This window comes from Artibeus jamaicensis, unplaced genomic scaffold (assembly GCF_021234435.1).
Source record: "Artibeus jamaicensis isolate MK-2021 breed Jamaican fruit bat unplaced genomic scaffold, CSHL_Jam_final contig_466, whole genome shotgun sequence".
NCBI lineage: Eukaryota > Metazoa > Chordata > Mammalia > Chiroptera > Phyllostomidae > Artibeus > Artibeus jamaicensis.
In genome coordinates, this window is record NW_026521844.1 from 13949332 (window position 1) to 14021420 (window position 72089).

Consider the following 72089-nt stretch of genomic DNA (forward strand, 5'->3'; position numbering starts at 1 on the left):
GTCTTCAACAGTAGCACCCTTTTTCTGGAGATTAGTAATGATGCTGCTGGAACTGTCCGTAAAACTCTTGGCCTTGATCTTACCACCTTTATCCTTCTGGTCTCTGGGCACAGTTCAAATAAATCACAGTTCTGTTTTCATTATTCCATGTATATTCTTTTTTTAATTTTTAATTTTAATTGTTGTTCAAGTACAGTTTTCTGTCTTTTACTCCCATCCCAGCCCACCCACCCAGCCCTTTCCTGCTCCCTCCCATTTCAACCCCCCTAGTTTTTGTCCATTTGTGTTTAGTAATTGTTCTTGTAAACCCTTCCTCTTTTCCCCTGAAATTCCCTCCTCTCTCTTCTCTGGACACCATCAGCCTGTTCTTTATTTCAATGTCTTTGGTTATATTTTGCTTGTTTGTTTGTTTTGTTGTTTAGGTTCCTTCCTGTTAAAGGTGAAATCATATGGTATTTGTCTTTCACCACCTGCCTTATTTCACTCAGCATAATGCTTTCCAGTTCCATCCATGCTGTCCCAAAGGGTAGGAGCTCCTTCTTTCTTTCTGCTGCACAGAATTTCATTGTGTAAATGTACCATAGTTTTTTGATCCACTCATTTACTGATGGGCACCTAGGTTGCTTCTAGCACTTGGCTATTATAAATTGTGCTGCTATGAACATTGGGGTTATTCCAGGTATATCCTTCATCTAAATTTATTGCCAAATCTTAATTGTATATCTTAAAAAGAAATCAGTCTCAGAATGTAATGTAGCTTCTTCACAATATTTTTCAAAAGAACATCACCCCATTAGGTTGTAGAAAGCTAAAATTTGACATGAAAATTAATTTTGTAATTTCATGCCCCCTTTCATTTAGTAAATACTATCTGAATTCTTAGCTGTGGAAAGGACCGGAGTATTGAACTAATTACTGTGACAGTTAACAATTGTAGCCTGTTTATTTGCTAGACCCAATAAAAGCTCATCCAGAATCAAATTACAATAAATGTAAAATTCAGTGCTATGCTGTGTAAGGTCAAATTAGTATTTTCTATTAAAGAGATTAACTCTGAAGGACAAAGACTCTTGAAATTCTATCTTGAAACTTTGTAAGTATGAGTTTAAGACAAAGTAAAATATTACTCATGTTGATTTTGAATAAATAAATATAGACAACATATTGGAAGGTGCCTGCATGATTCATAGTTTGTGGCATGGTTTTTGTGGAGGTAGAGACATTAGAATTAAACAAGAGTGCAGGTTATGGAGTTTGAATGCTTGGGTTCAAATTTCAGCTCTGCCATTTGTCCGTTACCTTGGGCCAATTATTTAAACTCTCTAAGTTTCTTTTTGTATCATTGAATAATAATAGAACTGACAAGATTGGTCATTGTGAGAATTAAATAATATAATTCATAGAAGCAGAGAACAGGGTGGCTGTACTATAGTGAGAATTTGATAAATGGTCACTATAATGATTTAGTAAAGATGGGAGTTTAGTGGATGATTTTGACAGAAAACTCATTCTTGACTGGCATAAGTTAAAAGAGAAGTCTGGAAGGTCCTGCTCACTTTGGGCACAAAGTTATATCTCACCCAGTGTCACAAGGACTCAGCCCTTTCCATTTTTTGGTCCAGCCTTTTACTATGTTGGTTTCATATATTGGTTTATTCTTATACTTCCTGTAAAAATGCCAGAAAATTCTTGCTTCTCCCTTTGGAGTAACCAAAAGGCCTGCCACTGCTTTCAAATCCACTCATATTCTAATGAGAAAGAATAAACCTTTTGTCTGATAGTTCTTGGCAAAATCAGAAAATTTATTTTAATTGGGTCCATTTATGTTTTGTGCTCATCACCTTGCAGTCAAGGGAATACAATGGGCCAATTTGTTTAGGTCTTCCCACATCCCCCGTTGGATGTGGTGGCAATGGGGGCAGAACCCTATCCAGACTCTGCACTAAATGTGGGAAGGGCGGGCACCTAAATGGAAATAAGGGGGCTCTTTCGGGAAGAAGATGGGACAGATCGGGAGACTCAAGAAACAGTTGTAAATGTGATCCATCAGTGATAGGGTTTTTTTTTCCTTCTATTTTCTACTTGCTACATGAATAAATGAGAAAGGCAGTTACTTATTTGTAAAGGCATCAGATTATTTCCTTAGAGATTCTTTCTCTGTGTGTGTGTGTGTGTTGAATATCTCCGATGACTGATATTGAGGTGCAGATTTAGAGAAGTGCTCTAGTATCTTCTAGCTAATATACTTTGGTTTGTATCCATTGAGTACTATTTAGAAACTTCTCTGTAACAGCAATAGCTAAGAGAATGCATTAGTCAAAAGGGCTGATTCACAGCTCATCTCCTCAGGGGTCTGCATATATGGAGGTCACTTTTCAGTGATGAACTCTATGAGTTCAGGGATGAACCCTATGAGGGCTACTCCCTGTCGGTTAACACCACCCATCCTGCTTTCTAACTGCCATTTTGGAGAATTGAAGCTTATTTTATGACAATTATCATTATCAACTGTGTGTGCCAATATGGCATAGCAGAAGTTTATCAGGCTTGGAAAGGAAGTTCTGTGAGATATATTCCTATTTTTCATCTTGTTCAGTTTTTCAAAAGAAGCTTAAAAGACATTGAAAGAATCAAGAAATGGGCCCAGGGGCATGTATGGCTCATCATCATTTTGAATTCAAAGCATAGTAATCATAAAAGTAAACTGGCTTTTAATAGTTTCAAAATGAACATCATTATTCATCAAATTTACATCTCGTGCACAAAGATAAATATTTTCCAATCATGCTGCTCAAAGGGCAAATCTCAGGGTGTTTGAATTCTTAAAGGGTTATGATATGAAGCTTCTTTGTATATGAATGATTTAGAATTAAACATTAAGCTAAATTCTCTCATTCTAAGATACTGTCTTGAAAAAGACAATAATCTAATTTATTCTGGTTCTTTCTGATTGTCCAAATTCATTTTTTGGACTTTAGTTACCTCATTTCTCAAGTAGGGTAGGTGGATTTCTTGAACAAAGGACTTTTCTGCTGGATTTAGGCAGGGTAGGGTGCTTTGTTGGCACCCTCTGGGAGATCTAAAAAAACATCCAGGTCATGGAGAGAGGGGAAATTTGGGGCAGCTGCAGGCCATGTATCTGAGCTTTTTGGTGGTGTCGAGTGCTCATTTCCTCTATTTATTATTTCATAGTCCAAATCATATTTATTATAATTTCTTGGGCAAGAGAAGAGTGTTTTTTAGCAGTGAGTCACCTCAGGGGGAAATCTCAGTTTATAATAATTTACAATAGTGGATACTGTGGTCTCTCTTCTTAAACCCATCCAACTAGAGGTCCTTCTACATCATCAAAACTCTTCTCCTTTAACACACACATTACTGGATGTCCTGGTCATCACCCTCTCATAATAGGACACATGAAAATGGGACAGTCCACAGGGCTTCTTATTAAGATAGAAACCAAGATATTTTGGGCCCCAGACTGGTATTGTTCCTGCTGGATGGCCCATGGGTGATGTGCTGGCGACTTCAGAAGGGAAATTCTCATTGGTTAAGCAGGAAAGAATACACTCAGATCTCAGGTATAGATCATTATATTCTATCCCTTGATTGGAGTAAGACATGGGTGCTGGTTTCAAAGTATGAGGTGGGCAAGAATTCAGCTGGATATCAGCCATAAGTAAAATGAAGAATACAAATATTGCTAGAGTTTTCTTGCCTTTAGTGTAAATTTCACTCGCACTAGTATCTATTCAAAAATACTTAGGGGAAATCTGATTTATTGCCAGACCAATTACTGGCATGGGGATAAGGGTACACAGGAAAATGGCAGTCCTTTCCTTGGGTAAGGTAGAAAGTTCCCACGGTAAGGGACACTGTGCAGATAGTTCCATAAATGTCCACAACATAAATATTAGACAAGAGTGGAGTAATTACAGATATTATATTTTAAATTTTGGAAATAATGACTTGCATCATTAATTCCAATATTTCACCTCTTCCATTTCCTTATTTCCTTTACATTTATTATTTCTTAACATTGTTTTATTTTTTATTATAGTTTGGAATCAACACTATTTTGTATTAGTTTCAGGTTTACAGCACAGAGGTAACTGAATCTTCAGCTTCATCAATGCCTCCAGTATGGTATTGCAAAAGACCGCTTCTCACCCACCATGTGTCTGAAACATATGAATATTATATGGTTGAGTCTTGGCCCATATCATGTTGTCTACTGTTTATATAGCTTGTTTCTCTTTCTGACAATTAGGTTCCTTATTCTTCTGGTTGTTCTGGGTTCAGTGGCTCCAACATGGCCCCAGGACCCTAACCATCTACATGAAGCTCTCTCATGGAGTTTACACCTTGGCCATGGAGGCAACATGGGGCTGCTGTCCACTCCAAAGTCTCTCTGTATCTCATCTGCCTCTGGTTTACTTTCTTCTCTACCCTCAAGGATCTCACTTTCTGTGCCAGCATCCAAAATTCCCTGGGACTTGTTTTCTTCACTCATCAATTTGGGTACCTGTCTGAGTATATCTTCTCCTCTCTGGTTGCCCAGCTTAGCACATATTGCTGGGAAAACACTGCCCCAGTACAGAGTTACAAAACTGAGAGTCCGTGATATCAAATCTCTGTGAGCCTTTCCATGGCTTGGCAGTCAAGATTCTTCTGACTTGGTTCTCTTTCATACTGCCCACAGCAGCTGATGGAAATGATTAAAATATATATTCTAAGGTATATGTTACACAACTCTAGTTTTCTAGCACAGGTAGGTAATACAAAACTCATAGCATCAATGAGTAAATGAATTATCGACTGAAAAGATGAATCCTTCATGGGGAAAACAAGAGTTGGAATGCAAATTGAAATATACATATTTCCTTTGAGTTCTGTTGGGTACCTAGATCTTTACAGTAAATATTCATTTCTGCCTAAATTTTAAAATATTCCAAAAAATAAGAAGTCCACCTAACCTCCAAATATTTTCATGAAGAATAAAATCCCATTCTATAATTTTGGTAAGTAGAGTCTCAACTTCAATATTCATCTTGCAAAATTAATCGCTGAAGTTACAAATATCTATTTTTCACAAAATGGGAGGGGAAAAATTACAATATAATTTGATGAAATAAAAATGAAAACAAGGCTTGGAACATGTCATTCACATGAGTTGGAAGGTATCTGAATACCATTACTTACCAAATGGTAAGTAATGGTATTGATAAGTAATTATAACTTATCAAATGGTACAGTAAGTTTATAGTACTTGTAATCTCTTGAATTAAGAAGACAACTGAATAATAAAGAACTGTCATAAAGCTGACTTGGAAGGATTTCAAATAGAGTAAGTTTACTACAATTTGGGAGAAGCTAGAATTTATATTTTAAAGGCAATCTTTAGTGAAAATTGTAAAGGATCTTTGGAGTTAGTGGCTGGCATTATGCTAATGAAATAAAAAATATATGAAAGAAAAGTAATATGAAACATGTGTAACCACATTTATTCACAAAATAACTCTGCCCTTGAGGAAGCGAATGTGATAGGTTGCCTTGTCTAGATTCTGCCCAGCCCACCAAGGCCTCTCTGAATGGCCCCATTGCCCCACCTCCCGTCAGGCACTTTATACACCATCTCCATCCTTCGGTCACTGGTGAGTCTGATGAGCACCTTGGCCTGGCTTGTGTGGACTCCAGGAGCAGCAATGGCCTCGAAGGAGAACAATGAGGCAACTGTGACAGTCCTTTCTTCAGGGAAGTTTCCTCCCTGCTTGTGGCACCTGGGTCTTTACGGTAAAATTTCCTTTTCTGCTGAAATCTAGTAAATATTTCATGCTGCTGGGACTGAGGTGAGATATGTTCACATAGAGTTGCTGGTATTGTAAATTGCTTCAAGCTTCCTGAAATATATTTGCAATATGTATTAAAAATATCAAAAAGTTTATAGCTATGTACTCAGTTGTACCACTTCTAGGAGTGTATGTATTATGAGTAATTTATCAGATTTATGCACTTGAATGTTCATCATGGAGTAATTTATGATACCAAAAAAAATCAGAAAAAAATCTAAGTGATTCAGTTTGGGGACTAGCTAACTACATTAAAATGTGTCATTATTTTGTAATGTTATGCAATTATTTCAATGTTTTAGAAAATATTTAATGGTGTAGCAATCTACTGTTATGACATTGAGTGGAAAATCTGTATACAGAGTACTATACACATTATAGCTCCAATGTCATGATTTGTATATGCATGTGTATATGATGGATGCAAAGAAAGTAAAAGAAAATGCACCTAAGTGTTAAAAATGGTGATTTTTGAGTGAAAAAATCTATATTTTTATGCTTTTCTATATCTTATCAATTTTCTACATAATCATCTATGTAATTAGAAAATTCCTATTAAAATGAATAAGATAATGTATTACTTTGGTGTTCTAAGGAATGACTTTTTGTTACATGAGCAACTTTGAAAAATTCAAAATGAGGTATTTATTCCATGTTGTGCAGGAGAATAAAATGTACTCTTTGTTATTTCAGTGGCAGGATATATAACATCCATAACTCACAGTAGTAAACCATCAGCTATATAAAAATTTAAATGGAAATACGTTCATACTTATGCGCAGTTGCCTTGTGTGAAAAATAAATCAATATCTCTTTTAAGTAATGAAGATGAAATATACTGCAACAAAATTATTTTATTTTAATGTAAATATAACTTTACCAGCTTTTAATCAAGTAACAACAGTTTAGAGATATAGATATACATACGCATATATATGTAGAATACTTTTTAAAACAGTAAGGCATACTTTACGATATATAATCTTTTTTCCACAAAATATATATACTTCTCAGATATGAAATGAAACTAATGACCAGGAAGACCCTATAACCTGGGACCAGAGTTAACATCTTTATAATAAGTAGTGGAACTTTTATACACCATTATACAAATAAGCCATTTAGCTGGCATGTTTTGGCAGTGTGAATCAATAAGACACTGATGGAATTTCACTAGTTTCTGAAACTTGACAACCACTGGTTAGCAAGCCTTTGTACAAAATGTGATGTGCAGTAGCAGGTACAAATGGACCACAGTTACTAATGGCTAAATAGGCACAAAAGCTTTACTGCCATTTGGAAACTGGGGAGAGCAATCTTGATCTTCTGGTGCTTCTCTAAAGGTTTTACATATTCTAAATACTTTTAGGTGGAAATTGTAAATAGCAGAACAAGAATAGACTGGGGAGATGGCATTTCTACCAGTAAAATTTTCCCCAATCAACACAGGCATCCAGTATCTGACACTGTTCTTTGACCAGCCATCATCTATCTAATGCAAAATGTGGCCAAATGCAGCTTTGCTTTGTTTTGTTGCAAAGGAAAAGCTTTTGTTCAGAGCTTTGCATAAGTCACTTCAGTCCACATAATTCACTTTCTTCTTAAACTTCTGAAAAATAGCTGATGCTTATTTGGTAGGGAAGTACTGTGGAGGAATGTGTCTCTTGTTCCTTTTCCTACAAGATTACATCACAGATGGGTTTCAAGTGTGTTACTCAACCTCAACACATGGGGGAGGCTTCTTGGTGGATGAGTTTCCATTATCCGAGGGGCGGTAAGAAAGCGTGCTCATTTTTGTTGATAAACTTGAGTGGGATTTGGCCTTTGGGGGAATGTACTTCAGAAGCTGGAGAAAATATTTTTTAAATTTTTTCCCAAGAAAGCCATAGAAGAGAGGATTAAGACAATTGTTAAAATAAGCTATGCAAATAGTGATGGGCATGGCGGTATCAACGATATCTGTGATTTTACAGTCATGTATGATGCCCAGCTGAATCAGAACATCCAGGAAAGTGAATATTTGATGGGGAACCCAGGAAAAGAAAAAGAAAAGCACAATTGCCAAGATTATTTTGAAAATATCATCATTTCTTGGCTTGTTCTTCTGAATTTCATAAGCCTTCTTCAAAGCCTTCCAGATGAGAGTGTAACTTGTAAGAATGATCAGAAAAGGAAATAGGAAACCCAGTATATTCTTGGTTAGGCCCAGCCCTACGGGGATGGTTGAATTCTGGGACTCGTAATGGAAAGCACAAACTGTGACATTGGTGTTCTCAATGAAAAATACGTTTCGGTGGATTACAGTTGGCAAACTGGCTAAGCCAGCCAGTAGCCAAATAATGATGCAAGTGACTTTGGCCACAAGCATTGTGCGCCGGAGGCGGGACTTCATTGGGTGAACGATAGCCAGGTAACGATCAATGCTTAGACATGTGAGCAGAAACACACTGGCATAGAGGTTGAAGCTGACACTGGCTGAAGCGATCTTACATAGGTAATTGCCAAAAGGCCAGTGGTATTCCATAGCAGTGTAGACGGCCCATAATGGCAAAGTCAGTAAAAAGCATAAGTCGGCCAGGGCTAAATTCAAAAGAAAAACACTGGCCACAGTCTTCATTTTCATATAAAAGTAAATGACAATCACCACCAAGCTGTTTCCAAATATTCCCACCACAAAGATGATGCTGTATAAGGTAGGGATCATTACAAATATGTAATCGTGTCTTCCAGCTTTGGGACAGTCATCTTGGATTCTTTTAATACCATCTTCAGTAGTAGAGTTGAGGATCATATTGACCTTGTGGGTTAATTAATCTCAGACCCTAATGCCAGATGTACCTGGAGAAAATAAAAATGAAAAGGAAAAAATTAACTTTCAATTACAAATGAAGTTTTATTTCTCAGTCATAAGTGGAGTAACTCAAATTTAATTTTAGAAAAAAACTAGATCATATTTTCTAAAGAAAAACTGAACCAATGAAGTCTAGATTATACCTTTAAATTAATTTTTAGAGCATACTGCTTTTCTGGGAAGTGATAATATTCTCCAGATAAATAAAATTATGTAGGTCCTTTATGTTTTTTCTAGAAGTAAATTCTAGCTTCCAAATTAATAAAAATATAATCTAAGTATCAAAAGAATTAAAAATTAATTAGTTACTCAGAAAGCTTGAGTTTTTCCTGAGGTAAGCAAGGCTTATTAATTTATCTTTAATCTCAGAAATGTGACACTTCAGTATCTTATTTTTAAAATCATTTCTTCCATCTCACAATCTTTACTTAGGTATACACTGTATTAGCATCCTCCTTAAGTGGTCAGAAGAGCTGTCTCTAGCTTACTGAGGGACTGGTCACTGTGGGAACTGTTTTAGGAGGGAATAAGGGTGAGGACTTGAAGCTTTGGGGAGTAGCATTCTTTCTATGAGTTTTCAGACTGCTACGGGCAATAACCACATTCGTTAACTTCCAACTCTGCCTAGCAAAAGGGTCTGAAGCTCCAAATTTTTGTGCCCGCCAGCCATTTCTGGAGTTAACTTTATGATTAACTATCTGTATATTAAGGATGTCAAATGACTAAATTAAATCAGGATTATCAACATGTTTTTAGTGGGGGTTTGAGATAGCAGCAGTTCTTTAGGATTCTGGGAAGAATCAGATGTTTACAAAAGAGCTCCATAAACACCTCTGCAAATATTTCCTCCAATATTTAACACAATCAACAATTAAGCTCTTCACATATGTGATTTAGAAGATCAACATATTCTGCTCTAGATTAAGAGTCCATCAGAAAACCCTCAGGAGCGAGGCTGAAAATGCTGTGAGGGCCCCATCACGGGAGGTGGCACAGGCACCCTCTGCGGTGAAAGTCAGCTTTAGGCACAGGCAAGGTTGGCCAGGCACAGCAGCAGTGCTGGGTGAAGATATGTTCCTACACCAAGAACAGGGCCCTACGTGAGCCTGGCTGTGCATTCTCCTCGTAGCAAAGTGTTCTGGGCAAGAAAAGAAACAGGAATAAAACACTGCTTGTCTGCCCAGGAAGGCTGTGTGGCTGTGTGGCATCCCGAGGGCTGGATGAACACACATACCTAAGGCAGTATCCGCCTTGGCACAAAGTGTTGCTGTGAAAAAGATGAGATTGACGTAGCCAAATTTGAAGAGGTAACACTGTGAAGGAAGCAGTTCTTTGGTGGTTATTTTGCCTGCCCTACAGGAGAATAACTGCCCATCCAAGTTTTTGGTTCCGTGTCCTCATTAACTTCTCCTTTTGCACTTCTTAGCCTTACATAATCTAAATCTCTTTCTTCACTTTTCATTCATGAGGGCACTGGTATTCACCAACAGGCAAATGTCACATCCCCTGTAGTGCCTTCCCCAATTTTCTGGGCAATTGGCTGTTCCATTTTTAGAGTAGCTTTGGTATTTGGGGTATAGGTTTTAATACTATATTATAATGGTCTGTTGACATATCTGCCTTCTCCAGTGGTTTGCCAGCTGCTTGAGGGTAGGGCCTGTTTACTAGTGTAGGCCCGCCACATTCTAGGGCGCACATGGTAAGTGTCTGAAGAAGAGAGTGAGTGGACAAGTGAATGGATGAATACATGTAACCTAAGGGCTGACAGTACAGACAATTGACTAATTTCTATGGGGCTAATAAAATCAATTTACATTCTGCTTCCAAAATCAAAATGAAACCAAAACAGACCAAAAAAAGCCCTTAACACTTTAAGAAATCTGTTGTTTACCAAAACATAACATAAAAAGAAGGAATACTTTAATAGAAGCTAGGGCCAGGCTCTCAGAGAGGTATGACCTATTTCCACCTCACCAAGAATTTTCCTACACTTTGCTGATTTTTCAGTTCATTCTATTATAATGAATAAAATTACACCAAATTAGAAGTATAAATTCATTTAGGTAAACAAATATTCTCTATTAAAATTAAATGCTACATTAAAGGTTTATGTGCTAGCAATCATTTGTACCTTAATGTGGGTTAATTTACTTAGTTGTTCTCCTAATATCTAGTTAAGATCAGTTGGATTTTGCCTAGGAAAAAACTGGAAATGTCAAGGTTAAAGAAATCTCAAAGAGTAAAAGCAGCCTGGGTGAACTCCATAACTGAAAACTAGGGCAGAGGCAAATATTTGTTTCCGCTTGAGCGCAAGGGCATTGAAAGATAGGAATAAACTCGATGCATTGGGATCCCTTGGGTGTCCTAAGCTTGGGTGCAGGGAGGAAATTCTCCTCTCTTTCTTCTTTCCTCTCTTGTCCCTACTTTGAGGACACACAGCTAAGGCTGGGCTCATTAATCCTGTGTCTAGAGTCAGTAATGTGGAACATTACCTACTAGGCTAGAACTCTAACCATCATTTATAAAAGAGCTTCTATGGGAAAAAGTTTGTGTTTGAGAAGACCAACTTATAAACATAGTTTTGGAGCCCAATCCCTTCACAACCTGAGATCAGCCTCTCCTTCAGTTCCCATCAATCCAGGCTGAGTAATATTTAATATGTGAAAGGTTGCTCAGAACAGCTAGGGGAGCATCCCTGGAAAATGAAGTGAGGTATTTATTATTTTAGTGAGTTTATCATGTGAGAAACTCTGGACAAAGCACTGAATATACTACGTAGAAGAGAAATTTACATAAGTGTTTATATAAATAATGACCAAGACTTCTTATCTAGTAAGGAAAGAAGTTTGCTCATACTTGATGGTAGCAAAAAAGGAAGAATAATTTAGTGATGGAAACAGCAGGAAGAAAATGCAGGGAAGCAGAAATGCAAATGGTGCACTCGGTGAGCAGTTATCCATTCATCATCCCATATTCACTGAATACCTTACTATGTGCTGGAGTCTGGGATGTAAAGTGAATCAAGTCACACTCCTTCATTTGAGTCTGGCTGGAGGCAGAGGAGCTTTAAAGAGAGAATCATCCCCAGTGTGTTGAACACAACCATGTAAGAGGCATGTGGAATACTGTTTATTACTATTCCAGCCTGGTGGTGGGGTGTGGGGATGGGGTGTGATTAGGGATGTTTGCCATTTGAACTTTGGAGCTTATATGGTGAACAGAGTGGTTAGAACATAAAGGCAACCAGCTGACCAACCAAAGTGGGGTAGAGGTTGTGTCATCACTTGATTTTTCTTTCTTATAAATGCCTCTAGCATCCTCTAGATGGGAAAGTGCCCTTGTACATTTGCAGATGTTGCGCAGTCCTCTGGGAAGGGCTGTGGGGTCTGATGTGCACTGGACGGGAGGGTGACCTGGGCCCTATTGGTGTGTAAAAAACAAGAAATAATATTCTCTGGTCTATACTGTTTCTTTTGTTGTGGGTTTTTTTGCATGAGTATTTGTTAGTAATTTCCCACTGCCCCCCGCCCCACACTGTTTTGGCCCCCTTCACCCATTTCTCCCACTGATTGGCTTCCTAATCTGAGGGTTCTCAGGAAAGAGGAAAAGTGGAGCTCATGATTGGCAGCCACCTTAGTGGACTTCCTTTCTCTTTGAAGCAGAAAGTTGGCTGTTTCGGTGAGTTGAAGGAGAGAGAAATGTGCTGTATTAGGAACCAAATTTGTGAGTGCTAGGAAGCAGCCGTCCTTCAGTTTCATTCTGTTTCTTGTCCCACAGTGGGACAGGCAGGGGGATACTGATAAAGAAGACAGGAGGATGAACTCTCCCTCTTCCTGGGTCTCACCATAGCTTTCACCAAGGCAGCCTCTGGGGCTCACACTAATTTTACAGGACCATTCTCTCTCGGAGGAAAGAAGTTGGGATTTGGGGTCAACGTACTTGTAATGGAATCTACCTTTGCCACTTACAAATCTGTGTGGTTCTGGCTAAGTCACCCTATTTCTCTGAACATGAGCCTCATCATTTTCCTCATCTGTAAGAAATAGAAAAAACAATCCCATTGCACGTGATTGTTGTAGGGATTAAATGAGATAAGGTAAAACCACTGGGCATATCTTTCAAATATTGTTTAGTAAATGTGTTTTGCCCTGGCTGGTGTAGCTTGGTGGATTGAGCGCGGGCCTGTGAAACAAAGGATCGTGGTTTGATTCCCAGTGAGGGCACATGCCTGGGTTGCAGGCCAGTTCCCAGTGGGGGACTCATGACAGGCAACCATACATTGATGTTTCTCTCCCTCTCTCCTTCCCTTCCCCTCTCTCTGAAAATAAATAAATAAATAAATAAATAAATAAATAAAATAAAAAAGAAATGTGTTTTAATGGAATTGTTGCTATCATTTTTTTAATGCAAGGCAAATGCTGACTCCGTCATGCCTCAAAAAATTGTGAGTTAAAAAGGGTTAGTTTATTATTGATAAGCTCTTTTTCTTGCCATTGAAAAACTAAAAATATCAAGCTGTTGTCTTTTCAAAGTATGAGTAAAAAATAATCATAAGCAGCTGAATAAATTTGCTATGAGTTAGGTGGGAACTTTTCAGTCTGCTGCAAACAAAAGGTTGGCTCATGGTGGCCACACCACTTTTATCTATTGCTTGCTTTTGTAGGAGTTACCTTGTAAATCTTGACAGTTTCTCTGGCTCTTAAAAACAAGCACAAGAAAGAAGTTTTTTTTTAAATTCTAGGAATATTTCCCCAAGACTTTTGATTAGAATATTAATAACTTCTTAAGTTTCTAGGCAAGTCAAAACCAATCTAATTAAATTGTTCATTATAAGCTCCTTTTTTAATTAGTCTGCAATCTAAAGAAAAAAAAACATAGTTTCCTATGATAATAAAGAGAGAACTAAAAGACCAAGCAATTATATTTTAGAGTAATCTTCTATCAAAGTATCTTTCTCAGATTCAAAGAGTGCAAGCCAGTGTTTGTAAGTCATTTGCTTATACAGCTAGACAGTTCAATAAACCATCCTGCTCCAAAGTCCCTCTCTTATTGCTCCTGTATTATAACTAGGACTTAAGAAAGCAACTGCTTGTGCTCTTGTGTGTATTTCTCCCAGAAATGAATGAGGCAATCTACGGGGAATAACTGTTAGCCACTATCCATTTGTGAATTATAGAGGTTAGCACTAAAATATTTAGGGTTTCTACTTTTTCCCCTGAAACTACTTGGTCTTATTTCTTAACCTTCTGTTCTTATTTTATAGTGTCTATTTCTACCTTTACTTACTTAACATTTTGAACATCAGTATTGTAAGAGTCTCTATCCAACTGATTTACTATTTGCAGTCTCTTCAGGTAGAAATTCTATTTGTTTCTTTTTTTTTTGTGTGTGTGTGTGTGTGTGTGTAGGTTCTGACTGTGAGGTCATATGTGGTGGGAATTAACTTCTTTAGGAGGCCTGAGCATCTGCATGGTGGTGAGCTGTGAAATTTCTGCTTAGGCATGGAAAAGTTTCTAATGCCAATTCTCAGCCTAGCCTGCCACCCAATACTTCATCTGCAGATACTACAGAAGAGGCCCTCCACCCATTCTCATATTTGTTGGTATACAAAAGCTTTCTACTCTTTGGTCACAATAGGCAGTACTTTTCCAGTTTCTGGCTTTAACCAGAAAACCTGATTTCAATGGTTTTCAGTATATGAGTCTAGTTGTCTTGACTTCCATCCTCATAAAGTCATTAGAACTTTATCTCAGCTATGTATCTGGTGTTGGTTCCTCTCTGGCCCACATGTCTCTATTTAGAGACATGAGGTGATATTTCATGTGTTTAGAGAAAGAATGGCCAAGACTGCTTAATCCCCTGTCTTCATCTTGACTGGAAGTTTTCCTGCACATTGTTTGGGAATGATAGTTAAAACTGCTTGGACTCAATGAGTTTAGGATTATAGTCTTGCCTGTCTTCACATCCTCCCAACCCCATCATGCCCTCTGATGAAGTATACGTCATCTGTGGCACTCTCCTCAATGCTGGCAGTCTTGAAGAACAGAGCATGGCAGAGAGCCAGCCACTCGGGACAAGTGACCTGAACTGCTTTTAACTGCAGTGCACAGGAGAAAGCCAAGCTTTCTATGTTAAACACTTTCCTTGGAGATGATTTTTTTCAACTTTGATAATCATGGATAAATATTTTCATTAATACAAAACATTTCATTAGAAGTATTAATGCAGTATTAATTAAGTATTTGAGACTCAATCTCCTCAGACTTAATGAATGGCTGTGTGACATGTTTAAGAGGTGAACACTGGTTTCTGGCCCTCTTCCCAAGTCACTGTCATCCACTGTGGCTTGCTGTCACAAGAAATGAAAACACGCGTGCTGCTGTCTTATTTCTGCACGTAACCAATCGTCACCAGCTGTGGTAATGGGGGTTAAACGTTCCGTCCTCTTCAACGAGCTCTCCCACCTCTGCTTCACCCCAACGAACCTCAGATTTCAAAGAACTCAGGCTTGTGAAAGGGTATGCAGATGTTCCTTCCAAGTTACAGTACAATTACTTTTTCATTTTTATATTTGTTCTATTACAGTTGTCCCAATTTTCCCTTGTTGCTCTTCTACAGTACAAATTTTAAGGAAAGTAAAATATTAATCCCAAATTTTAGCTTCTCAGTACCCTAGTATCTAATAACGTAACACTAAACTACAATTAAATCTCTCTGATCCAGAAGCTCCTACTTATAAATGATCATTTACCCAACTCAGTTGTGCTGAAGACCCCGAGCCTCCTAACAACACCCTTTACTCCTCTGATATTTCTTCTTACAATTTCGTATTCTAAATGCTTGGCTGTTTCTGTTGTGTGATTTTTTTTCTTATTAATTTCAAAAAGAAAAGAGAAACAGGTAGAGATGAAAAATATGTGATGAAGTTTATCATGTCCTTAAAAATCTTCCTCTGAGATGTTGCTGTCAGTAGAAAATATTCTTGTTATGTTAAATACAGAGGACCATGGAAGGCTTCCCAGTGAGCCTAGAGAGTGGGGCTCTGGAGATTAGGAGAGAAGGACGTTCAAATCTAACTTGGAAGGAAGCTCATATGTAAAGGAATCCCTGTCGTCTCACACTCCCAAATTCTTCAGGTGTATGGACTCATAGAATTTCCCTGAGGGAATCATAAACGCATTTCCAGGGGTCAGCATCTAGGCCACCAAGGGGGAGGCAATGCCATTTTAATAATCTGGCTTTTGGAGACTCTTCACAGCTTTTTCACAAAGGGAAAAGGTAGCACCCATGTAGGTACCTCAGTTAACAGCAGCTGCTTCACCCAACTTCTGAAGCCACTCCATTTTGCTTGTTGGAGACTAAATCAGCAGCAGAAGCTGCTCATCTCATTTCAATTTCCACTGTAAGAGGTATGAGGGGTGTGAGGAAAGGGGTACTGAGCAGAAAAGGGAGCACTAACTGATTTATGCCCTTAGAAAATTATAATGATATTATAGTATTCATATACACTATGAGTTTCATGTTAGACATTATTGGTCACATGGCAGCTTACTTCAGATTAAAGTTTTTAACATCATACAAATCACACAATAAATTTTAAATGAAGCTGGAAGATTAAATATTCAATATATAGTATATGTTTCCCCAAATTGCCTAATTTCCTGATTGCAGTAGGTCTTGAATAATAGCCCACCAATTAGTCCTACACAGTGTGTAAGGAGACTGGTTCTAATTTTGTTTTTTCGACTCACTAGTTATGTGACTTTGAACTAGTCACTTAGCTTCTCTAGACCTCAGTATCCTCAAGGAGCTGGGACACAATTAAAGAAATCTCCTGAAACACTGAAATTTCATAAACTTTCTTTTATATAGGCATACATCTTTTGGAGACAAAGGCGATAATAGCTTGACAAGTAGAAATAACCTAATAAATCAATAAATTATCCAATTATCTGTTTATTATCAATATAAATATTATTAATGCAACAATGATTTAATAACATTCCATAATTAAATGCAGAAACTCTTTTTATTAAAAACAAAATGAAAAGAATTTTACTTTTTAATGAACATAAATAAAAAACTTCATATAATTATATTATAGTGACAGTGTTCCCCTGAGCCCTCGTTCTTCCATTTTTCTAAATTAACTATCTACTCAAAGGAATGTTTCCCTGGAACAGCATGTGGATAGCTGCTCGTGACCACTGGTTAATGAGGTCAAGGTTACAGGTTTTGACCCTATCTGGACTGGCTGGTTTCACTCCATTTATGGCCAAAGACTGTGAGCCTTTTAGGCATCCCCTGTGTCATTCCTTGGCAATGCCAAGCAAAAGATGAAGACAGATTGACTCATGGTTGTAAATCAAAATTCAATGTGTGCACTGCAGTTAGACAATCAAGACAGCAACCTCTGAAAAAGGTGGCATGACATATTATTGTCAGTATAACTCAGACAAAATGAACCTACTCTCAGAGTCTCTGGGGGTAAAATCCAACTTTTTAAAGTTCAGCAGTTAGTTAAGGTGGTTTGGTTGCCCAGATAAAAATATAGACATGAAAGTAGAGAATGGTAAAAAAACCTTAAAGTAGTAATATTTAGAAAAATATTTTGAAGTATTATATTAAGTCAATGTTTTGAAAAGTGAAGTGGAGTTTTGCCCTAAGAAAATGAACTCTATAAGCGTAATTGGTTTTGATTTATCCAAAGTCACATTTTCTCAAACAGTTTTTGTATATATTATACTTCTTTACTTTGTATGTTTTAATTTAAAATGCTGTAAAAACAGACATAGCAGGCCAGTCTGACAGGGAATGCACTGGACTAGAGTCATGTTGAAATGTCTGTGTATCATATTTCTTTTAAACATTCAGGACTGGTATGGCTAATGGCAGCCCAACAGGATGTCATTTGGTAAAATACCCCTTGCACCTACTCATAGAGGTCTGAAATTTCTTTAGAGTGAGGTGGGCCACAACCACCTCCATACACCCATTAGGGTTAACATCCACCTGGGGGAAAAAGACACACTGACTCAGGTGAGAACCAGACAAAAAGCAGTGGAAGGGCATGGGTATGGGAACCAAAAGATCTGGACCAGGTACACACACACCTCAGAGACACTGCAGGTGTCGTTCCAGACTACCACAATAAAGCAAGTGTCACACCAAAGCAAGTCGACCTTTTGCTGGTGGAGGGTCTTGCCGCCTTCAGTAAAAAAAAAATGCAACAACTGTGATATGCAATAAAAAAGGTGTGCCTGCACATGATTTATCTCTTATAAACTACAAGGTCTTCAGCTTTTTGCTTCGCCTGTGACTCATTTTCTTCATCTGGATATGATGATAATGATAGTGAAGTTCATGGAAATGATGAAGTAAAAAATATATGTCCATTCTGGCACACAACATTGTTTGGAACATCAAATGATGCCATGTATGTGAAGGTGCTATGAGATCCCATAGTTTTGAGATTTTGTTAGTTAATTAATTCACACTATGGTGTAAATGACTGATTTTCCAGCTGCAAGCAAATTTGGGTAAGAAGGATTGGAAAACTTCTGGAAGTGGAAGAAGCTAAAGTAACAGAAAGAGCTTCTGCTCAGAGAAGGGGGCCGACTGCTGACAGCTACTTAGATCCAACAATTTTGCCAGCTCTACTCATTCTCTTGAATGCCTATATAATTAAAAAATTAAATTAAAATGATACACACCAATGATTGTAATGAAAAGTTCCAGAGGTGTGCAACTCGTAGCCTGTGGGCCATGACACAGGATGGCTATGAGTGTGGCCCAACACAAAATCATAAATTTACTTAAAACCTTTTTTTTTGCTCATCTGTTTTCATTAGTATTTGTATATTTAATGTGTGGCCCAAGACAACTGTTCTTTCAGTGTGGCCCAGAGACGCCAATAGATTTGATACCCCTAGAACTTCAGACCATTCTATCTCCTATTATTTAGCCCTCTATTTCCTGCATGGGGCTACTTTTTCTAATTCAACAGCCTATGATAAGAGGCATGGATGCTGCGCCAATAAAAAGTAAACAACACTTTGCCAACTGAAAAATACGATGAGATACCGGTGACTGCTGCTTCCTGTGAAAACTTCATTAGCAATAAATGAGTTACCAGATGTCACACATGAGATTTGAAATTAAAATATATTCCCATATTAGTGTGCAGTCTGAGCAGGAGGGAAAAATGTACTCTCTCTATGGGAGTTGCACAAGACAATGTGCCGCTTCGGCCTCTGACTGTTGTTGTAAAACAAAATGCCCCCTTGGTTAGGAAAGTGGAACTAGAGCCTTTCTGTACAGAAGGGCCCTGTAGTGAAGTGGCACGTAACTCACACAGCAGCAACTCTGTAACGGCAGGAATATCTTTGAACACTGGGCGCCACACCAAGACTACCGTCTCCTCTCATTTCCAACTTTGCTATAGCAATTTCTCCTTTTCTCAGCAAGCGATTTCTACTTTCATCATCCACAACAAGACAGTTCAACTCAGCAACTGTTGACATGGACTCCACTCTTTCTGAACTTGCTGTAACAACCCAGTTAGCACTTCCCTTCCCCGTGAGATGTTAACTCTCCCCTTCAGTGGGTCCAGCTAGCTGAGCCGACTCTGCTCTTGTCCTTAGCCGTGTGCCTCCAATCCGAAAGCAATGGTGGTTGGGAAGGGAAGCTGCCAGTAGGAAATAGGACAGCACAATTTCACTCGAGACAGCAGAAATTTCCAATGATAAACTGGTGTGTTAGAAACATGTAACATTCTTTTGCTTTTCTGAACAAATAGTTTTGGCTGAAGAAGGCTCATGTTCCTTTGCAATTTCAACATCTCCACAGTTACTCAGTTCCAGCTGGAAACCATGGCTGTTTGAAAAGTTTTTTTTTTCTTTGCCAAATTTTTTTGTTTGTTTTTAGGTGAAGCTTGTAATTAAAATTAAGAGGGTGAAAGTGAATTGTTACTGTCAAGCCTCCTCTTGGAGAATGTTTGTACAGAATTTCTTTATACTCAGAAATTGCCCAAAGCACTTAAAAGTTTATTTCTGGATCATTAACAACTCATCAGATGCTGGGGATGCAGAAGCTACTACCCTTTGCCTCAAATAAAGGAAACAGCATCCTTGAAGTGGTTAGCTGTGTTAACGTGGAAAATGTCAATTTATAATTTTCAGCAATGTAACTTCAGCATAGGGTGACAAACAAGTGTTCAAATAAGTTTACTTAATGTACCATCGTTTTATAGTCTCCTGTGTATTTGCTGGTATTTGATTCACAGGGAGGACTTAAAACAGTGAGTTAATATTAACACTGGTAACACTTGATTAATTGAATGCTTACTATGTGCCAAGTATTGTGATAATTGCTTTTATCTCGAAAGCGCTATTATGGACTGCATACCCCCTCAACTCATAGGTTGAAGCCTCAATCCCCAATGTGACTGTATTTAGCAATACGGCCTTTAAAGTGGTAATTAAGGTTGAGCGAGTTCCTAAGGTTGGAGCCCTGATCCAACATGACTGGTGTCCTTATAAGGGGAAGACCCAATGACTGTGCCTGCACAGAGGAAAAACCACATGGGCACAGTGAGAAGGGAAAGTCTGAGAAGTAAGAGACAGAGGTTTCACAGAAACCAACCCTGCCAGCACCCTCGTCTTGAACGTTACCTTCCAGACCTGTGAGAAAATCAATTGCTGTTGTTTGAAGCCACCCAGTGTCTGCTGTTTTGTTATGGCAGCTGGAGTAGACTAATACGAAGCCCCCGAGGGGAAGCACCGTTATTTCCACTCCTCATCAGATGGGGAAAGAGGCCGAAAGAGCGGTCCTTACATTTTTGACATTCCACCAAAGTTTCAGGACTCAGGACTGGGCAGGGAGAGGGGGCAGTGACTAGCATCTGTTGGGCGGACACCAGAGATACTGCTAACCAGACAGTACCGGACGGAGCACCAGACAGTGCCCCACAACGAAGAATTATCTAGCCTAACGTGTCAGTGGTGCTGCTACTGAGAAACCTTGCTCTAGTTCCTACTTTTCTTCCCCAATGCTTGGTAATCTGTAGTTTTTATCTTTTAGGAAATGAGTTAATTGTGTACTATATTTTGTTAGTGACTTTTTTCATGCATTATATTCATAATTTCCCTAGGAAAATATAGACCCTTCAAAAGATAAAATCTTGTCAGGTAACCTTCAAATATCCAAGGTCTCGTTGAATACTTAGGAGGAGTTCTGAAATTAAGTTAATTAAATATCTGTTGTGTGCGATATTCTAGAAATTACCCGCTCTGACCATTTTCCAGAACTCCAGTACTGTGCACAACACACTGGAAAAGAGAATTTGAGCTTATAAGGTCTCTAAGGGATCTGATGGCTGTCACAGTGGTCCCAAGGTCGCCTCCGGAGGGAGGAAGCCACCATGACTGAAGTCAAACCCTGCCCCCTGGTGGCATCACCACCAACCACTCTGACGGAGCCAAGCTGCAGTCAGAGTGAAATGACTTTGCAGTATTTGAATGTAAATTCAACTTTGCATTGACATTGGGCTCCCCCCCCCCCATAGATCAACACATTAAATGGAGTCTGTTATTAAGGCTCTTGTTAGAATTAAGCCAAGTGGAGAAAAGTGAGAAACAGGATAAATATTCCTAGTTATAAATGATAATTTCGGAAAGTTTGGCAACCAGAGTGGCGGTTACTTAGTTTGAGTCTCTGTTACTTGCTTCCTGTACCTAACTGCTTCACTGACCCACAAAGGCATGACATAGTGGTTTTTGTAGCCACAGAACATATCTAGGGAAAAGGGCTCTAAAGGAGCAATAGTAGTAAAGTTCTATAACCAAATTTTGAATTGTTTATTGGCTTTTGTGGTATTTTTCCCTACAATGGTTTTATAGTGCTTATTCTAGAAGAAAAGCATTGTTGTGTTTGAAATAGCCACTGAATCTGAGGAAATTATCCTTCCCCTTTTTCCTCATTAGAGCACTCTTCTCTTACTAGGAAAACAACACTGTACTTCTTATCACAGAGTACAGCCTCTTCTGTCTACTGATGCCAAGTGGGTAACATTTTAGTGAGGCATTGAAGTTCTCATATGCAACTCCACGGGAAACAAACAAGGTCATTTGGAAGGTCTTTTCACTGAGGATGTCTGAGCCTTCAAAGGATGCAGGCAGCCTCTCCTGGATAATTGGGGTAAAAGAGAAGTAAAGAAAAAGGCCCAGCAAGTGCCAAAAGAAGCCACCAGCTTGGAACCACTCAGAATTAAGAGTGAGAGATGTGGTGAATGCTGATGTTAAATCTTAATATAGAAAACCAAAGGCAATGAGTAAGAAAGTAACATAATTTAAGAAGTCAAAGAGTAGGAATAAGCTGATTGCTGGATTTATTGGGAAAAGTGACTTAGAACAAACACTAGCCTAGAACTTGGGGTAGAGGAGTGGGGCCTTTTCTGTCTCTCTAGAAACTGAGACCCCAGGCAAGTCATTTGACCTCAGAACTCTGATCTGACAAACAGGAATGAAACACACAGCCTCTACCTTGCCCTTGGAAGAATGTTGTGAGATTACATGTTTAAAACCATTTCCTTAAAAGACAGCATATTATACCCATTTGATATGAATAGACAACACACAATAAAAACAAGTTTAATACATGGCTGAAGTGGAAAGCTAAACTAAATATTAAGAAGTGTATATTTAGCACTTACAATCTTAAATGGAAACATCAGTTTAATCAGTGTTAGAGTCTGTTGGCAGGTAGGCAAGCTTTATAGGAAACTAACCATAAGCTTTGAAATCACAAAGATCAGTTAAGATCCTGGCTCCACCTCTGACTATGCTTGTAACTGGCTAATCTATTCATCCACTTTGAACATTAGTCTCCTTACCTTAAAGTGGGTTAAAACTTACTGTATACTGTGGACATGAGGGTTAAATAAAACAAGGGGAAAAAAGACTGACCTACATTAAACAGTCAGTAAATCTAATATCTACAATTACTGTTATCTGTTACTACTGCCATTACATATATCCTCAACATATATTTTTATGTCCCCATACAAATACTAAGTGAATTACAGCATCATTTACTTCACTTATGTGTCACATGGCCAAGAAACATATTGGAAGAATGTTAAGAGCCCTGTCAGTGAAGTGCTATAGTGTGAGATTAATCCTATAAAGTGAGGGGAAAAGGATCCATGAAGGATACATTTCTAAGAAGTGAAAGTATGAATATCTAAAGCACAGATGATTTGAAGATTAAATGGGGGGAGGAAAAAATATCACACTGTAGGCTTTTGGTTGGTGATCATACTTCAACTAATTAAATAGCAAAATTTTCTTTCAGAATGCAGGATTCAGAGGAAAAAAAATTGCCAACAACTCCCCTAGTATTTATATGTCTCTTCCTTGAGTTATCTGAGTTAACATGTGTTCATTGTTGTTCTCTAATATGACTTCATAAGATTCACTCTGTAATAATTATACAACACTGTATTGTTTCTGGTAATAACATTTTTGATATTACTTTGTTGCCATAAAAATAATAGAAAAACAAATTAGGCTAAATATTTTTGTACTCAGAATAAACCAGGCAGATTTGTGAAGTTCATTAGAACTTTGTGAGAATAACATACTATGCTAATAATTTTGAGTATCATGAAATTAAGAAGTTCCAATTCACAGAAAATATGGTTTACGAATCATTCTATTTCAGTAGTCATAGTATAGATGTCAATGATAGGCTTAAAGCTATTCGCTAGATAAATTATATGCCAGTTTTCTGTGTTACACCAACAAATCATAATGTTCTTTTGACATAATAGTCACTCTGCAGCTATGGACTTTCAGTTTAGGTTTGGAAAATAGCTTTATCTTAATGTGGATCAGAAAGGCACACAAATTTCTGCCATAGCAGGAAATATATGGGTCAAATTTATTGCTTTTCTTCAGCAAAATATGGGAATACATATGCATGCCCTTGGCCCTGTAAACATACACTATTACTATCCTGTGAATGGTGTGTTGGTTGTCTGGTTGTCCCCGCAAAGTCTATTTTAACCTATGTTATAGGTTAAAATGCCGTGACACCTGTTTCCCCACTGCCTCCGCCTCCTCCGCTGTGGACTGTTGTATTGGAAGGAGGGGATGTCTAACCGAGGGGATGTACTTCAAGGACTCAGTGCAGGAGGACAGCTTTGGGATGCGGGTCTGCAGCATCTTGCTGGAGCTTAGAGTCTGTTCTCTTAGTGGTGAAAAAGGGTGGTTGGCCTATGTTATAGGTTAAAATAGAGTTTATTAAAATAGACTTTGAATTGTTATTCTGCATGCTATTTTGCTTTTATTGAAACAATTTATGTGAGAGATTCATAACATCTTATTGCTGGAATGGCCCCTAGAAATTACATTCTCTAGGGTTCACGTATTCAGGTAGGTATAGGGGCTGGGAGTGGCAGGGAAGGGTGAAGCAGGCGTGGTGGTGGATGGATGGCCCTTTCCCTTCCTCAGAGGAAGTGGGGTGGGGAGAGCCAGTCCTCAGCTGCAGCCAACTGTGGCAACTATGATACAGGCTGATTTCAAATTTTATGTGAAATATCTTATTTTAAAATATTTTCAACCAAAACGTGAAAATAATTTTTTTTTAAAAAAAGCAACACTGTTGAAGTAAACAGAACCCTTCCACAGATCAAATCTTGTCTGAGGGCTGCCAATTCACAACTTAGGATGTAGGCCAACCACCCTTTTTCACCACTGAGAGAACAGACTCTAAGCTCCAGCAAGATGCTGCAGACCCGCATCCCAAAGCTGTCCTCCTGCACTGAATCCGTGAAGTACATCCCCTCGGTTAGACAGCCCCTCCTTCCAATACAACAGTCCACAGCGGAGGAGGCGGAGGGGGTGGGGAAACGGAGGTGTCACGGGATGTGGGCTCTGCCCACCCCTGCTCTCACACAGCCGCACTGCCCCGCCTCCGTGTGCGTGAGCCTGGGGACTCTCAGAATGGCAGCCCGCATGGCACCTCTCCACTTAATTGTTCCTGCCAGCAACTTCATTTTCTCTCCATTTTCTGTATTGTTAAAGATACCATTATGTCTTTTGGAGCTGTTGCTGCATTTCACTAAAGTGACTCTCCACATGGGTGAATACAGCACAGAATTTGTGATATTTGGGGATTATTGCACATTATTTTAACATTTATTTAAAAGTATTATCTAGTGCCCTGACGATTTTCTAAAGTGAGAGGGATGGCCACTCTGTTTCAGCACTGCACTGACCAGGGGTTCTGACCATATAACTAGTGACGAGGTTAAATTTTAAAATAAGTTTAGTAATTGCTAGAGGGTACTTATTTTTGAAAGCTTCACTATCAAGTAAAGTGTGTTTAAAGTGTACTCTGATGCTCTAAGCATGAGATTATCTACACATTTGTGTCACAAGCCTATGTTTGTGTTTTCATACTAATGTATTTCTGAAATTCATTCACTGAAGGCTTAAGAACACACAGAAGAAATGAATAAAAAGAATATATCTGCTATTGATTAGAATACATTGACTGAGGGAGTCTCGCAGGATTAACTCCAGGTGAATATGGAGTGTTCCTGATGAAAAGGAACATTTGGCTAGCACATATTACTGTGTCTTGGGACTCTAGCCCGAATAAAACTTCCTGGACAAGTAAGTTGACTTTTCTTGGAAGGAAAAGTGGTTTAATCTCATGAGTACTTGAATTCTGTAAAACAAACAAACAAACAACAAACAAAGAATATACATTTGACTAATTGCTTGGTTAGCTGGAAGAACACAGTTCATAATTTTCTGTACAGTACCCTGGATGAGAAGGGTAGGGAGCTACAAAAGTACTAATTTACATTTTAATTTTATATAAAGAGATGAAACTTTATGCCTTTTCAAATTACAGTAGTTTCTCCTTATCCAGTTTCACTTTCCATGGTTTCAGTTACCCATGGTCAACTGTGGTCTGAAAAGATTAAATTTCTTCAACCACTCACCTCATCTGCCCCTCACATTCGACCACTGACATCATCACGGCTTGATGAGACAGGATCACCTGAAGCAGATGGTGCTCCTTCTGACACACTGCTAGGTCACTAGTAGCCTAACATCATGTCACAGTGCCTGCGTCATTCACCTCACTGTGGCTCATCACGTGGGCATGTTTGTCATCTTATATCACCACATGAAGAAGAGTGAACATAGTACAAGATAAGTCGAAAGAGAGACACCACATTCACATAACCGCTATAATTATTCAAGTTTATTATTGTTGTTGTTAATGTGTTACTGTTCCTAATTTATAAATTAAACTTCATTATAGGTATTCATGTGTAGAAAAACACACATAGGATTTGGTACTATCCACAGTTTCAGGTATCCACTGAGGGTGTTGAAGTATATCTTCTGTGGGTGAGGCAGCTACTGTACAGCATTCTCATGGTGAGACAGAGAACAAAGATGGCAACGGTGACCTGATAACGTTAATATTCTTGTAACTTGGAAAGAGCCACATTGAGGGTTGCTGGCAACTCCGTTCCTAAGCTGCCTTTATGCTAAACAGAAGGAATGTCAGTCCATGGGGGGTGGTAAAATCTGCTCCATGAGCCAGAGACAGGCCGGGCCAGGGGGTATGGACCAAAGTGAGATGGAAAGGGCCCCCAAGGTGGCCTGAGAGACATTGTTACCTTCAACTGGTGACCTGCTCCTGCCCTCTTAAGGGGAGCATTCACCTTGGACTTTTAGTATTAGCAGGTATTAGGCTCATGGGATCAAACTGGGGATCCAGGGAAAAATACTGTGGAAGGAACATGTATTGGTATCCGAATCCCTGATGGGAATTTTCATTTCAAATGTTGTTTTCATCTCTAGAAATTCAATTCCAGTCTTTTTTATGTCTTCCACATCTCTACTTAACATGTTCAAACTTTCCTCTAGCTTCTTGAAGATATGGAATACAGTAATGTCCTTGGGTGCTAATTCTCTCATCTGTGTCATTACTGGTCTGTTTCCATTGATTGATTTTTTCTTCTCTTTATGTGTGGTCCTTTCCTGGCATTTTGCAAGCTTGGTAATTTTTGAATGGATGCTAAACACTGAATTTTGCCTTATTTGGTATTGGATATGTTTGTATTCCTATAAAAATTCCCCAGCTTTGTTCTGGGAAGCAGTTACCTGAAAACTGTTTAATTCCTTTAGGTCTGGCTTTTCAGCTTTGTTTGGTGGGACCAGAGCAGCATCTAGTCTAGGTTTGCTATTTTCCCATTCCTGAGACAAAACCCTTCGACGTACCCTATCTGATGCCCATGAATCGTGAGGGTGTTGCACTCTGGCTGGTGGAAACAGGAACTATGTTCTGACTCTGGATGACCCCTGCAGATTGTTCTTTCTGATCCTTTTGGGTGATCACTCACACACATGCACCAAAACACAAGGGGTCCCTCTGCAGATCCCTGGGCTCTTTCTTGTAAAAGCTCTCTACTCTCTGGTACTCTGCCCTGTGGACTCTAGCTCCTTGCGTCTCTGGACTCCCAGCTCCATCTTCTCAACCCAGGGAGATGCTGGAGCTCCTTCTGGATTCTCCTTCCCCGTGCTTTGCTGGAAACTCCTATGCAGTGAGCTGGGTGAGCACAGGGCTCACCTCATTTGTTTTCCATCCCTCAGAGGTCACCGCCCTTTGCTGTCTGATGTCTACTGTCTTGAAAACTATTGTTTTGGATTTCCCTAGTGTCTGTCTATCTGTCTCCATTTATTTAAGTTGTCATTTTACGTGAGAAGGTAATCCTTGTTACTCTGTACTGGCTGGCTGGAAGCAGTCTCTGGGTTTGATTGTTGACCCTACATCTTGTGTGCTACTTGTTTTGGGAAGAATTAGTCAGCCTCACTCTCTTCTTTGCCCATTGATGAAATGGAGATAACAATACAATGATTGTTATCATTGTATTCATATAGGGGGAGAATGTCACAGTCTGTGAAATTAGGCAAAGGAGTGTTCATACACTGAGGGGACTTGGAAAAAACAAAAACAAAACGCCGGAGTGGGATTCCTCCTCCCTTCCGAGCAGGAATCACCTGAGCCCATTTCTCTCGCCAAAACAGGAATACTTGTCTTAGTTGTTGTCCTCATCCCAACTGACGCCCCTGCCCTTTACCTTGTGAACCTGCTGGTAAAGGGACTATAGACCAAAAGGCACCTTGTCTCCTCCTAGAACCATAGGGCACAAACCAAGTTTACCTGAAACATTTTGCCGAAGCTACGCCACTACACAATTGTGGTATGGTCAACAGAGTCTATGTGATTTGCAGTTTAAAAAATCAAACTTTTTTCTTCTTTATGCCTTATTTAAAATAGATAATTATTTTCAGCAAACTCCTGTGAGGCAGACTGCATAGAACTATTAATTGAGAACATTTATCCACCATTATAAATATATGGAACTGATTAGCTTATAATCAGTATATTAACATTTGAAAATAGTTATTTTTTAAGGGAAAGACATATTAAAATTACAACTTACTAAAGTAGTAGCCAGAGTGAGGAAATAATAAAATCATATGGCTTTTTTTTATTGAATGTTTATTTAGGCCAAACCAGTATGAGGCAGCTAGATTAATTACTTTTGTGCTGTTAAGTACTGTACATAGTTAATTATTTCATCTAAGTTGTGTCTGAGCCAGACCTGTGAATTACTGTTCATGCAGGGCGATGATGATAATTTATGTACTCCCTCCATCCTACGGCTTCTTAATATATTATTTTTGATTTGAAACTAGACGTTAAAAGTTTGTAAGAGGCTTTTAAAGGATACCCTGTGACATAAGTTCTAAAATTATGTATTTATTTCAAAGTTAAGGCTGACAGCATGCTATGATAGAGAGTTATTTAGATGATGTTACAATAGATTTTGTCTGAAAAATATATTTTCCTACACTTCACTTTGATCTGTTGACTCTCACGGTTTCAGCTTGTGCTTTCTATTCTGCCTGATTTTGCAATGGGGACGTGACTGTGGGCCCCTAGCAGGTTTTCAACATGCAAAAAACTGTATCTTACCCACTTTCCCACTATGGCCAACCAGACAGGTAATTGTGGTTAAAAGTGCCATGACCTTGACTGCTGGGAGAGGTGCTCATGACCACCATGAACTCACCAAGCTAAGCAGATGACAAGAAAATAAATATCAACTTTACGTAACTGGAATAACAGGTTCCCAGAGATCTTTGTAAGCATGGGCAGGTGAAAGAGAACTTCAGAAGTTTTACAAGTTCAAAAATTAAGTTTTAATAGATGCCATTAAAATAAAAACAGAAACGATGAAGGGATCTGTAAACACCAAAATAAACTGTTATCAAAATAAACAGATGTTGGAGTCTCCTGGCGACCCCCAGTGCGGTCCTGAAGGACCAGCATCAGCACCCTCTGGAAGCTCCCTAACAAAGCAACAGGACCCACCCCACACCCCCTGAGTCAGAATCTGCATTTCAACAAGATTTTCCAGGTGATGTGTGTATCTGTTCAAGTTTGAAAAGGGCCGGTCTAGAGGGACATTCAGTTAGCACTTCAGCTTGCACAGGGATCTAAGAGTTTGTTCCTTGTGTAGACTGGAGAGCCACCCCAATCACTGAGCCCCTCGGAAGAAAGGTCCCAGTGAGGCAAAACTGTGTACAAAGAAAATTAAATCTATTTCACATAACACAAATGTCTGTCAACTCCATTCATATAATAAATGAATTGATGTTATCTTTTAGAGGGAACTCAATACAGATGCAGATTTCTTGCTGGGACTTTGGTGGGAAGACCCTTGCTTATTTTACAATAAAGGAGTGTTAAGAAAGGCCGTGAGGTACTCCACCTTCCTGTGAAGCACATTCTTTTTGTTTGTTTGTTTGTGGGATACGCGTGAATTTTCCAATGTGAGTAATTTTAACGAACAACTGTTTTTCCTCTCCTTAAAATGCAGGCACTTGCCTCACAATCTCTTCCTCCAGCAGAGGCTTTCAAACTGTTCAACCACTAGAGGTCTGTATTACCTATTTAAAAACACCATGCCCATCAGGCTGAGAGTTCCGGCTCTCAATTTCAACACCCATTTCTAAGTTTTAAGATTGAAAATCTTTTAAAGACACAACACCACAGAAGAAAAAACACAACACTTTAGGGAATGGAGGAGAAAAACTCATATATGGAAGAAAAGGGGTCACGGTAATCCTGACAAGCTTAGAGGAGGCCTGGGAGGCAGCCTTACAAACTCAGAGACCTCAAGTAACCACAGGATAGTCTGAAATGGACATTTATTAACTAAAAACCCTTTATGGCAGGTAGTCTTGTCCTAGACCTGTATCTTTCCCTGACAAAGGTTGATCTTTACCTTAACTGAACCTGTCTATTGTCCTTTTGTATCAACAGTAACATACCTTTGGAATGTGAGACTAATCCCCTTTGTCCAGACCCCTCATGGCACAAGCTCCCACCAGAACACGAGACCGCAGAACCCCTCATTGCTATCTTGTTCTCCCAAATACCGTCTTTTTGTGCTTGTAAATGTTCATTGTTAACTATCCTATACCCACCAGTGTAAAAGAAGAATGTGTTTTTCCATTTTACGTTTTATCCAATCCCAGAAGTTTCCCCTCTTTGCCTGCTCCTGCCCCCCTAATCCATCACCAATGGATTTCGTGTAACCCCCTTATGTCTGTCTACTCCTCTGATTGTAATGTGTAAAATAAACTGCCATTCTTGGAAGGAACATTCCCCAGTCTATTGAGATTTTGCTTCCTGGCTCAGATAAACTCACCAAAATTGTCTACAGGTTTGAATATTTCTTACATTGACAAATAGGAACCTTCCCATTTGGAAGGGGACTGCATCTCCACTGCTAGTCTAGACAGCTGAGAACAACTTTGTACTCTGAAACTCAGAAATCAACATCCAGTCACAGTCAGAGGAACAAAATCTATTTTCTGCAAAATGGTTTTCCCCAATGTATTTTAAGACCTCTGTGTTTTAACTTTAAACTTTAAAGCATTTATTTTCCTATTGCAACAAAAAAGTTAAAGTAATTTTATTAATTCTCAGTTTAGTTCATTTAAAACACCAATTTTACAACCTTTATGAGTGTTTTTAAAGAAGATTTTCTTTTATTGGTCATCCAAAATTAGATTAAAAATTAATGTTCTTTCAGGCTTAGTTTTTAAGGCTCTGCTGAAATCTTATAAACGAACGTGTGAGCCTGGGTTTGCCTGGTTAAAGCTATGAGAGAAATGACTGCTGGTGCATTCCCAGTTCCTGGGCATCCCAAGTTCTCACTGTCTTCCTTCCACGTTCACCCGGCATTTTCACTGGAGCAGCCCAATTGGGTTGGCCCTCCGCCAGCGACAGTGCAGGCTTGGAGCCCTCCAGAAATGTAAACACGAGGTGTTCCACTGACTGGCCACCTGATTAATAATGATGAAACCTTTCTCTCCGTAGCCTTATAGAGCAGGACTTCTAAAACACTGCACACTTACAAATTCAGATATTTAAATGCAATGGTTGAAAATATTACAGGCATAAAAGCTATAATTTACTGACTATTGCACCAGGGGTTTGGGATTCTGATGCTAGATTTTCAGATTCTAATTATGCCTGCATTTGGAGTTAAGTGGCTACATTTGTTGCCAGGCAAGGTGTAAGCTAAGAGGCTCCCTTCTTTTAAAAGGCATGATTGCATAATGTCTCTGGCCTGTAACGCCTCCAGAAACATAAGCAGGTCTAGTGTGGCTTCTCTCTCAGTCTGTCGCTTTATTAAAACACAACGATTTGCAAGTGTTATTTAGCAGATCAGCTGGGTTCATTTCAAAGGCTAATATTTAACAGAGGAGAAAATAACCCATCCCCATCCTTTTGAAAAGTGTTTTTGATGTATTCACAGGGAAATTACCTAATGTTTTATATAGATCTCCAATCTAGGATTCAAGATAATTTTAGTAATGTCTTACCCTGCTTGTCTACATAATCCAAATGATCAATTCTCCAGCAGAAGGAAACTAATTCCCAGCGCGATCATTTATACTACCGACCACATTATTTAAAGTAGTGAAGTTTTTCTTCATTTCCTGTTGCATTTCTGAGTATGGCCGGTGGCATATGAATTAATAATTTTCTTACTGAAATGTCACAGAAAAATACTTGCTTTATCCTAATCCTGAACATACCTTTCACAGTTCTTGATCTTCTATTATTGAAAATAAGTACAGCTTATACTTGCATCCAATATCAGTATAAACCTATCATTAAATATTAATAGTGGAAACTTACACACATATGACTATGTTAAAAGAAATACTGATATTATAGAATTTAATGAAAAACAGCAACAGGAAGATCCCAGGAGAATCTGATGGGTTACATCTGGGAAAGAAATGGTCACATAGGGCATTGAAGTCAGTCTCAAAGTCTAGTTCTGGACCTGGCATTGATTAGCAATGTGGCCCCTTAGGCTCTGTGTCTGTGAAAAAATGAAGCCAATAAGAGAACCTGGCCTGTAGGGTTTTTGTTTGTTTGTTTTTGCTTCTATGGTCGATTAAGTAAGAAAAGGCAGATGACGTGACTGACCCAGTGCTTGACCTAGTAAATGTCCCCTTAATAATGTTAGTCATTAAGGATCTTCTGTGATCCTTTGTGTCTATACTTATAAAATAACAATATAATACAATGCCAATAATCAGAGTTGCCTGTAAGTGTGATTGTGAGAAATAACTAAGACTACGTGTATGAAATAGTACCTGGCACTGGCTGCTTCCCAAACTTGACTCCCAGAGTTTTCACCCATAAAAGTAGACTGAAAGTTGGGCGAGTTTCAAGAATAATTCATTCTTGGATTTGAGATTATTTATTTATTACTGAGGGAGAAGATATGCCATTTACTTTAAGTCTCATTCATTTCTTTCTGGTCTGGATGATGACTTAAATTCATGACTCTACTAGATTAAGAAGATAAAATATTGCATTGAAATAAGAGTAAACTAGAGAGAAATTATTTTCAGTGCAGTTAAAAAAACTGAAGTTAACAATCTGTTCAACCTCAGGAAATTGCAAGAAATAACATGATTGTGCTTAAAATGCTATTTTCAACCCTTTCATTAACACTAGCAATTGTTTTCCCTGTATAGTATCTCTTTTCAGGAGAGATTTCTGTGAGAGAGGGATTTGAAGGAAGCTGTGACTAGCTTTTTACTAGGGACAGAATACGGATTCAATTTCAGTTATTATTTTAACTAACTTGTCTTTCCAATACTACTGAGATTTAGAATTAGAATTGCTGTATTTTGCAACGAGCACCAAAGAGAACAAAGACCAGCCACTGACATATGACTAAAGAGGTTTTGCTTGGAGGAGGACTAGACTTGGCAGCTTGGCCTTTGTGCAGCAATTTCCAAGGACGCCCTGGAGTTATAAGAGGTACATGCTTCCTGAAATTAGAGGCACCTGCCTGGACAGAAGTCCACATCAATTCAAACTAACTTTCATGTTTCTGTGTGAGAAAAGGAAAACCTCTCCTTTAATGTTATCTATTGCATATTCTCCAAATGTTCTAGCTCCTTGCAAGGCTGATTTTATGGGATGTCAGTGATATGAGGGGTAGTGGGAAATAAGTTCCTGTCTAGTTATAAATAAATAACTGTATCTTTAAGTAGCCCTTTGACCTGGAATTATACCAGAAGTTCTTCTGCAATCATGTTTCATTTTTTAAAATTTTTATTTTTTAAAATACTCAATGATATGTCTTTTTTTAAAAAATTGATTTTAGAGAGAGAGGAAGAAAGAGAGAGAGACTGATGTGAGAAACATCAATCAGTTGCCTCCTGTATGCGCACCGACTGGGGATTGAACCCACAACCTATGTGCCCTGAGCTGGGATTAAACCTGCAAACTTTTGGTGTATGGGGGTGATGCTCCAACTAACGGAGCTACTCAGCCAGGGCTCAGGTTTCAGTTTAAAAGTCAGCCACACACTGGCAGTTAAGGACTGAACCCCACTCTTTCTGTCAACTAAGCACAACCCGGTCTCTAGGATCCTCCTTATAGCACTGCCTCTCTGGAAACCAAATCAGCAATTCCACTAAAACTGTCCATGTGTGCAAAACAATTTTTACACAGTTTACTGTAGCATTGTTACCAGCCATTGGGTATTGTTTCCAGAATAAAGTTGCATTTTTTTTCTAGAAAAAAAGAAAGTTGCATGTTTTCCCTCCCTGTTCATGGTCACTTCTCATTCGTTACTCTCACAGACGTCTCTAATGGCGGCTGTAGCGCAGTTAAAACACTGGCCCATTTTGGGGAAGCGTGACATCACAGATGGTTGTCTTTGCCTTGGCCCCATCTGCTAGAAATAGCAATGATGGCTTTTGCCTAAGCGGGTAGGAAAAGAGCTTAGAAAATCAAATTATCAGGACAGAAACCATTAGTCTTCATTTTCTTGTTTCCAACCTGCAAATACAAATTGTTAAATATGCCTGTTACCTAATCCTCATTAGGAAATCTTGAAGAATAGCAGGAAAGGAAAAATAAGAATGGCGATTAATAGAAAACACTAACACTAAAAAATAACACAAAATCAGGATTGTTCTTCTCACTTACAGTATCTTATAGTATTAGAGTTGGTAGAATTTGGAATCTTCCATGAAATAATTTTATTCCTAGTTATATGTGGATGAATGCCACATGTAGCATCCAACTATATCTTTTCATTAAGAATTCTCTTTTTTTTCAATATGAGGACAAAATAATTTTTTCAGTTTATGAAATCATTTTACATTCAGTGGTATCCCTAGGACTTAGAAAGTTCGTTGATTTATTTGTTTAAGAATAAGAATTATTAAAATGGTTTAATAGCAGGGTCACTTACCCTCTTTATTACTTGAGTTTTCTTTTAAGGCCCAAAGGCATGGGATTCCAGGTAAGCGATAGGCAAAGTGTTTTTAAAATATACCAAAAGCAGTAAGCAAATCAGTTGGGTGTTCAGGAGAAACTGACATCAAATAAAGGTTCTAATGATTAGAGATGGAGGTATAGCCACAGAACTCTAGCCACTGGTGACTGAATCACAGGCCTGACTTTACAAATCCCTAATTCTGGAAACATTTCACTATGTTTCAAAATTCCATTTGGTTCCTTTCTTCCAGCATCCATTCTAAATGTCTAGTCTGTCTACCTGTTTGTTCATTCCCTTCAATGTTTGGTCACTCTTATCTGTTCTTTTTGAGGGAAAAATGGAGACAATGGTAATTGAACAACAAAAAAATAAAACAAAAACTTCCCCTTTCCCTGTCACTGCCTCAGCATCCTATCCCCACCCACCATGCCATCTAATATACTTTGTTGACTATTTTACTTGCTTGTTTTTCTGTGTGCACTAGAACATAAGTTGTGAGACATGTTTTTTTTTGTCTGCTCTTCTCACACCTTGTCCTTGGTGCTGAGCATAGTGGCTGGCACATAGGTGCCTAACAAAAATACTTACTGAATCACAGCAGAATCTGTTGCAAACTGCAGCTCTAGATAGGAATAACTTGTATTTAATACAATTCAATTCTCATTCAGGATTCTTACTCTCATGACATTTCTTTGATATTCCTATTTTAGAGTAAAAGAAACTTTAGGATGACCCACACCCTTTCAATAACAAACTTCTAGGTTATGAAAGTTGCAAACTGGAATGTCATCAGGATTTGGGCAGGTAAAGAAAAGTATGAAACACCCAGTATAAGGCATTAGGGAATGGTGGGGTCTGTGATAAACAGGAAGTTCATACACAACCCTACTTACAGGTGTTCAGATGAAAAACAAAATTTAAATTATAGGCCTGACAGAAGAAAACCTGCGTACCTGTGGTCTCAGAGGTCTGCTTTAGCTGTCGGTTTGTGGCCAGCAGTTCCATGGAGACATTTTCTAACTCACAGTGTGTTTTCTACCTCTTTTCAACTATATATGCAGGCTTGGGTATATGGGCATGACTCCTCGTCAGGACAGAAATACTCAGCTGATCAAATCTAATTACATTTGCTTTCCAACTAAATTGTGTATCACCCTCCCCTCTTGTGAGAGATATGGCCCCTCTTGGGTCCTCAGCATCTGGTTATTGCAAACCTAATTAATTTGCGACATTTCATTAATAAAGTTAACTAAAACTAATTATACATATTGAATAAAAGTTCCTCTGAAATGAATTATTCTATTTAGCTTAAGGGTTCTTAATTGTTAGAATGAATTGCTGAGGAGGACTGCAGAATTACTTTCTCTTGGGATGTTCAGCTATACAGCTATATAAATTCAACCAATATGGATTGATGGATGAGGACACCACAGAAACAAAAAAGACGTTGATTAAAATATAAAAAGTTAAAGTTATCAAAACATCTTCCTAAGAAGATAAAAATCACAAAATTGGCTACATAGATCTCTTCATGTTAAGATGTCAAATTAGGTCTGTTAAATTTGTCACATCTTAAGAAAGCTAAAGTAAGTTTTTAAATGTATTGACGTTTATTGTTTTAGTTACAGGGTAAGTTTTCTTTTACTTAATTGGTACATATTTCATTTCCAATTTTTCATTCAGATGGTATGTTTTCCCTGATTTATCCATCTAATTAACTCTACATTCTAGCAGAAATGCAGGAAGAGCTGCCGCTACTTCAGCTGCCCCAAACCAAGCTGAAGCAGTGTGGGCTAAAACTTCCCACAGGGCCATTTCCGATGCTCCCTTTTTGTGCAGTTGTGTATAGATAAACACACTGTATGTAAAAAGACTAGCATTCATTAATGCTTCAGAGTTACATAAAAGATGGCTAGTGCATTAGTGTTGTATATATCACAAGAGAAGCTGTGGTAATCAATGATTCTCATTTGCATTGCCTTTACACTGCCAAAGCAGGTTGGACTTCCAGCACTGCCCTGTGGGGAAAGCCGTTGTTTTACCCTTTTGTTCTGTATACTGACCCTACTGAAGAAACCTGGAGGCAGCAAAATACCCACGTTTTTCTTCCTTTTTGACCTGGGACCATCACTGAAGAGCCGAGGTTCAGTCTCCACGTCAAGAGATAGCCTTTAGTTACTGCCTGGTCTTACCTATAGCAGCTGTTTGCATTCTATGGTGACCCATGCTGTGTGCACAAGTATTTTGGCTTTGCCTGGCTGAGGAGGAGGAGGAAGGCTGCAACTGTTTGGATGCTGGACTTGCGGGATGATATTGTTCCTGTTGTCCCAGGGCCCACTGGCTGAGTCTAGCATTTGTTTAAATTTCGGAAAGGTGCCAAAGACCTAGTTCTAGATGACTGGTTACCTTCTGCCAGGTATGCACTATATTACTGCATTTCTAAGATATTTTAGACCTTTCCGGAATTAAAAAAAATTACCCCTAAATATCTAAATTTTCTCAAACATTTGAAAGAGAATGACTAACTAGTTGAAGAGAGGATGACAACACTTTGGTACTAGTCAAAACAGAGCCTCTAAATTTGGAGGCTAATTCTCTGAGTTCTTTTAATTGTGAAAATATAAATGGTAATATAAATTAGTCTCCTACATAGTTATGTGCTAAGCATATATACCTATATTACTCAAAGCTAGGGACAAGGTTTATGTAGAATAACAAGTTACTTGGAGTACATGCTACAAAAAATATATAATTTTGTTTATTAAAAAACATTCCACCAATTGCTAATGTTTATTTTGCCTTGTTTTTTATTGGTAAGACTCTAGGATTTGTATTTGACAATTACAAATTGGGTTCAAACTTATTTATGGTTTCATTGAAAAATGATACTTTTAAATGTGCAAATGGACTATTAGATGAACATTTATATAGCTTTCACACAGCAAGTTATACAGCTGTTTCAAACCCCTGATGCTTCAATGACTCAAAGACAAATTTATTTTTAATTTTTTGCCTTGTGCAACATACAACTATTGGTTCAGGAGCCAAATGTAATTGAACTAGTAGGTATAAATGAATGGAAAGTCACTGACACTGACGGTTTAATAATGGGGTCGAATTAGTGGAAAATGGTGACAGAGAACTTTAAGAATATACTATAATAGGAGGTGATTATATTAATTAATATTAAAAACAAACTACCATTAGCTGTGATACACATACTTTGGAAATAAAAAATGGAGACTTCTAATACCTTGTACATTTCCACTAAAAAAGAAGAAATAAATGGTCTAAGATTTACTCTGTTTAGTGCTCAAATTGTCTAAAAAACATGAGTCAGCTTCAGCTTCTACAATAGAAACATATCAATAACTGTAGAAAAATAATACTTTACAGAAAATGAGTAGTAGTAAAGAAATATTGACCTTTGAAAATAATCCTAAATCTTTTTTTTAGTGTTTCTTACTTGGAGATGTCAATGATACAGGTAAAAAAGCCAGTAGCCATATACTAGCTCAATATGATTGTGTGTACCCTTTTTCACAAGTTTTAAGAAAATAAAATCTTATGACTTTAGGAAAGTATAGAAAATATTATCTTTTAAAGTAAGATTTATTGAAGTATAACCTATGTACAGTAAAACATTTACCCCTTTAAGGTATATGGTGTGATGAGTCTTGATAAATGCATCCAACTGTAATGACCACTATAGTCAATACACAGACTATTTTCATCATCCCCCAAAAGTCCCTTGTACCCCTGTCCCCTCCTCCCAACCCCAGTCCTTGGGCCTCATCAATTGATTTCTGCCCTGCTAGCTTTGCCTTTTCCAGACTGTCATATAAATGGAATCACACTGCGTGTAGCACATTCTGTCTGTGTCTTCCACCTGGTGCCGTCCTCGTTTGCTCCTTTTCCGTGCTGAGTGGCATTTTACTGACGGAGCAGTTTCTTTTCCCATATCCCTGTTGGTGGACGCTTGGATTGTTCCTAGTTTTTGGTGATTATGAAAGAAGCTGTTATCAACATTCACGTTCAGGTCTTTGTGTGAACATGTATTTTCATGTTTCCTAGGTAAATACCCGAAAGTAGGGAAGGTGGGTTAATATACATTTATTGAAGTTTATAAGAAATCGCCAAACATTCCCCAATTGGCTGTACCTGAGGAAGACTTTTAAGAAGCGAGAACTATACCAAAGCGTATGAAGGTGAAGGAACCTGATTCTCATTGAGCACAGATTTATTTTCATTTCATATCCAATTTTCATAGGTTTAGTTAGTAGATTTTTTAAAAGCCCACGATGGGTTAGAAATAGTAAGCTAGAAGGCCTTAGGGATATGTTACAATGGGAAGCAGCCAAAAATGATACTTGCTAATATGACTGTACTTAATGATTAAAAAAAAAAGGCAGGAAACTACAGGGCTGAAATTTTTCTATACAAGTTCTATCTGACAAGTTCCCAAACATACCTATATATTAGAATCACCTGGGAATATTTTTAAAGCTTCAGAGCCCAGGTTACCCCCTGCCCGCAATGAATAAATCACAAATCTGGGGGAGAGCATAGGCATCAGTATTATTTTTAAAGCTTCTGGATGACGTCAGTGTGCAGACAAGTTGGGAACCACATCCTAGAAGCAAACAAGGATGCAATCAAAGAAGCACAGACGTGGAACCCGGGGACCTGGAGCTGCCCGAATGGCTCTGGGTAAGCCCCAGCTGTCCTGGCTTCAGGACTGTATTCTCCACAATCAGAGGCTCTGGGTGGGTGAGCTCCAACATGCTTCTGTATTAAAACTAGGTGGTTCTAGCTGTCATTAGACAGGTAATAGTCATGCTGAGGAGACTCCCTTTTCCCAGGAATGGCTGGCTCTATTCTGAATGGTTTATTTCAGGGACTTCCTGAAAAGAATTTTGTTCACCTGATGACATTTTTATTCAGTATATTTACATAGTTATATTTGTTTTCTCTTAGATGGGATTTATGTATGTTTCTAAAAACAGTTCAAGCCTATGGAGCAGTTTTTTGATTACCGTGGGTAACTTCTTTTGATTAGCCTGATTTAAAAAAAAACTTCAAGTACTTCTTAAAAATAATTATTTGTATGGCAGTCATGACACTTCTCAGCTAATTTTAGAGCTGGTCTAAGGAGCTAAGGCATCTAGGTTATATTTTCAAAATGTTGCTTTATTTGACAAGTGTATAGGAGGTGTGGACTGTTGGAGGAAATTCAAAGCTGAGCAGGTTCCACACATGTCAGAGTTTTGAATGCGCTCATCTCAGTAAACCAATGCCATTGTTACTGACTAGATTGTGAGAAAATCTGATATTGAAGAGCCTTAGGTATCATTTCATGAAATACTTGATTTTACATATTTGCATATGCAAATACATAGGAAAAAGAAAAGGGTCTTGTGTGAACTATATACCAGATAACCTACTGAGAAAACTAAAATGTAGAAATGATTTTAAATTTCCAAATAAATTTAAGACAGTATACAACCTTCTTACTAACAGAAGTTTGCTGCTTTATTAATAAATACATTGCCCTGGCTGGTGTGGCTCAGTGGATTGAGTGCTGGCCTGAGAACCAGGGGGTCACCGGTTTGATTCTCAGTCAGGGCACATGCCTGGGTTGCAGGCCAGGTCCCCAGTGGGGGGCGAGTGAGAGGCAACCTCAAATTGATGTTTCTCTCCCTCTCTTTCTCCCTCCCTTCTCCTCTGTCTAAAAATAAATAAATAAATCTTAAAAAATAAATTTGTTTATAGTACTGTCCAACAGAACTTTCTATGATGATATATTTGTTCTGCCCACTGTTATAGCCATTAACTACAGGTGTCTATTGAGCACTTGAATGTGGCTAATATTGGGTTGGCCAAAAAGTCTGGTTAGTTTTTTCTGTAAAATAAAAGATATGTTTTTCATTTTCATCAGTAAATTTATTGACTTGAATATTTTGAGTATGTTGGCTCTCTCCTACTACTGGCTTCTAGTGTGTAGAGGTCAGGGATGCTGCTAAACAGCTTCTAACGCATAAGACAGCCTCACAGCAAAGAATTATTTAGCCAAAATGTCAATAGTACCAAGAAACTCTGCAAATTACTTCTGACACATTTGATCAACCACAGAACTTTCTCTACACACCGCACAATTTGTTTTCATTTAAGTTGTGTTTTTACCTTTAAGTAATAAAGTATAATGCACCAAAATAATGCATATTTTCTTCCATCTTCAATATTAAAATGCTGCAAACAAATTTACCAATTTTAATAAAATTTTTAAAAATGCACACTGACTCTGGCTGGTGTGGCTCAGTGGACTGAGCACCAGACTGGGAAGCAAAGGGTCCTTGGAGTGATTCCCAGTCAGGGCACATGCCTGGGTTGCAGGTCAGGTCCCCAGTAGGGGGCGCATGAGAAGCAACTATACATTGATGTTTCTCCCCCTCTCTTTCTCCCTCCCTTCCCCTCTCTCTAAAAATAAATAAATAAAATATTTTAAAACAATGCATACTGATATGACAGGTGTCACAATACAATCTAACAAAATTGTTTCTAAAGAAGTTAAAAACAACAAAGCACTACTAGAGCCATTGTATGGAAAAAACTAAACAGACTTTTTAGCCAACCCAATAAAACAGAGGGACTGAATTTATAATTTCATTTAGTTATAATTAATTAATATTTAAATTAAAATAGCCATATGTGGCAAATGACAACCATATTGGACAGTGTCGGTCTATAGATTTTAAGTCCCTGAATATGGTCTTGATTCTCTTAATTGTCCTAATCAGGTTCTCCCCATTTTCATAAATAGATTTCAGCCTAAATTCTTTTGGTCCTGTAAAACAAGGTTTGCAATGCTGTTTACACATTACTGGTTTAAATCAATAAGAGATTGGAGTTCTGTAGTCATTTAAAGGGACATTACAAAGTTCAAAAGGTCCTCCTAAAAACACTTTTTGTATTTCAATATAATGCCTTTGGACTGGGATGGGGCCTTGGAGATTATCAAACAGGAAACAGACGTCAAAGTTGCTAATTGGTGGCAGGATTGGTATAGCATCAATCTTTAACAAACAAACAAAAAAAATAACTTAGCCCTGACTGGTGTGGCTGAGTTGGTTGAGCTTCATCCTGCAAAGCAAAAGGTACTGGTCAGGGCACGTGCCTGCGTTGCAGGTTCAGTCCAGGTCAGGGCGCAAACAAGAGGCAACTAATCCATGTTTCTTTTTCATAAGGATGTTTCTCTTCTACTCTTTCTCCCTCCCTTTACCTCTTTCTAAAAATAAATTAAAAATAACAAACAAACCAATAAATAAATAACATCTTTTAAAAAACCTTAGAGTTAACCATGTTTTGCTTATTCATCTGAAACTTAAAAGTTTGAAAATTTTTAAAATTTTACATAATGTTTTCTTCAGTGTTTTGCTGTTTGTGAGCAAAATATCATAGTTATTTTGGAAGTTTTGCTACAAATGTGTGGTTGTTAGAAGCTGAGGGCTTCCCAAATGTATGAGAAGGGTGGATGGTGCAAGGATCATTTCCAGCTGGCAGCCCCAAGTTATTGTCCAGCTTCTTCCACTGCAAGGCTGACGGCCTATTATGGATTAAAAGCACCTTTTATTCGGTCTCCTAGCAGGTAAAATAAAGCTTCCTGTCTTAGTGTCTTCCTAACTAGGACATATATTTTAAGAACTTTTTCCAAAGCTGATTTTTTTTTCTGAAAACATGAGTAGTCTAGCTTCCTAGGCTTAACTACACCTCAAAAAAAAAAAAAAAAAAAGAAAGAAAGAAAAAGAAGAAAAACCTTCTAAAGATTTACAGTGACAGAACTCTGTGGAATGTTACTATATTTATCTCCAAGATTAAAGCAGTACTGAATAGTTTCCTAACACCACCACGGAGTACCAAACAACAAGTACTTCCTACCTGCCAACTGAGCAAATGATCGCGTACCCTCAACATTTGTCTACTCACCCACCAGCTATCTTCTACTTTGATAAAATGCAATCACACATATTGAGAAAGGGGAAGTTATTCTAACCATTCTACCCAGAGGGATTAGGGAGTGTCTCCCCTGTTACTTTGGGATGAGGTTTTTGTTGTTGTTGATTTTAATCCTCACCCAAGGATATGTCCATTGATTTTTGGGGAGAGAAAGAGAAGAAGCAGGGAGAGACAGACAGAGAAAAATATCGATCAGCTGCCTCCCGTCAGCACCGTGACCGGGGATTAAACCTGAAATTTACGTGTGTGTCCTGACCAGAGATTGAACCTGCAACCTATCTTGCAAGCTAGGTAAATTTAGGAGTGTGTTTTTTTTTTTTTTTTGATGCAGCCCCTGTGATAGGAGCTGGACCGACAAGGAGTCACAGCTGCCCTTTCAGGTTCTCAGTAAATGCTCTGTTGCATGGCTGTAGGGGGTTAGACTGTGTGGGGATTAAAGGTGCCTCTCCCTCCAATTTCATAGTGCCATTTTTCCTATATCCTAATGCAGTAAGGGAGACGTTTGTAACAGTGGGACTGAGAGCAAGCAGGTCAAGTTTTAAGGGTTTTGGATTTCTGGAAGTAAGTGGTGGGGCAAATCTCCTATTTCATGGCTGTGAGCGAGCACATCATTCTCCTCTGGGGTCTTCTGAAGCCCTGGACTGTGCAGCATGGACAGCCTGCACAAGCCGTCACCCATGCCACAGGGAGACCCTTGTCACAGGGACTGCAAATCTCTCACATGGCTTCCCATCCATTTATACAGGGATATCTTGGTAATTGCAACACCATTTACATTTAAACTCCTGTAAATATATTTGTGTGCTTAAGCTGTTTATTGGAAGGGATGGGGTAAAACTGGAATTTCCTTCTCTGCTTCCTCTCTTTCTGTCACTGGACAAGGGCATGTGGGGCTTCTTGCGCTACCTCCCCTGTTGACACATTACAAGAGACTCCTGACGGATACAGTGCTATAGGCGTAAGGCATTTACCTGGACGCTGAGCTTCTGGAATGATGTCAGTAACTTATTTAGATAAAAACCCAGCCACCTTAGACCAATTTATGACGTATCGAATCTGGAAAGAAAAAGATTAGTGTGATTCACTGAATATGGTTAGCGTTTTATTTTTTGGTTTACAGAGTAAGCATTAACCTTACATCTCATGAATGTTTGTGGAGGGAGTGAAAGCATCTGGTCCCCATCAAGGGCATATGTTTCCTTGTACAGAGTCAGCCTGCACTAAAGGGCTATGCCATCAGGGGACCTCATCCTCCTGTGCTTCCAGTCAGCGCCTTCCCCTATGCCCAGTAGATACACACCAGAGAAGAAATAGAATATTTGGGGGTAAAATAGTGTAATTTTACATTTAGACACTTCTGTAGACATAACTGCTAAATATAAGAAGTATAATAGATGAGACTTTTACTTGTGAATTTAGTAAAATTTTGACAAATGATTAATTTTAATATAAGCTTATATTAAGGTGTTATGAAACCATAATTAAAAAATATCATTTTATCATTTTAAAATATCACTTTATATTTCAGAGAAGTAATACCTCCGTGTGATATAAATGTCAAGTTACAGATGAGTATAATGTAAAAGTACATGGCTCCTAGTCCTCTCTAATTGTTTCTCTGGATCCACTTCCCAGAGATACTTCCTACTACCAGTTTCTTATATATCTTTTTAGGACTTAAAAAATGTGTTTACATGCACCCTGCCTAGTCCCAAGGGTTGCCAGTTCAATTCCCAGGCACATGCCTGGATTGTGGGCCAGGTCCCCAGTAGGGGGCGCTTGAGAGGCAACCACACATTGATGTTTCTCTCCCTCTCCTCCCTCCCTTCCTCTCTCTCTAAAAATATATAAAATCTTAAAAATGTATTTACATGAATATAAATGTGTATATTAATGCTTTTTTCATTTTATATATCATACTAACATACTATTGTACTGTTTGCTTTATTTTTTAACATGGCTAGCAGAACTTTCTATGTTAGCATCTGTAAATCTACCTCATTCATCTTGATGAGCATACTCATCACTGCACTGATACTTGTTACACGGATATATGATAACTTACTCAACCAGCCCTCTATTAATGGACATTACTTTTTTTCTTTTTCTTTTCAATTTCCATCTTTGGCTGCTTTAAAAATTGCCTCAATTATCATATCTATATATATATATGCATTTTTGTACTTATTTGACTATATATTGTATTTATTTGTTCTAATTTGAATAATTATTGAATTATTACACTAGATTAGTTTTACACTAAGATTTTGAAAGATGCTTACGAAATGCCTTCTATAAAAGTTAATTTATGATACCAAAAATCTGGCTTTTCTCAAATCTTAAGTTTTTTTCTCCTCAGGATAAGTAAAAAAGTATGTATTTGCTTGATTTGCATTTCTTTAGTTATGAAATAGACTAAGTTCCTTTTTCCTTTCTTATTTTATGTAGTTATTCTTCTCCAAGTTTGCCCAGTCATGGCTTTTGCTCATTTTTCAAGTTGGTTGTTCATTGTTTCTTACTTTAAAGAGCTCATGTTATGTTAAGGAAACTGGCATTTTATATGTAATATGTGGCAAATTGCTTTTCCAAGTTCCTGTTTATCTTTTTACTCTGTTTATGGTGTTTTTTTACTATACAGCCATTAATTTTTTTAATGTACCCAACTTTATCAATGTTTTTCCTTGTGAATTTGTGGTTATTTTATGTAAGAAAATTTTAAAACTGAATAGGTTATATATTTTTTTTAAAGAACACATATCAACGTTACTAAAGCATTATTGTATAGGAGAATTTTGGCATTACAAGGATCTATTTTTAGATTCCGATTTCTTGGTGGTTTTGTTGTTATAGCAAAAGAAGTTTCCCATAAGATGATTTATCCTATAAAATGCTACTATGGTGTGAATTCTGTAGAATCTTGTAAGGGGCCAGTGTACCCTTCAGGGGTAAAAATTAGAGACAGAGTCAGATGTATCAGTATAATTCTTCAGAGAGTTAATAGTGGTTGTCTAAGATCTGAAGTCTAGAGTGGGCTAGAAGGCAAGTAATAGAAATTCCAAGACAAACATAAAGTAAGAAGTATAAAAGTAATAGAGGTTATTATTGGAAAATCTGAAAGCATGTGAGAAAAAAAGGAAAGAAAAAAGCCACTTTTGATCTTAGCCTTGATCTTAATAACCCTCAAAAGCTTTTAAGATTTGTTACATATTTTTCCTAATCTTTGTTATCTGTTCTAAAAAAGATGCAGGCATTTCAAAATATATCAGTGATTTTGACTCGCAATTTGTGCTAATATACTTCAATTATTTTCATTATAACACCAATGACCCAACTAAGACCTTCATGGCACCTTGACAAGCATCTACCAAATACACACACATGCTGGATCGCACTCAGGATTTGTGTTTCACACACTGATTTCTCACTTACAACGACCTTTCTTTGTCATTAAGTATTTTATAACATATTATATCAAATGTCTCTTTATATAGATATATTATGGCTTTCTAATGCTCTATCATGTGGCTTAACCTAATGGGAATTTTAAAAAAAACAGAAATAGATTTGTGTTTCCCTCAAAAATCCATTCTGTTAACTTAGCAGATCGAACACATACACACATTCAAGAAATTATCATGTAGTGATCACATCAGATTCTTTTTCATTCCTGATAAAGTGGCTGGTATTAATTGTGTAAAGGTTAAAAGCTGGAGAGAACATGGTACAATGCCTTTTATGTGAAGTGACATCATTTGGTTTGAAAGAGTTAGAATATTAAAGCTGGGCTAATGGAACATTCTTGTTGTAGGGGTATACCACATAGCTTTAGAATCTTGTGCAACACATTTGAATTGGGTAACAAGAAGCATTTGGTCAAAGTGTGAAGAAAGTATATGTGATGATAAACTTGCTAATGTAGGAAGTTTAGTAGAAGAATTGTGAGATTTTTTTCCAATTTCTGTAGAAAAAGCCTGCTGCACATTGTACTCAGCCACAGTCACAAATATCTGGCCTTAGTGAGACCAGCAGGATTCTAAAGATTCGTAAGAGGGTTACTGGCACTGTATAATGTACTGGTAGTAAGAAACACTACTTGCTACCTGCGGATGCTTCCTGGACGCTTCTTCCCCTTGGTTTTGACTTAACCGGTCACTTACAAGTTAGATGACTGTTTGTGCTACCTGTGTATCTAAAGTTCTAGATCCCAGTAGCTAATGAAATTGTCTCCCGAGGATGTGTCCCTTTCTTACTGAGAAAACTGTCTGCTCAGTCATGGTGACACATCTCACCCCTCAAATATGATCACAAGGAACCCAGAGTCACCTCAGTCTTTTGAGCGACATCAGTGAGCCCCTGTCTAAACGACAGACATCTGCCCGACCCCAGCGCCAACTGCCAGACAATCTACGTACCCAGGGAGAAACCGTTCAGAGACTGAAGCATTCTCGGAGTCGCCAGCTTAAAATAGGTTACCTCTTGCTTGCATACTGACTGGTTAGCAACTATATTCAACTACAGTTTTGTAAACGATTGCTTAAAAGCTAAAAATATTATCTATAATTGGAGTTCGAATGAAGAGTTAATGTATGTAAGGAGTGTCCTGTTAATTCAAGAGAGAACTTTTTTTATAGCATCAGAACACCGAAAAGTAAAAGATAATTTTAGTTAAGATAGGGAAAAATTAGAGAAAGCAAACCTTAAATATTAAATAATGGGCTGGCATAGTTTTAGTATTTATTTCCCAACTACAGAAGGAATTTCTTCAGTTCTTCATTATTGTACTTAGATGTAAGATGGCAGGCAAATGTTATAACTAAAATGGAACAATCTTCTTTTTCCCATGAGGGAACTAGAGCTGGATTTCAAATTAAAGCTTTAAATGAATTCTCGAATAACCCACTGGCCTTAAAAAGCAGGCAGCGTAGTGCAGAACAGATAGCAGGGTGGCAGCTAAGAGCGCAGGCGTCAGTATTCCTGTGTTTAAAACGTTACCAGTTACTGCATTTGGGAGAGCTATTTATCTCCTTATCACTCAGTATCCTAACCTACAAAGTGAGCATAAAGCAGTGACTATCTTACAGAGATCTTGTCAGGATTAAACAAAACACGTTGAAAGGCTGAGTATCGTGTCTGACACATTTTATGTGCAGTTGGCTTTATTTTAAATGTTTATTTAAAATCCAAGAAAATAAGCTCTAGAAACATTCTGAACAAGGCATAGGTGGTTGTGCTTCTCTAACTTCAATGTGCATTCGAATCTCCTGGGGATCTTGTAAAAATGCAGATTCTTATTCAGTGGGTCTAGGTGGGGTGTGAGATTCTGTATCTTTACCAAGCCCCTAAGTGATGTCCATGATACCGTTCTGGGAACCTTGACACCCAAGGTAATCGTGGGTGGCTGCTCTTGTTTTGTGGTCCAGCGGGGGAAGGGGCAGAAAGAAAAGTGCAGATAACATGTATTAGATTAAAAATACTCCCCACATGCCTGTAATATGCTTGCCTTACTTGTTCCCTAATACTTTAAGAATTACTGACTTGGTATATCAACATTTTATTCTTTTTCATTTCTCTTTTTCTTACTCTTTCCTCTACTTGACCCTTGCCATTACCGCTTTAGATTTAAAAAAATGGTATTAATTTAACTTAGCTCCCCAGTTAGTAAGGCTAAAGCATCAATCGTAAGTCACTGTATTGTACCAGAATAATATACTTAAATGAGATTAGAAAATGGTTTCTAAAATTTTTCTTCTAAAATATAGGGATCTGAAAATGTATTTAGCATTTTAGCTTTAGCAGAAAACAATGAAACAACAAAGAAGCAAGCAAGTGACTCGTGGAGCACGTAGTAATGGAATACAAGAAGGCATGGGATGTGGTCCATGCCACAGAAGGAGTTACACAACCGCACGAGGAGGAAAAGCTGCCGTGGTTCTTGTGGAAGCGGCCGGAATCAAACAATGTGACCACATTAGCTATTCCACCTGGTCTGAGAGTTGTTTTTAAATGGCTCCCCAACCCAGTGGCACTGAAATGATTAGAGAAACCCTATCTAAATATGTACTTAGCTTGACCAACATTTTTCTAGGACAAAGATCATTTTCTGCTTTGGTGTGTCCGCCAGGCTTAATATCACTTAGCTCCACAGTATTCCCTCTGTAAGTATCTTCCGCTATTGTCGATACTATAATTGATATATTCCACCAGTACAGTTCTTCATTTTCCAAGAGGGCTTTGATTAATATAAAATGGGAAATATCTAAAGAAAACTTACAGAGCATATTGGCTATCATAGGCTCTTTTTAAGAGTGTATTCCCTATGTATATAGTTCTCTAATATTCTTACTCAAAAGTTAACCATTCAAAGTTTTTAAATCTATTGATCTAAATAAGATTTTAACATCATCTGGTGAAAAACAAAGCAGCCTACCTATGTATAAAATGAACAAGGAATCCCATAAAAGTTGACTCAAACTGAATGATTATTAATTCTATGATTTAAAATTTTAAGAACATTCAGAGTTGGGACTTGAATGTAAAGGTGTAATGAAATTATGAAAAACAAGCATACCCATTTCTTACCCATTTTCCAAATTTGTAAATGTTCGAAAATTAAATGTTAGACTAACAACACAATTTAAAGTATTCTTGGGTATAAAAAGGAAACTCTAACAAGAACTGGCTGGTTCTAGATATTTATTTCTACTTAAGACATTTAGATGACGCATTTATTTTAGAAACCAAACCAACAGAAGAAAAACATCTTTTAAATGGAGCTATAAGAACAATGTAAAATAAAGCAACCATGCAGTATTTATAGTATAGAGTGATTCTTTGTTAGTGAAATATCTTGAAAGGATATTTTGATTTTCACACTCAAGGGAATTTTCCCGCTGTGGCCATCTACTATGAAGAGAATCAAGATCAAATAGCAAAGCGTTAATGTGAATGAACCAGAGCTAAGAGCAAGATTCACCTGTCATTTCAGTGACTATTCTAAAAACACACTTTGTTTTCTATTTCCAATTGTCAAATTTGACACTAAAGTAATCACTAACTAATGAACCATCTGGCAAATATACAAGGCCTTAAAATTTTTTTTACTGTGGTTAAAACATTATATTTTAGAGCCTTAATAAGATAACAGCACTTACATGCCAAATCAGCTCAACATAACCTTAAATCCCTATAGATACTACTTAACTTAAGATGGCTTTATATATTAAGTCTTTGAAAAGCTGATTTTTGGTAGAAAAATTCATATCATGAATAAAACAGAAAGTGTAAAGTGATTGCTAAATTTAGATAGGAAATAAAATAAAATTTACTTTTGCTTATGGGAGTTTTAGCAGACTTTCAATAGGTAACTACATGAAAAGAAACACGAACCATGCAATCCAATGACTTTAGGCAATTTTGAAAGAGAAGTCTATTCTGAAGAAAAATAATAGGCATTTTCCAAAGGCAAGAGTTTAAAAGTCGACATGTCCAGTGTGGGAGAACAAGGGAGAAAAGCATTTCTAACCTGGCCTTGGATACTTTGTCATATTTTGCTGCTCTGGTTATTTGTTTATTGCCAGCATCTTTAAGATAGCACTCGGATCTACTTTAAACTTCTAAATAAAATTCTTAATTTTCTCACCTACTTGGGAGACTCTCTGGCATTCCCTTCGTGACTGAGTGGGAAAAGTCTGAGGTACCCTAAACACGCATGGGGAGAAAGGCCGGAGCCCACACTGAGCAGTCCCAACACCCAAGTGCCACACGACTACTCTGGGTTCCTGTAACAAATCTGAAAGCAACTCTCAGGCAGTTGCTGGAAAAGGACACTGTGACAGCACAGACGAAGCTGTAGGAGACATTCGTCATGCATTTAAACTGAGTTTGAAATGGCATTTTACCTTGCCTTTGGGTAAGCAGCAAATTAAATTTTCTTTCATTATTTTCCCTCTAGCACAGGGCAAAAAATTAGTCTTAGTAATAACAGCAGCAGTATAAACAGCAGCAAAAAAAAAAAAAAAGAAAATCATAAACACACACACAATTCTCACCTCAAACTAGAAAAACACCCCAGATAAGAAAACTGAAAAATCCACAGTTCTGTCCGTTTTGAACACTGAGCTGGGGTTCAAGCGTGATGGGAAAGATTTAAGCTCAGAGCTCTCGGGATGCAGAGCACCCCTGAAGCAACAGCGAATGGAAGACACTTTCTAAATCTCAGAGATGAGCCTTCTTTGGCATCAGTGGAACCAGTGGAAGAAAACCAATTTTCTTCTGAGTTGGATGATAGAACGAACCGTTGATTCATTTTAAGGTCAAAGAAGAGCCAAACCAGAAATCAAGGCCGCATAATGGGCGCAAAGACCAATGACGTCAGGACAGAAAAGGGAAGATAGAGTAGACAACAGGCTTAACACAAATAATCAGGAAACTTGAGCAAATGTCGAGACTTAGCAGCTTGGGGCCATTGCCCGAGTCTCACAAGTCAGGTTATAGGAACTGCGAGCCCTAAGTTGTGGGATGGACACTTGGAGCCAGTTCTGGAAAACCTACTGACTTTCCAGAGCAGATAATTTACCAGGAGAGTTATTTGGACAGTTTTTAAAATGCCAAACATGGGCTAAAAGGTTCATTATTTTAGACTTATTTCCAAGCAATAATGAAGAAACAAAAGGAATCAAAGAATTTTATCACTGGAGGGAAGTTTATGGACAGGGACTTGGGGTTCAGATCCAAACACCACACAGCTAGTTAAGGTGGGAGCCTCTCCCCTGCCCACTAGGCTTCCCTGCCCCTGCCCTGTCTGCCAGGAAAGGTGGTGGGATCCATCACACTTGGAGGAGGATTATCCACGGGGCCATTAGAGCTAAGGAAACACTACAAGAGACAAGGGAAACAGGTGATTTCTTTTTTAGAGAACACTTATAAAGGGTTTAGCTTATGCTCAGAGGAATAGATGTCTGGGAACTCAGGCCCTTCAGGGGGTAATAACCACCAAGAGAAGCATATTGGGGATGAGGCTCCTTCAGGAGGAGGTACGAGTTGTTCTGCAAAGTTAAAAACATGAAACAGCAAGGTGCCAGATTGCTTGCCCTCTCACTGTTCCTTTCTCCTTCTGGAATGACACTGGAAATAAACGCAGCCAAATCCACAAAGTGCTCCCAGGGGGAGAGAGGGATCCCGAGGGTGGTAGTGGGTTTTGACACTTAATGAGATCATCAGCAAACCAAGATTCGGTAAAGATGCCCAGATGGATTCAACAGCCAGATGTCTAATGCCGCCCAAAGACAACGAGGCAGGAGACACTTTGGGGAAGACTTGCTGAGGTCTTCCAGAGGCTTCTGCAGCTGGCCCTGCGCAGACCCGGACTGGAAGGTTAAGAGAACTGGAAAGCGGGGTGCTAGATAGAGAAGCCGAGGGGCGGGAAGGAGCCTGCGAGAGCTGCGTCTAAAATCCTGACTCTTACAAATACGCACTGGCCAAGGCTGCGGAGATTAAGGTGTGGAAATGCCCGGGCTTCTCCCTCCTCCAATGTGACGAATTAAAGGGCACCTGAAGGTGGGAAAGTTTGCCCCAGGTCGGGGCGGAGTCAGTGCCAAGGACCCACTGCTAAGGTTTGCAGGGAGGGAGAGGGAAGATGAGCGGGTTAAGAGCATCGCCTGGGAAGCAGAGGGAGCGTATGGGGACCCTCGTATCTTCGCCTGAGACATAGCATAACTGAAATAAATGGACGCCCGGCAGGCCGTCGTACTAGCTGCTGCTCAGGTCAAGGTTAAAAGACAGGAGTTAGCTAAAAGCTTCCGGAAGAAAGTTTGCTTGGTTTCATCCCACTTAGAGATTTCTTGCCTTTAGTTGGAAGTGTTTGATCGAATCGGAATGAGATTTGGGAGTCACGCGGCAAACAAGCTCAAATTCTACCTTGTCAACTTCGATGCGCCCCTCACCTGATATGGGGAAGCGCGGCCAGCTCCGGGTGGGCGCCCACCCGAACTACGCTCGCTCTCCGTGGTCCTTGAGCCTCCCGGCACAGTGCCCACCCTTAGGGCTCCTCCTTAAGAAACAGACCACGCCCGCCCCACCGCCCCAAGCCTGTCCCGCAGTCCGCACCCACTCACCCGCGCCCGGGGCTCTGCGCGCACGTCTGGACACGAGCCGGTGGTGCTGGTGCCCTGCTTTTGCGCGCCGCCTGGGAGTCGGGACTGCTCTCGGTCAGTCGGGCTGGTACCCGCCAATCGCCACTGGGTAGAGCTGCTAGCCCTGCGCCAGCTCGGACGCTCTGTCTCCAACACTTGGGGGCCTGGTTCACAGGCGCTGGAGTCTTCCGAGATGAGGAAGCTCCGGATTTATAGGGTAGGGCGTTGCTGCGCAGCGGGTTCCCGGGGCGAGGCTCTGTTTTGCATTCCCTCCTCCTCCAACCCGCCCCAGGAGACCCTCTCGGCCCAACCCCCTTCCTCTCCAGATGCTGACGGAAGAGGGATAATGTCACCGCTAACCCCAGAGTCACCTTGAGGTCTGTGCCCACCTGGCCCAGAATCTGAATGGGGGAAAGGTGGAGAAATGGAAGAGAGATGGGGGAATAAGAGCAGCGTTCACGCCGCGATGAGTATTCTACTTAAAACAACAACAACAAACTTCGAAAACTTTTAAGGCTGTATTAGGGAACTTCTATCTCTTTCCTGAAACTCAAACTTTGGCTTTGCCGTTGTGGATCGTAGATCCAGCCCAGGGATTTATTTCAGAGTTTCAGAGTGAAAGGGTGGATTTTTTCCCTCCTATTGACCATGCTATCAGAACTGCATTAAAAAAATATGCGTGTACATATATATATATATAATTAAAAATATAAAATATGACCAAAATTCTTCACAAACTCCTTTTTTTCAGTTTTGTCTAGAAAATTTAATTAGAGATCATTTACTCTATTATAGTAGAGGATCTGGACAAAGTAAAAATAGTTGTTTAAGCTTTTCATTTGCCCTGATCTAACAGATTTCATTTCTTTTAAAGTTCCCAAAATGGCCTTCTTAAATCCTGTATCTTGATTGGCCAGTTTAAAAATAAAGACCCAAGGACCTTAGTGCCCTTTTAAAGAAGGTCAGTCACATTTATGGGACATTTATTTAGTGTACACTTCTTTTCCATTTCCACCCAGATACACGAGATGGCTGTCATGGCAGGGCTGACAACCTGTTTGTCTACCTCACTTCCTTCAAATGAAAGAATCTGCATCACAAGTAAGAACCCAACACACAACATGGAAAGTAGGAACAGGAGTAAGCGGCCTCTACTCAGTATTGAGCTGTCCCCTTCAAACTAGCCCCTGCAGCTCTTTCCACCTCCCCAACGACCCTACACATATGAGGTCTGATTTACCATAGAAAATTGCAACCCTCCTCATTCACACTATTGGTGAAACTTAATTGTGTAAGCAGCAGCACGTCCGGATGCCTGCCGCCATGAAATCCAGTACCAGAGAAGCAGGCGCTGATGTAAAGGAGAGTGGTTTATATGCAGATGCCAGCATCTGGAAGATGGAGACTCCTGGCACAGAGCTCATCTCCTGGGAAGATGGGGGACTCGCATATCAAAGATCATCTCTACCTCTCAGTGTGGGGCAGAGGTTTTTATAAAAAGGGAGAGGGGAGCAGAACAAAGAGACCAGGGGAGAGGGTTGCAAAGTTCTCTACGTGCAGTTGAGTACAGTCCATTCTGATAAGGCAAGTGATGGTCCAGTGTACAGCATCCTGGTTTAGTCATCCTGGCTTCATGTCTGAAGCTTCATCTCAGTTTCACATCATCCAGGCTCCACGGCTGAAGGTCAGCGTATCTCCCACAGCTATGTCTTTTGAAGTTAGTTCCTGGGCTTCTTATGCAAACATACTGTTTATCTATAAGCTACATGTTAGAGTCAGCCCTTACAGAAATGATGTCAAAAGAATGGTGGGGTGGGTTACAATTTCCCACTGTTATAATTTTCCACTGTTATGATTGCATAAATTTTGATGAAAATTAATGTGGGAATGCCCAATTGTCATACAGCTTTACATAAAACAATCTAGCTGATACATCTACACCAGAAAGGCAGTGAAATATCACAGAAGGAAAAGCTGGACTGAGAATCGGAGGAACGAGGCTCTAACCCCAGTGGTGTTTTTTAAAATCTTTAATTATTATTCAATTATAGTTGTCCCCACTATTTCCCTCATTACTTTTCCCTGCCCTACCCACCATTCAGTCCTCCCCCTGCATTGTCTTTGTCCATGGGTCCTTTATACATGTTCCTTGACTTGACCCTTCCCCTTCTTTTGGGGGTCTTAGGACAGTACCCATGCTGTCACAAAGGGTAGGAGCTCCTTCTTTCTTTCTGCTGCGTAGTATTCCACTGTGTAAATGTACCATAGTTTTCTGATCCATTCATTTACTGATGGGCACCTAGGTTGCTTCCAGCACTTGGCTATTGTAGATTTTGCTGCTGCGAACATTGCGGTACATAGGTCCTTGTTTTTAAACTTCAGTTTCTCATCTTTCACAGGCTACCTATGGGTACCCATGATGACCTTCCACATTAGTTTTACCTCAAGTTCTTTTTATTTGCTTCCGATTTTTTGCTTAGTCACTACATTAACTAAAGACACAAGTTACACGTAAAGGTGCGTGATGAGTTTCTGATTCCACTTCAGACAGAGGAAGGACAGGAGTACAGTGAAGTCAGGGTGAGGAATAAAACAAAAGCAAACTAAGCAGACACCTAAAACAGGAGTGGAGCCACAGAAATGGAGATCACATGGAAGGTTAGCAACAAGGGAGTGGGAGGAGGAGAGAGGGGAAGAAGGTACAGAGAATAAGTAGCTCAGACAGTGGGGAGAAAATAGGGGGAGGGCAAGAGTAGTGTGGGAAATATAGAAGCTAAGGAACTTACGACACATGGACATGAACTAAATCTGGGAAGGTGGGTGGGAGGGGGTGCACAGGGTGGAGGAGAATGAAGGAATGGGGAATGGGACAACTGTAATGGCATAATCAATAAAATATATTTAAAAAAGGGGCTTTAGGCCCATCTCCCCAATGCTGGCAGTGGCCTCTGTGTAGGAAGCAGCCTCTACTGGATCTGAGCTCTGTGAATCAGACCTATTGTAATCATGCAGAACAGAGATACACAGCTCAAAAGTTTCTGTATTTACTGTGCACTTGTTAGTTTAAGCCTTTAAAATTTTTTTCTTTCATCCTGGCTGGTGTAGCTCAGTGGATTCAGTGTGGGCTATGACCCAAAGGGTCACCAGTTTCATTCCCAGTCAGAACACATGCCTGGGCCAGGGGCCAGGTCCCCAGTGGGGGCCACGGGAGAAGCAACCACTCATTGATGTTTCTCTTCTTCTTTTTCTCCCTCCCTTCTTCCCCTCTCTCTAAAAATAAAAAAATAAATAATAAATAAAATCTTAAATTTTTTTTCAATTTTTATTCATTCAGCAAACACTAAACTCTCTTATGTGCATAAGAGAGCTCAGTGAATGTTAATGAAAGGAAAATACTCAGAAATTCACCCCAGCACTACAAAATATGTATATATAAACCTTCATGTTTTCCCTGTCTCTATTCTTGGCCTGGCCTCTGCTCACATACCAGGCCCTATATACTCTCCTGAACAAGTATTTAGCACAGTATGACTGTGGTCTGTGCCTAACACAAATGTCTGTTCCACTGACAGGTAGGAGTCTTCAGCTTCATGTGTGAAGCCAGGCCATGCTAGGGAGGACACAAGACATCCAAGTCCAGTGATGCCAGGTTTGGACTTACAGATGCCAAGCTGGTCCAAGGGATTCAGGATATTGCAGAGGTTGTTTACTGCATTCAGGAGCAGGGAGGATGACTACTCAGAGATTGAAATAAAGTAGGAGAAAAGATTGGAGCCATTCTGTTTCCTCATCAGCCACACTGTACCCCAGATGATCCTGGAAGGGTGACCTCCCCCTCTTTGTCCTGGCCTGTGTGACCTGTTCCATCTGCAGGGAGATTTCATACAGATCCTCCCACCAGGGTCAGCAGGAGAGAATAATGAGTAATGGTGTGTGGCCCACATTAGTTTTTTCTCTTTGTTAATGCTAGAGGCCAGCCCTACACTCCTCACCCAGAGGATGGTGTCACAGATGAAGTAAACCACAGGGTCAGGTGCAGGTTGGCAAATGTCAGGCATAAGTGGAGCACCAGGTTCATGGCATGAATGCTTTGCTGAGTAGCCTGTACAGCGCATACCAAATTACTAAGTCTGAATCACCTAACGGCCAGTGCTCGTACTACACTCTCATTTCTAGAGCTTCATTACCACCTTTTGGGGGGTCAGCTTTGGCTCTAACACATATCTAAGCAACATGCATGTGTACTGAGTGGCTCTGAAGTGCCAGTTCCGACCCTGGGTCTGATTGGTGATGTGGGTGAGGGCCTCCATGGCGCCCATCCCACCGCCTAACCTTGCACCTCCTGCTCAGTAGCAAGTCCTCAGGGGCGCAACTGGGTCCCTGCTGGAGGGTGGACTTTGGGACACTGGAGGGGCTGGGTCTCTCAGCCCATGGGCTGGGTGCATGTCCATAAACTCTTTCCAAGAAGAAAAGAGGAAGCATTATGTCCAAGTCATGCTGTCAGTCGCCCTCAGGAGAAAAGAAAACTACAGCCAAATGTTTCTTATGAATGTATATAAAAATCCTCAAAAATGATAGAAAAATCAATCCAGTTACATATAAAAAGGATTATATACCATTACCAAATGAGATTTTTCACAGGAATGCAAAATTATTTTACCAAAATCAATTGATGTAATACACCATTCCAATAGAACCAAGGCAAAAAAACCCCACAGGATCATCTTAATAAATCAGAAAAACATATTTGACAAAAATCCAATGCCCTTTCATGATAAAAACACTCAAGAAACCATAAAGATTATCTATGAAAAACTTACTAACATCACACTTAATGGTGAAAGACCATGTTACTGCCTTAAGATCAGGAACAAGGCAAAGACGTCAGCTCTACTCACCACAATTCAATATTGTAATTGTAGCAGAGGTCCTAGCCAGGGCAATCGGACAAGAAACAGAAATAAAAGGCATACAGATTTTATTTTTTATAGCAACACAAATAAAATAGATATATCAGAATTCATTAATATTAAAAAATTTTATGCTTCAAATATTAACAAAATTAAAAAAGAAGCAACCCAGAGAATTAAAGAATATATTTGCAAATCATATACTTGATAAGGACTGGTATCCAGAGCATATAAAGAACTTTTTTTTCAGGCAATAATAAAAACAAAAATAATCTAATTTAAAAATAGACACAGGATCTGAATAGATATTTCTTCAAAGAAGATGGATGAATGGCCAATAAGCACATGAAAAAATGCTTAACACTAATAGTAATCAAAGAAATAAAAGTCAAAATCAAAATGAGATATTATTTCATACCTACTAGGACAGCTATAAAAAAAAAGTCAGATAATAGCGGATGTGAAGAAATTTGGGCCCTCAGACATTGTTGGTAGAAATGTAAAATGATGCAGCCATTTTGGAAACTACTTCGTTCAAAAGGTTAAGATAGAGTTACCATATGGTAACACATTTTCTGAATTTGCACAAAGTTAAAAACACCAACTTTTCTACAGTGTAACCAACTATGTGGTAAGCATGGGTTTCTGTAGCAGGGCGTGGTGGGAGTGCAAAGCTGAGGAAGACATGGAGCCCTGCATGTGCTCACTGGGAGGGAGACAGCATCCCTCTGCCCCACTAGACTGTGCTGTGGGCCTACGGGAGGTCGTTATGTGCACAGGGTGCCTGGCATACGTTAAGAATTCCCACAAATGCAGCCCTGGCTGGTGTGGCTCAGTGGTGGATTGAGCCCGGGCCTGTGAACCACACGATCGTGCTTCGATTCCCAGTCAGGGCACATGCCTGGGTTGCAGGCCAGTTCCCGGCAGGGGACTCACAAGAGGCAACCACACATTGATGTTTCTCTCCCTCTCTCCTTCCCTTCCCCTCTAAAAGATAAATAAATATTAAAAAAATTTAAAAAAGAATTCCCACAAATGCAAACGAGGTGCAAGACTGACTTGGAGCCTATATGAGCAACATATCTAAGCAGAAGTATTGTTTAAGATGGGTCTTGATGGATAGAATGTTAGAACTGGGAGTCAAGGGAACAGCGTGTGTAAAAGTACTTTGGCAACACAGTTATTATTTGTATGGGAAGGAGGATTGAAAGAAATTTGTAGAGCATATGAGTAGTAACAATAGCTATCACTTATTGAATACTTACTGTACTTGAGAATCCATTAAGCTCTTCATATCTATTAACCTAATGCATTATCACAGAAAACTCACCAATAAATAGTTACATTATTCTACCCACTTACATGTGAGAAGCCCGAGGGAGAGAAGTTAAACATTGCTCAAGGTTACATGATTTGTAAGGGACAGAGCCAAGGTTCTAGGTTCTCTGGCCAAGAGCTTATGCATTCATAGTGGTAAGAAAGAACGGTGGTAGAAAGAACAGAAAAGATGGGGCTAGGGTAAATGCGGAATTCAGAAATTAGTAAAGGGCTTTCAGTTTAAGTAGGTGACTGAGGAATGACTGAGGCTTTTGAGGAGGAGCATGATGCATAGGGTAGATCAGTGTGGAAAGATGCTACAAGCAAAGACAACAGTGGACCAGACCAGAAGTAAAAGGACCTGCACTACATTAGGACAAGAAACAATGTCAAGACAGAAGAGAGGGGACTTAAAACAGTAAGTGGAGTGGGGATGTGGTGAGGGAGGCAGAGATGTATTGAGCTGGTTATGAGAGGCAGCTGATCCGATTTATTAATTTAAGGGCTTTGCACAGATGTCCCACTGGCAATTGTAACTGGGAGAGAAGTGGCCTTTGAAGAAACGCGGGTGATGACCTCATTCCAGACTCTGCGAGTGAAATTAGGAAATGCTCCTTTGATTATCGCTGAAGATTTAGAAGAGCTTTATATTTTTCAATCAATTTAATGCTACAAATTATTAATCCTAGCCAAGTCTTGACTAAATTTTAACTCAGTTTTAGAAATGATCATAATTTTGAGGACTGCAGGTTTCTTAGGGAGAATCAGCTGTTTTGGGTGAAACCTATCAAAAGGGTGGGGTTTGCTCCCAGGGATGTTATATGATCAGACATACGCAGATGAGAAGAAAGAATTTCTGAGAAATCATTGACATCATTATTATTGTGGACAGTGATGGTTAAGTTTAAACTCACACTTAAGGAAAAGCCCAGCTTTGCTGCTCGTTATCCCCATGTGCATACACGCTGCCCCTTGGATATGGATATTTTATTTTTTCATTTACTCTTTATTGTATTTTTTTCATTACCATTTGGTTTCCTTATACATCCTCCCTGCCAACAACACCATTGCTGTCCATGCCCATAAATCCTTTTCCTTTGGATGTTTTATTATGTAATATAATCATGTTCCCTAAGCCTTTGTCAGGGTTAAAGAAAAGAGTGTACGTAAAAGCTTTGGACCCTGTGCCTGGCACACTGTAGATGCTTTAATAAATGGCGGTCGTTTGTAGTGAAAACCAGGCACCTTGACATACTGCTCAGGGATATACTAGCTTTTTGATGCTTTAAAAAAAGAGACAAACTTATTGAAATCTTCCTGATTATTTACTTTTTGTGTACTATGTAAAATTTGAAATTTTTATGTAAATTAAGTCTTCTTTTTCCCTTTCCTCTCTGTGTGTGCCATATAAGGCAGGATCAGGATGAACCATTACTGCGAAGCTGGAAGTGGTTACAAGAAACAAGGTCACTGGAATGCTGGGTAAGGCTGGGAGCCTCACTTCTGCTGAGGCCAGGGCTTGGCTTGTGTCAGATTCTAGATCTTCTATGAAAGAGACAACTCTGAAAACTACACTGGAGTAAGAAATTGACAGGGTATGCAAAAGAAGTGCAATGCCTAGTAAATATAGAAAAGTAATAAAAATGTTAAATAAACAAAGTGCAGTTTTTACCTATAAAGTTATCAATGATTAAAGACAAAAGATGATAATACCAGAATTTAATTTTTTGCAAGGATGTAGGAAAGCTGGTATTCTCATAAGTAGAAAAAAACTGATATTATAGGATTGTTGCATACCCTCATCACCCAGGAATTTATTTTAAATAACAATCATGAATATATACAAAGATCTATATACAAGGATGTTATGCATAATAACACATAATTGGAAAAACCTTACTGTTTCTGAAATAGAGGGTTGGTGAAGTAAATTGTAATTCATCTGAAATAAAACTTATCCACTGAGAAAAATGTAGAAGGATATTTAATATGGATAATGTTTATGATATGTAAATTAGTGAAAATCAGTTTATGGAACAATGTATATATAGTTATCCAAGATATCTAAAACATAGACCCACACATACACATACACATACGGAAACATAGAAAGATTAGATGGATGTTCACTAAAAGGAATAAAGGGGTTATTTCTGAATGTAATAATTATGGGTATTTTAAAATTATGTTTTCTTTTTACACTTGTCTATATTACCCAAAGTTTATATAACAGTTACTTCACTACAAAAAATAAGCAGAATGTACAAAAAGGGAGGGAAGTTAACGTGGGAACTGTTTGGAGAACCAGGATGTCAGGGGCCCCATTTGTGGGCAGTTTTTGCTGGCACTAAACTGAAAGCCCAAAGACTTCCACCCTGTGAGCATGCCTGTGCTTGTACTGTTTTTGAAGGTAAAATATAGCGTGGTGCTACGGGAAGAGATGTTTACTAGGAGTTCAGAAACCCGGAGCCCGTTTTCCATTCTCTCAATGAGGCATCCGTGGAGCTTGGTCAAACTATTGTAGTTGACATCTGGATCTTTCCTTAAAATAAAGGTTTTTGAATATCCTGTGTACTAGTTGTGTGAACTTGGGAAAGTTATGTAGCCTCCTATACTTTAGTTTACTCATCAGCAAAGTGTGGGAACTAATAGTACCTAATTAGTACTATTATGTGAATAGTACCTCATTCACACTGGTGAATGAGGATTAAATGAATTAATACATGTAAAGCAAATAGAGAGTGCCTGGTCTGTAGTTAATGCTCAGTAAATGTTAGCTTATTTTATTAACCACACTAATTCCAAATATTATGTTGTGCAAATATTCAAATACACAGTCACTATTCTAAGAAATCCTAAGAGATCTATCTTACTCAATGTATTTAAGCAAAATTAATATCCTGCTTTAACTAGTTTTATAGGAATATAGAGAAAAAGATTACTACAACAACAAAACAACACTATTGAACACCCTTGTCTGGGGCATATAGATAGCCTCATTAACTATTACCAAGATTTATAGGGCTATGTATTAGAATGAGGGTCTACATCTCAGGTAATTTATTTCAATTGTCTGTAAAGTGTATTGTCAGAAATGAATATGTAGAGTGAGTATACAACTGCTTTATCATTCTTATTTTTTATCTTTCACAAATGTAACCTCTTAAAAAAAAGAAAGTTATAAACCTCGTAGATTATTAATCAGGCAAGATCTCTATTATTTCTTGTCACCTTAATTTATAAAGATGGAAAAGGAATGTTTGCTAGGTTTGTACCCCACCAAAGCATAAGAATATTCTCCAATAAGTTGGTGAATATAATAGAATTGGCGAAGGCTAGGAAGAATCTAAAAAAAATTAGAGATATTATTCTAAGTTATATTTTGCTTTAACTATGAGTTAAACATGTAAAAATTAAATGATCACGAGGAAATAAGAGAAAACTAATAGGAATAAAGCTATTCTTAACTTTAATAGTTGAAGATATCATAAATTGAACATAGATCAATTTAATGTTTTATTAATTTCACTTTCTCAAAAGGCAAGGTAACCATACTCACCAAAAAAATGTTGATAAATGATAAGAAAGAATAAAAAATACTACAGAAATAAAATTCCCAACAGGAGAGTTATAGTGTATGACTGTTTTAAATCTATGAATATTAGTTTTAACACTAATCAAATTATAGTTATATCATACTCTGTATCAACATAAGAATTGTATCAATTTCTTAACTATTTAACTCAAAAATGAAGTTTTATGTAATAAATGATAAAAATTGAAGGTGCCGAGAGATGAAGTACCTGGAAATACCAAAGTGGGTATTTAGGATGGCAAATAATATACATTTTTACCTATAGAGAGAGCTCAACAGACTTTCAGATTAAACATTCTAGAAAAATGTTGACATTTGCAAAGTTTCGTTTAGATTTAATTAGCTAAGGAAAGATGAGATGAGGCTGTTCCAATTTTAGTCGAATTCCCTTTATCTTCAGAATGCAATCCAAATATTTCCCACTGTATTTATTATTTTGGCTCAGTTTTGGTGGGTGGCCCCGCCTTTATTACCATCAGAAAATTCATTCACTCAGCCATGCTGGCCCTCCTTTACTCACTGCAGAGGTCACTATATCAGGCTGCCCACCTGGCTGACGCTGCTGCAGCCCCTGGCCACTGTGAGAATGCTCCTGCTGGCCCAGAGCACACTCCCACCTGCTGACTGAGCTGCATGATTCCTGGTCCAAGCATGTGGTTCCTCCCTAATCAGTGAAAGGCACGTCTTTGACAAAGAGGAGATGTTATAGCTGATTTGATCTCCTTTAGGCTAGCAAAAACTCCTAATGAGTAAAGCTTCCTGTGGTCCATTTAGAATATTTAACTTGACCCTGCAGGCCAAATACTTCCTTATATATAAGATATTATCTTTTAAAAAGTAAAATTTGATGCACTCACCTGTAGCCTCTGGATTGCTAACAGCTATTATCTTGTCAGGATTTTATCTGTACTAGTTTTCATGCTGGAGGCGTTCACATAGACAGTCTGCATAAATAACCACTTATTAGGAAGATCTGAGCAATTGTTTGTTAGGAGATGTAATAAGAGCATTGAAATAATACCACTGGCACTCATATACACCACTGGGAGTCCTGTGGCGAAGGCGTGGTGGGGTGGGAGGTATCTTTTGAATCGCAAGTTCTTAAAAATTAACTGCTGTCTTTATATCAACCCAAAGTTAATTTTATATTTATTCTTATAGGATTATCTTAATTTAAAATGCCTTTTTTAAAAAAAATATGGCTATGGGCATAATTTGAAGACGATAGGCTTCAGTTCTTTTGGCTGATGCTGCTTGTACTCACACTTTCTGTCTGGTTTGTATTTCATGATCTTTCCAGATGAACTCATGCTGCTGGTTGCTCATTAAATTGTTCTTGCATAAGTACTTCCTGATCAATTCTATTATTATTTGTTCTTATTCTTTCCTAGTATTGATGTTAACTGCTTGGTAATTTCCTGGATCTCCCCTTTGGCACATCTTAAATATTAGGGGAGTTATTATTATAATTATTTCCTTGAATCTTTCCACAGCTCATCCATCATTCTCTATTTTCTGCATGTTTATGACTTCAAGATCTACAGGATATAAAATTACTATTCATATAAAACAAATATCACGAGGATAATAGTCTCAAATATTTTTTAGCAAAAAGATGATTTGCATTTTACTAAAATATGCTTTGAACATGCAAAAATGAGAGGCAAAATTAGCAGATAAAAATCATAACAGCTAAGTATGTCTTTAATGGCAGATTATTTGGCTTTTCTTGAATTAAAAAATATAAAAGCCAATTATTAAAATTAATTACCTAAAATACAAAATACTATTTTATTCATACTATTTATCCATGAGCAACATATTTTGTCTCTTTATTTTTTTACTTTCTGATTTTTTCAGATATTGCTTATTATTCTAATGTAGATATAAGCCAGTTTTTGGCCTTTGGTCCTAGAAGAGACACAATTAATTAATCAAAGCACCTTTAATGACCACTGGATTAGGCCTGAGGCATCAGTAGGAGACAGTCTCTGAATATATGATGTTGAGAATCTAATGAGGTAAGAACGGGACAAATGTATAATATTGTGTTTAAATATTAGAGGTTGCCCAGAAAATACAAAGGAGGCCAGAATTAACTCTTATATCTACAAGTTGGGGAAAGTGTCCACACAAGAGTAGGTATTTAAGCCTTGCCTTAAAGGTTAAAGTATTCTACACAGAGGTCACTCCGACAGTGTGCCTTTTCTAATACGGGAAAAAAGAATTGCAGTGCTACTTTGATTAATCTTGATCTGTTCTGCTGAATTAGAATCCCCCTTCCGGTGGTCTTACTCACCAATAATCTGGCATAATACTGGCACATAGTACATGCTCAATAAATATTTGTTGAAGGACTGAATGGATGAGGTGAGGACAAGATTGTAGAAGGCCAGGTTCAAGTGTTTGGACATATTTTGTGGGCAATCAGAGTCACAGGGGTCAATCAGCAGGGAATCCTATGATCCCATTTGCTATGTAGGGAGGTGAAAAGTAATTCTAGTGGGAATGCAGCAGATTGATCCAAATAGGACCACACTGTGGGTCCATTGAGTTGGAAATTCCAGGAGATTAGTTCAAAATTACGGAAGAGAAATGAAGACAACTTAAAATGGTGACTCTGTGGGTGGTGGGACAAGCTTTCAAAAAGCAGTGGAAAGGATTCATTGACTAGCTGGACTTGAAGGGTGAGGAAGAGGTAGAAAGGAAAAGATGAAATTTCTGGGTTGGGAGGTGGCAGGTGGATGGCAGTGTGATTGAGGTCATGAATACAAAGAAGGGACATATTTCAGAGGAAAGACGGGTTTAATTTTGGATGCTCTCAGCTCGCTTTCTTGAAGGGCACCCAGGTAAAGCAGGATCTGGGCTGGCGTATATAACCTTTTGAGAGTCGTGGGTATGGAGTTGATGCTTGAGGCTATGAGAGGAAATGAAGTGTGCAAGAAAGAGTGAAAAGAGAAGGATAAAATGCAGAGAAAATCTTGGGAAACATACTTCTAAGGGATAGACAAGAGGGGAAAGAGTCAGGAGACAAAAGAGTGAACATTGATTTGAACACAGACCTTGAAACAGATGCCATTTTAGGTACTTTGCATATATTGCTTAGTTCAATTTCCACAAGAGCTCTGGGGGGACTTATCAGAGAAGTAGGAGCTTTTCTAGAAAAGGCATCCTGAAACTGGCTGAAGGGAGCTCAAGTAGGTATTGACTAGCTTTTTCTGCAAGGGTCAGATAGTAAGTATATATTCTAGGCTTTTCAGGCAACTTTACTTCCTCTGAAGTTCAAAAGCCACCACAGACAAACAAATAGGTGTAGCTGTGTCCCCATAAAACTCTATTTATGGGCGCTGATGTTCACATTTTGTATAATTTTTATATGTCAACAATATTATTTTTCTTTTGATTTATAACCAATTAAATGTGGAAACTCTTGTAAGTTCATGGGCTATATAAAAGGAGGGTGTTAATTATTATATGTGAGCCCTAAAATTATTACCAAATCTTGCAAATAGGAGGCAGTTGGTGTCCCAGCAAAAATGGTTTCCGTAGGGTGGGGGACAAGACTCCATTATAATAGGTTGGGGAATAATTAGGAGGCAGATAAAATAAGTGTAGAGACTTTGAAACAAGTTTGGCAGAGAAGAAAATGTTTTTTATTGTGTCTTGTTTCTTTATTCTATAATTTGGACAACTTGACCACTTGGTGAAGGTAAAGGAGCCATGTGAAAAACAATAGAGATTGTAGACTTTTCGGAAATGAAGTCAATGGCAGGATGAGATCCTGTGGAAGACGAGAGGGACGGATTACCTTTGGTTTTCTACCTTTTGGTAGAAGTTTGGACCAAGCCATCATATCATTTTCTGTGGTCCTTTCCTGAATGGTGCTTCCAAAATGGCTTCTAAAATGGCTAAGAGGAATTCTATTTGATCTTTAAAATAATCCTGTCTGACAGATAATCTGGTGTTACTGTCTACATAATACAGATGAAGAAACTGAGGATCGAAAGTTAAATGTATTCAGAGACATCTGGCCAACAGATGGAAGATTAGGACCCAAACACTACTCTTGGCCCAATTCCCTTCCCCTTGTGTTTTGCTTCCTTTCCCACTGTAAGTCATTTGCAACACTCAAGAGGGCTTAGCGGTGATGCAAGTGAAATTTGAATGATACACTAAAGATCTTTTGAGTTAGGAGCTTATGTTAAAAAGGAGTCATATGCCTGTAGTTTTCCATTCTGGAGGTCTGAAATAAATATGTATTAATTACTTTTATAATTAAATTGTTACTTGTGGCTTCTAGTTGTTACAACCTCTTAGGAAACTTGAATTACAACTCTTAGCTGCATAGCTGTAGGTAATGCCTATCTACGCATAAGGCCCTGCTCTGATGATGTCCTTTATGGAACAATTGTGGTAACGCCCGCCATCCTCCAGTCCTTTCTAGCTACTAGACAGTCAGAGAGTAGGCAAATGGATTATTCTCAAGGATGGAAAAAACTTGCCAAAAATTTAGGGAGTTTTGTAAATAGTTGCAAAATAATGGAGACCGTTTATTCAATCCATGGTACATCAAAAGCTCTATCTTTTTTCCTTCACTTTCAAAATAAAAGAGATATAATCTAAAAAATAGTGATGGTGCATAAGCAGTGTTGTTTACCAACTAACTTCTGCCTGCGGTTTGAATTTCGCCAGGGGCTCCGGGTGTCCAGAGCACTTTGGAGGCAACGCTGCCTAATTTGACAAAGAGGTAACTCTTCTTTGACTCCTACCTCTTTGCCTAGAACCCACCCCCCCTTCTGGCTCCACACTCTCACCTTGGTCAATGCAACAATTACTAAAACCTTCAACTCTATAGTTATTAATGTCTGCTAACCAGGAAGGACAAGGGGGCTCCAGGAAAAGTCATTTAAAAGAAAAAAGAAACAAGTGTAAAAACAACTAATGCACATGGAAACATTTTGGGTCACGAGAAAAGTGTGTTGGGAAAAGGAGTTGAACAGAGAAAGAAAGCCTTAGTGTAGCTTCAGAGCACATTGTACTTAGAAGTAGAAAGAAGTTTTAAAAACTGACAAAGAAATTACTCAAACCTGCAAAATTATTATTTAAATTTTTCTCATTACCCATGGTAAGTGACATCTCCAACATGCTTGCGTATGAAAGGAAACTCATGCCAAAGTTTAATGGAACTTTCTAAATTTCAAGGAATAGAAATCAATTATGCTATATTAAGACATCATTCTTTGAATAATTTCGCATTTCAAATTGTGCCTCTATTTCAAGTTGCATTTGCTTTCAGTGGCCCTTCTTGCTCCCATGCTAGACCCACTTTCTCCCCACTTCTCTGTCTGGGTCCCTGAGCGCATCTCTGTCTCATCACCAGCCCTGACCCTCACTTACCCTGATAAATTACCCTGAGTCCAAAGCCACTCAGAATCCAAGTGTATACATTTTCAGGACAATGATATTGTTTTAATTATTTAATGATGTTTCCATACTATAATTCTTCTCTTCTGAGATCATACGGTTATATTCTCTGTGCCATGTCTCCTTTCCAATACAGATGCTTGGCACATGTGTTCTGGGACAAATCGGGTCCATTAGTCGAGATGCACCCAAGGTGTTTTTTCCATAAAGGTTGCAGGAATAAAAATGTTTTTAGGATTTTTCCTTCTAATTTATTATATTCAGTGAGTGCTATAATTAAAGTTTAGGAACCAAAGGAAATTACTTCAAAACATAAAGTTTTCTGGAAAGGAAATATCTAATTACTAAAAAGGCTTCTATTTATAAAATTCAAAATATCCAAGTAAAAGAAAATCAGGTAATACATTTAAATATTTTTTCTGCAAAATATCACCTACATATGGAAAAATATATAAAATAACATGCACTGTAGCAAGTAACTGTAAAGCAAACATCCATGTAAACACCGTCTGTTATCAACTGAGTAGTGTCCTCCCAAATTTCATACATGATGTTCTAGCTCCAGTGTGCCTCCTGGGGAGACAGGGCCTGTAAGAAGGAAGTAAGCGTTAAGTGAGGTCAGAGGGTGGGGCCTTAATTGGATAAGATTGGTGTTCTTCAGTGAAGAGGAAGAGAAAGTAGAGCTCTCTCTCACACCCCACAGCACACAGAAGAAATCCCACGTGAAGACACAGTGAGAAGGCAGCCATCTAAAAGCCAGGAAGAGAGGCCTCAGACCACCATGATGGTGCTGTGGTCTTGGCCTTAACAGTTTTCAGGACTGTGGGACAATGAATGTCTGTTGTTTAAGGCCCCCAGACTGTGGTATTCCATATGGCAGCCTTAGTAGACCAGTCAAAAACAGAACACGAACAGAGTGTCAGAAGTCCCCTATGTGTCTCTTTTCTATCACGTTCTTTTTAGAAGTCATCACTATGCTGATTTTTATGGTAATCATTTGTTTGTTTTCCTTTATAAATTTTCCACATATGCATGTATCTCTAAACAACACAGTTTTTAAACTTCATATAAATAGATCTATACTGTGAATATATTTGTCTCCATCTCGCTTAACATATTAGTAAGAATTTTCCATGTGACTGTTTATAACTCTAGTTTCTTCATTCACATTGTGATAGAGTATTTAATCGCATAAATATACTATTGTGGGTAGACATTTAAGTTAAAGTTTTGTCTGTATGGGTATTATAATGAATATCCCTGTATATGACTCCACTTACATTTTTTTCAGAGAAAAAGCTCTGGAAGTAGAAGCATAGGTTTTAAATTGTTTAATTTGTAATAGCTTTGCGACAACTACTTTCTTAGGAAATAAGTTACATGTTTTTTTTCTTTTTATGCTGTTGTCACTTGGTGAACTCCAAAAAGCATCCAGTTTACTTTTCCAATTTCTATCTTAAGTCTCAAGAGCACTTAAGCTATTGTGGTATGCTAATTAATCTGCATTTGCACCCCATACCTATCCCAAGTCCATTTTCTATTCTTCTCTTTCCCGCTCTATTCCTTGGGAAGTTGACTCCTAGTGTGGGCTTCTAGTGTGGGCCTCATGTGGTCTTCCTGATTAGTTTCTGGTTGGGTTTGGCCCATGGGAGATTGGGTTTGTTCAATGGGAGATTGGTACCTTGTTTTTATTTTTTTTAAGATTTTATTTATTTATCTTTAGAGGGGAAGGAAAGGAGAGAGGGAGAGAAACATCAATGTATGGTTGCCTTTCGTGCATCCCCTGCTGGGAACTGGCCTACAGGGAACCTGCCTGCAACCCTGGCATGTGCCCTGACTGGGAATTGAACCGCGATTGTCTGGTTCGCAGGCCCGTGCTCAATCCACTGAGCTACACCAGCCAGGGCGGTACCTTGTTGAATGTGGCTAATATGCAGACGGGTGAGAGGTTGAAATACCTTTTCCTGTCTCCCTCCCTGCTTCGGAACTGAGCGTCTAGCACGATTTCACTCTTCCACGCATTTAATTCCTTCTGGGAGGCTCAGTCTCCTTGGTTCTTTTTTTCACTGGGTTATTGGACCCATGTGTCCTCCCCCCAGTCTCTTTAATCCCAGGGATGGTAATGTCCTCCCACTAGTGCTTGTCTCCAAACACCTTACTGGGCCTTATTTGTTTCCTTACCCCTACACTCTTCTGCAAGGCTTGTGAAAATCTTCACTGATCCTTTTGGGGTGAAAACTGTTTTTTTATTGGGACTCTGACTGATACCTGGATCTTGAATTTCTATTAAATAGAAGTTACAAGTATCTCTTTAAGTGCAATGACTATTCAAATTTTCTGAATAGCTGTCACATTTTATTTTAGGTTTAAGTAAAAAGTGTTGCTAAAAATGAAAACACTGATCCAAATGTAAAAATGATGTCAAAGACTCACTAGTGTTATTGAATATTAGGGGATATACATGAAAACGAATTGAAATATGCAACATATGAATTAATCTAGGACCACAAATTGGAGCCCATAAGCCTTATGTTTAAATTGGTGGCTAGTCGGATTATTCATGGTTTTCTAAATCTCTAATACTCAAGGTTTCTTTATTTATCCTACTTTTATAAGTGCATTTAAGAAGCTCTTTTTTTTTTGAGATCTACTAAGCTATTCCCTGCATTTTATATGAGTCTCTTCTGTTCTGGTCTCTGCAGAGAATACCTCGTACTCATGAGTGTGCCAAGAAGGCCGAGTTCCTAAAAGAGCCAGGAGTTTCAACGTATCAGTTAGTCCGAGGTTCTACCTCTGTTTTCTGACATTTAGGCTTGGAAGGAGAAAACATGCACGAGCTTTCTAGAAGTCCTTTTCCTTTGAGCTCAGTACTGTGTGAAATCTTAGCTTAACTTTACGGGCTTTGTTGCTGTTGATGACTGTAAGTTTTTTTGTGAATTCCTAATCTACATCGAGGAAACACTGCTGTTTTCTAACCCATTTTCTCTTGTGTATTTTGATTTTATCAAATTCTAGCCAAAATAACAAATAAGTTATTTTTTTAAAAAACAGGTACATTGAACAGGTAATTTGAATGTAATATAAAAAATTGTCTTTTCATAGCACCATTTGTACAAGCATAAAATATTTAAGCACATACACCCAAAGGCTTCACACCTATACAGTGGAAAAAAGCCAAAAAACAAAAATAAGGGTTGACATATTCAGTTGATTCCAGAGGTACTGGATTACCTTTAGTATATATATGTGGTAAAGATTTTATTTGTTGATATATTTTATTTGGCTCCCTTTGAATACATAAACCTGAGCATGCATCTAAAGTAATATAAGAAATCCTGGTCTTGGTATATTATTTCCAAGGAAAAAGGTGATACAATATTTTTAATGATATTCTCATTACTCAGAAAAATGTCTGGAACATAGTAGATACTCAATGAAGATCATTTTTTTGTTGTTGAGAAAGCCAATGCTATACATTTATCGAAGATATATACTTTGATTCTTTATACCTGTTAAATATTTATCTTATAAGATCATATGATACTTTAACAATCTATTGCTTATACCTTTGGTGTTTTGCATACGTACGAAACATATCGTGAAGACGAACTACTATGGAGTAGGCTGCATTTGAAACAAATTCCCAACCACTAAGATGCTGTTTGTATTGGTTAATAGACTTTGAAATCAGTATGAGACTAATGTACAGTCAATAATTTTACAACTGTCCTCTCCTAACACAAAACATAAGGCTTTTAAATAAAGAGAACAAATTAAATGTAATTTGTACCGACACATTAGAGTAACATTTGTACTTAGGAAAAGAAAAAGCATCTAATGGGTTTTAATGCATATTGCTGTGCAAGTAGACGCTCAGCCTTCCTTTGACATTGCGGCGTATTAACAGTTTTTAAAAAGAATTATTTTTTCTTTTCTGCTAAATTTTAAATACTTAAACTTCTTAAATAAGTAAAAAAATTAGGATTTGAAATGAATTTACTATTTTAAATGTGTTTATATGCAATATGTATGTATACAATATTTTAAAGTTACATAATTTTGACTCTGGT

The 72089-nt window shown here is 38.5% G+C and overlaps 1 protein-coding gene and 1 pseudogene across 2 annotated transcripts; both read right to left on the reverse strand.

The window, feature by feature from the left end:
- Positions 1-6689: 6689 nt before the first annotated feature.
- AGTR1 (angiotensin II receptor type 1) lies at positions 6690-52900 on the reverse strand. 2 transcript variants are annotated; one of them, XM_037154285.2, is made up of 3 exons: positions 52756-52900; positions 43615-43699; positions 6690-8687 (listed from the first exon to the last, which is right to left on the reverse strand). In XM_037154285.2, exon 3 carries the CDS (start codon positions 8638-8640, stop codon positions 7561-7563), a length of 1080 nt encoding a protein of 359 aa, XP_037010180.1. In that variant the 5' UTR covers positions 8641-8687; positions 43615-43699; positions 52756-52900; the 3' UTR covers positions 6690-7560. The 2 variants fall into 2 exon arrangements, with proteins under 2 accessions (XP_037010180.1, XP_037010179.1); XM_037154284.2 differs by lacking the exon at positions 43615-43699.
- LOC119055971 (uncharacterized) lies at positions 52752-57083 on the reverse strand (annotated as a pseudogene).
- Positions 57084-72089: the final 15006 nt, after the last annotated feature.

What these genes read in the sequence shown, in the direction of transcription:
- AGTR1 (XM_037154284.2), bottom strand. Translation starts at nt 8,640, where the DNA reads ATGATCCTCAACTCTACTACTGAAGATGGTATTAAAAGAATCCAAGAT.